The 72,089-nt window shown below is 35.0% G+C and overlaps 2 protein-coding genes across 2 annotated transcripts in view; both read right to left on the bottom strand.

Annotated features, from left to right (window-relative positions):
• Window positions 1-4,695: 4,695 nt before the first annotated feature.
• LOC148951693 (ras GTPase-activating protein-binding protein 1-like) lies at window positions 4,696-51,196 on the bottom strand. The gene is made up of 11 exons (XM_089089251.1): window positions 51,153-51,196; window positions 30,103-30,214; window positions 27,967-28,150; window positions 23,737-23,853; window positions 21,342-21,446; window positions 20,074-20,395; window positions 14,926-15,035; window positions 13,268-13,463; window positions 11,088-11,224; window positions 9,526-9,651; window positions 4,696-7,208 (listed from the first exon to the last, which is right to left on the bottom strand). The coding sequence occupies exons 2-11, from the start codon at window positions 30,198-30,200 to the stop codon at window positions 6,912-6,914; spliced, it is 1,692 nt and encodes a 563-aa protein (XP_088945377.1). The 5' UTR covers window positions 30,201-30,214; window positions 51,153-51,196; the 3' UTR covers window positions 4,696-6,911.
• Window positions 51,197-70,220: 19,024 nt separating this feature from the next.
• The window catches only part of LOC148951694 (alanine--glyoxylate aminotransferase 2-like), a 61,711-nt gene continuing 59,842 nt past the window's right edge, over window positions 70,221-72,089 (bottom strand). Inside the window, exon 7 of the mRNA XM_089088647.1 lies at window positions 70,221-70,402. Coding sequence (XP_088944773.1) covers window positions 70,285-70,402 — 118 coding nt within the window. The 3' untranslated portion in view covers window positions 70,221-70,284. The remainder of the gene's footprint in view (window positions 70,403-72,089) is intronic.

The raw sequence follows: 72,089 nt of genomic DNA on the forward strand, positions 1-72,089 counted from the left end.
CGCACAATAGGTTATTTTTAGAACGTAGTTCTCGATACAGAATACTGAGAATATCAGTTTATTCCTGATGCTAGGGGCGCTATTCCATTTGAAGGAAATTAACCTTTCGAGTCCCAGCGAGGACAAAGAACAAAAAAAAACAAAGAATAAAAAGAAATGCTTTGAAATAAAAAACGCATTGTATGTTTCGGCGAGAAATAAAATGTCAAAGAAGTATTATGTGACAGTGATGTGCACGCTGCCATTTCGCAACATGTGCGCCGTGATTACGCAACGTGTGCTGACCTTACATAAAGTGTGCGCTGTCATTAAGTTAAAAGAAAGAAAAAAAAAATGCCTTGAACATTTCGACGAAAAATGAAATCCTAAAAAAGTATTATGTGACAGTGATGTGTGTACTGTCATTACGTAAGAAGTGCGCCGTCCTTACATAAGATATGTGAACCGTCATTACGTAATGTGTGTGCTGTCGATAAGTTACAAGCGGGGATTCCCCACGGGTCCTGTCGCAAGGTTACATAAAATTAAGTCATCCATATAACACCTGGTCACGGGAATCCTGGATGTCTTCTAGAAAACAATAGATGTGCGAGGGGCTAGGAGCTCTATTTCCCTTGTTAATTTCCTATTTTTGATACTTGTTAAACATTCTGTGATCAAATTACTGTTAATGTCAATCTTGTTAAATATTCTGTGTGTCAAATTACTCGCAGTTTGTCAGTTGTTACTTACATTTATAACTATAGATCAATTATAGTGTGCGCGATTTCTTTTATCTCATCAAAGCTTTCATTTATTAAGAGGATTCGATACCTTAAACATCATTTTGTGCCTCAACGTCGGCTAACTGTCTCAAAGGCAAAGGATCCATTAGCAAATTCTCCCAGGGGAGTACTTATCACTGGAACTTATTGAGAATCTGTGATTTGATTATGAAATTTGATGGAAAACAATGAAATTGTGTCGGCAGTTTTCAATCAAAGCGGGTTGCCTCACAAAAATTCGAAGAGCTATCAAATTGATCGAATAACGTTTATTTTGGGGTGATTTTTGGCATTTTCCTAGCAGGTATACTAGAACGTTTTTAAGGAAAACCCTTTCCTGAATTTTAAAAAGAAAATCCTGCTCCGTTTGATCGAAAAACCAAAATTTACACTTTCTAATGATATAAGTTTCTCTACAACTAAGTATTTCTATCTCCGGCACAAAACAAGAGAAGCTACAAGGTTTTTCTAAAATTTCAGGGAAAGTAGATGTCGGCTATTAACTTTCTGCCGTTTATTCGGATCGCTTATCCAGGCTCTACAAGTTTATGCCAGGACCGCCCAGTCAATTCTAAATCGTTTGGTCAAACAAACTAAAAAAGTTTACAATGGACGAGATAGGCTGATTCTTTATGGTATCGAATCCCCTTATCAAGAAATACTGTTGTGCACGCTCCTACTCCATTCAAATATTTTAAAGAAAAATTAAAGTTTCGAAATTAGCGTTTAACTACAGTTCTCTTTGCCATTAAAATAAACGTGGTCATAATTCTCATGCAAAATAACGCTGAAAACTCAGGTCTGTGCTTTTCGTACTCTGAAGTAAAAATATTATTTCACCAAAACATCTTAAAATAATTACTAATTTATATGTACTTATATTAATTAGTATTATAATATTAGTACGTTATATTATACATTTCATTATCAATTTATATAAAACATACATAATTACTAATAACCAATAAATAAATATTTTTATTTATTAAAAGTGAATAAAGTAATTAGAAAATATTTTATTTTTAACAGGGAAATATAAAGTTAGTTTTCTTGAACTAAAGTGTTTTTATTAATGATAAGATTCTTTCAGCGTCAGCCCTGAGATACTTTTGGAACATCTTTCTAAAGAGGCTATTTATAACACCTTTCTATAATCAGTCCTATACCAAACACCTTTGCTGCTGCAGTTAATAATTTTATTTTTAACAAAATATAAATACTCATAGAAAAATATACTATTGTAAATAAAGGGCCTTATAAAGCTCGACCCCTGTCTGAACTCCTTTAAGAATAATATAACGTCTTAGATGTTGCCAAGCCCGTTTTAACCTCGAGAGCTTCATTTTTAAGCATTGTTTATTGCAGAAGAGGACAAATATTCACTGACAAGATGAAATTCGCGCTCCCAAGGTTCATCTGAACTCCACTACCAGCTCTATTGCTTTATAGCCTTTCTTTTAGCTCAGTGTTGAATTACTTGTTGCCAGGCTTTTAGTTTTACCGCGTTTTGCCTAACTTGCTTTCTCTGTTGGTCGCCAAAATCTGAGATGCTTATTTCGATCCCTTCCTCTCGTCTGATTTTGGTCAAAATTTGTATATAGCTTTGCTTTACATAGATTATCAGATCCAAAAGACTCACTTTCCCTTAGATTACATTGAGAAGATCCTAGAGCCTACCCATATTTGCCTAGATCAGAGATGTTGCCGACAAAATCAAGATCTGCTAGTCACTTGCAACAGATTTGGATGCCAAAGTCCGTGTAATCCTGGAGTATATAGTCAACTGCATGAATAAAAAACATAATGAAAAGGACACTCCGTTTGTTTGACCCCATATCAAGCAGTTCGTGGTAACGAACCGTAAGGAGCGACTCGGCCTAATAGTACCGTAGCAGAAACTTAAAAAAAGTAATTTAGATAACGAATAGGATTTTTCTGCTGATTCCGAAGATCTAAAATTCATTAAGATTAATTATCGAAAGCTACGAGCCTAAGAAAATTTGCCTGATTTAAGAATAAAGCGGGAAACTCTCCCAGAAAGCCAAGGAAATCACACTATCAGTTTCAGTATATCGGAGAACTCTGCCGTAGGGGTCTCAACCTCTTATCTACAAAAATGTGGAATTTTATATTCTTTACACGAGGAAGGATTTTCCGCCAAAGAAATTCTTCGGGGGAGAAACTTTCCATTAGGAGGGGGGGGGGGAGGAATTTTCAGCATAATTTGAAAAACGATTGGAAATTAAATAAAAAGCAAGTTTTTTTTCAAACGAAACTAAGGAGAATTTACCAAGGGAATTACCCGCAGGAAATTTTCAGCAAGGATGGAATTGTCCGTGGGATTTTATGCTGGAGGAATTTTTCGAGGGGACGAATTTTACACGGAGGGGAGGTGGGTTTCCCGGCAATTATTTAAAAAACGACCAGAAATTAAAATGAAAAAACTAATTTTTTCAACTGAAAGTAAGGAGCAACACTAAAACTTAAAGGGAACAGAAATTATCCCGTATATGAGGGATATATGATTATCCGATCGTGTATGATTATCCTCTCAGATAAGGAATAATTTCTACTTCTTTGAATGTTTTTCCTTACTTTCAGATAAAAAAAAATAGTTTTTTATTTAACATTTCAAGATAATTTAATTATTCAATACCCTGTATTTCCTTTGTGAATCCGAATATAGCAACCAATGTTTTCACCTAGAGCAATAATCAAAAGTACAGGTTTTGTCTGGAATTCTCTCATAACGGAGACCTTTTCACATCGACTCTTGATAGATGAAATTCCGAAGACTTTTTCCAAATCAAAAAAGATAAGTATATCTTTTGTGTTCACCCAGTGTATTCCTCAGTCAAAAATGCCTAGGACATATATAAGGTCGGAGCAGGAGCGAAAGCCATGTTGTTCATCTTGCACGCGCTAACAGAGGGGCATTCAAAGAATAATCCCCCTCCCACAGTTATCATACTTCGATGCGTCTCCTTTTTTATATGATGGATTTACATTTTCTTCTTTCTTCAATAACTTTCTCTGATTTTTAGATACACGCACAGAATGTAGTCCACACAGTTTCGCAGGCATCTAATGATGACTACTACTAGTAACAACCCATTACAGCATGAAGCCGGCTCAGGCCAATACAGTAGCGCACGCTCCATCTCCACTCCGTTCTATTCGCAGCTTCACTTTTTACGATAAATAACAGTTCAGATAGGGATAAGACCTTTTATTAGACACTGAAAAAACAATAAAAAAATATTGGTTTTTCGATCATAGATACAGTGACAGTCATCAGCAGATATACAGGCCACAGTATATCTGCTGATGACTGTCACTGTATATGTGATCAAAATGTCCAGTGTATTTTTTTTTTTTTTTTTAGTATCTAATAAAAGGATTTATCCCTATTTGAACTGTTATTTAACATCATGGAAAGACTATGATCTTATGATCCTAGAAACTATGATTTTAGAAAATGCCTTCACTCTTTACTCCCTCCTACGAAATTCCAGTTTCCTTTAAATCCTCCCTTAGAACTTCTTGCCACTCCACTTGGGGACTACTTACTTTTCGCTTGGTCCCAAATGGATAGTAAAAAGGCACGATCTTCGGAAATCTCTTTTCCCTCAGCCATAAAACATGCCCTTGCCATCTCAACCTTTCTTTCAGCATAGCCCTAGAATGGCACCTAATGAGGTACCGTAACGATTATTTCTGCCTTTAACCATCCTATCATCTCTCAACACTCGGTCGTTCCTTAATTGGTCAACTCATGTTTTTTTTTTAACTAAATATTGGTATTTGGTTACATTCTCTGGCATTTTCTTACTATAAGTTCTTATTGGTGGAAATAAGTGTTCAGCTAGTTTCTTTAGCCCTTTTCTTACGCGAAGGCCATATTCTAAACTGATACATAGAAATAAATACATTTGTAACAAGACGAGTGAAGCTTTATTTAGAAAAAAAAATCGATCACAAAAGTTAAGCTAGATTATTTTGCAAAACCAAAGATATAATTTACTTTTGTTTACATCTCGACAGTGAAATTGTTGTTCACTGGGAGAAAAGGGATATCTCAAAATCGACTATTCAGGCCACAGATTTTCAAAGGGGACGTTATCAGCCGCAAGGCGTTTAGGACCCACTAGAAATCGACTTTGGAAGGAGATGGTAAGCAAATTTCATCTAAGAAATAGGCAGAGGGCCGACACTACGTAAACCCATGGCCCAACTACTCCGCTCAGAGAACCAACTCCTTTTATTGGTGTTAATTATAATCAAGTCACCAGTATTTTAATTTTTGTTCACTTCCAAATGCCAAACTTAATTAAAAAAAAAAAATAAATAATATCTAAACCAATTTGATAAAAGCAATTTCTATAGAAGAAATAGTAAAATAAAATAGATTAGAGAAACTAAAATTATTTCACAATTCACTTGAATAAAATGCTGCACACGTAAATACAACTCGTGACTCTTCAGATGTTTTAATGTATAGGGATTTGGACGCCAATTTTTTTTAGTAAGCCGAGCTTGGATAAGGAGAACAACGCAAAAACAAAGAGAACTATTAAAACAAAAGAAAGTTGAGAATCCCTAAACCCAAAACAGGGAAGAAAAAGCTGCCTTAGTAATTAACGTGTCGTCAAATGTGATCGCGAGGCCAATTATCATTACAAATAATTCAGTATTTGTTATTTTCGTTTCCAATACAGAAAAAATAAGGACTCCTTATTATTTTACGGGGAGAAGTAAATATAATGTTAGGTCCTTTTACTTATTAATAGTATTGGCATATAATAATAGATAATTATTTTGTGTAACACATACAGAGCTAAATTAAGATATTAAATTTAACATTTTTATATATAATATGTTTATATTAAATTTAAGCGGTATATAGTTATATTTAAATTTACAAATTGTAAAAGTATTTTTAACCAAAATACCCCATCTGTTTCAAAGCATAAATTGCCAAGAATCCATTTGCCTTAATGTGAACATGACATCGTCCTGCATTCGACAACAGGGGCGATAGTTTTCAAAAATACTTAGAAATTATTTAAAGTTTTATTGGGACAAGGATAGGACGCACGCGGAGGGGGGATGGGTGGGTTGGGGGCTAAAACCATCTCCTAAATCCTATTTTTTCAATTTCTTCGCAGTTTTTATCTTAATTTAGAAAAACTAACTACCCACCCCCCCCCCCCCAAAAAAAAAATCCTGCGTACGTGCCTGTTCTAAGGTGTCAAAAATTTTGCCAAATCAGTAGATGTTAAAAAGAATTTTGAAATTTGGGAATAAAAGGGTTTCACCCCTTCACCACCATACGAACGTAGCATCAGACATTTTCATTAGGTAATAAGAAGCAACATTCAACGCTTGAAGAATACAAACCATATTGATGGCTATCTATGTAAAATGGCAAAGACTGGAAAAAAACGAATAGGAAATAAGGGCTATTTCAAAGTGAAGTATAAAAAATAATCTGCTTGAAAAAAAATCAGCTTTTTTATTTTTAAGGAAGGTAAGATTTTAAAATTTTCGCCATCACTTTTGACGAAACAAAATAAAAGATTACTCTTCCAAGCATACAGTTTTTCGGCAGGTTAATATTTGATTGAATGATGTTAAGTGACCTAGCATTTGGAAATGAACAAATTTGACATCCAATGGGGTTTCATCCCACAGGGTTTCAGGACAGATAAACAACGAACATAAGAGGTAACAACTCAAAAGGAGGATGAAAAAACACAAGGTTTCTTTCAGTTACCGCACAAAACACAACACAAGCAACTTCATTTAGCATTCATTCTTATTTGTATAAAATACCAAACTCGTCGAGTCAAGACTAGGGATAGAACAGAAGAAGAAGTGGAGAGAGAGAAAGCAACATTACGTACCCAATGGATGGCCAGTAATTTAATATGCCCATAATTATTATTTCTACTAGAGTTAAAATAAGAAAAGATGGTTAAAGTGAACTTAAGAACATGAACTCCGACAAGAAATCTTTCATCAAAAGAAGAAGAAATATTCACTCAAACGACGGAACCCTCAAAATTGACCCGACAAGCTTAACATGCGATGATACAAAAATGACAGAATTATGAGAATTTGATTAACCTAACACTACTAAAACGGTCAACGCCTTGGTGCACCGAAACCTCCCCGGTCAGTGCCCCTTCCTCCCATTCGTCCTCCCCTATCGTCACGACGTGGACCTCTGTCTTCACCTTCTCGACGAGGACCTCGTTCATCATCTCTTCTCATTCCACGATTTTCACCATCACGCCCACGACCGCCGTAGGGCCCACCACTGCCTGAACGTTGTCCACCACGAGGAGGGCCTCTTTCGTCTCGCCTCTCAGTCCGCGACGAAAATGAACTCCGCTGGGTTTTCTCTTCCACGTTGAACTGATGACTTTTGTGGTAGATTGGCTAGAAGAGGTAAAACTTGTGATATTTACTCTTCGAGTTGACCCATGATACTCTAGTACGAACCATGTTTAAAATTGCTTTCACATACAAAGAAAAATAGGAAGCACATTCATTGGAATAAAAATAAAACGAAGTTTTGTCGGGCGAGTTCTTTTCATTAGATGAAAATTCAACAACTCGACTATGAATGAAAAAAGGGTTATGAGCCAAAAACGAACTGGAAAGTAGGAAGAAAAGCAACAAAACTCATTTTAGACGCTCTGACGCAAAGTGTATATCTTTTTATTACGAAATCAAAAATGTGGAAAAAATGAACCTATATTAAAAATTTACATTAAAATATGTTTTTAAATTTTATTAAAATATCAGCGATATTAAAAATTTATTTTTAAGACCTTACAAGTAAAGTCCCAAGATTGCAGGAGAGGAGATACCCTTCAGACTCGAAACAAAGTAACTATTTGAGCTCAAAATACAAGATGTATATTGCTCGAAGCCAATTCTTGAGCCTTGATACTTTTTGTAGCCATTGTCTTCAAATGTTAACATAGCTTTGTCTTAAACTCATGGAATCTATTTTCTCAGAAATCTCTTCTATAAGCTTTTATTCTTTTCCAAACATTCTTTCTGGAAAGGAAAAGTACTAAAGAAAGGAAGAGACCAGAAGAAAATTAGAAAGGAATCGTAAAGATAGGTTTAAATTATAAATATCATTTGGGAGTTCAAATTAAAAACTCTTATTTCATTACCAACAAATTCTCCATCACTCGTCACATCTGATTTTCCTATTCTGAAAAAGGAAAACAAGGAGAACACATGTTTATTTATTTTTACGTGTTAATTCAAAAACTATATGCTCACAACTTTATTAGGCAAAATTAATGACGGAACCACAACCCTTGAATAGAGAGTGAGTCGAGAATTTTTGAGTCACGTATGTAGGGAGAGTTTTCGGGCCTCTATTTCTTCCTTTTCTCAACTTGTCTGAAATTTAAACGAATTTCCCCTTTCCTACCTTAGAATTCACATACTTTTGGGGGATGGACAAATGAATTCTGAAATTATGGAAAGACTGGTTGACATAAATACGGAAATCGTGCAATAAATACTATTAAGCTAGCGGACGGACATTCCAAGCATAAACTTAGGAATCCCAGTTGCCATCCAACCACGCTTCAACCTGAAGTTGAAAAAACCGTGTAGCGAGGCAATATTTTTAAGAAGATAAAGAGTAAGGGCATTGAAATAATAACAAAAAGCATTAAATTATATCCTGTATTGTATGATAGCGCTGCAAAGGTTTGAACCCCCCCCCCCCCCGAAATGTTTGTTTGACTCGTAAAAACATAACAAAAATGGATATAAACAAATTTTGTATGTTTTTTTTGTGTAACTTTGGCCGAAAACACTGGAGAAGCATTGTTGCCACCTTATGCGCGGACCGGCGTGGCAAGTCCAACTGAAAACCTACGGTTCCTTCTGATTCTATTAGCATATGTTGTATGCCCAATATAATCTCAAATATCTGCCCAATAGAATGTTCACAATATAATAGAGTTCCTTCAATTAAAGCTGAAATAATTGAAATAGAATACTCATTCTTATGTAAAGGATCGAATTTTTTTTTTATAGCAAAATATCTTTAATACCAAATGTATGTGGTTTGTGTTAGATAAGTATACTTCGCTTTCCATCTAGAATGGATTAGCTGCCCCATCCCTCTCCTGGCCCATAACAAAATCCCCCTCAGTGCGAATTATCAAGTGATTTTGGTTTCGCCCCGCGAATTCATTTTCTCAAGCAATTTTTTATCCTGCTCTGTCAAAACTTAACTCTAGGGGATTTACTTGAGTAATAATGCTAAAAGTCTCTGAAGTGCTTTAAGATTAACATCTAAAATTTGAGTTAAATAGCCGAGTGGTTATCACTTCAGACTTAAAATCCTAAGACCAGGGGTTTGAGACCGGCGTCACTGGTTATTTGGTTTGCAACGGAGGTCAATGGTGTGACTATTTGGTTTGGAACGGAGTCAATGGTCTGACTATTTGGTTTGGAACGGAGTCAATGGTCTGACTATTTGGTTTGGAACGGAGTCAATGGTCTGACTCTGTAACCTCAGCCAGAGTCAACTCAGCTGTAAATGGGTACTTGAAGAAATCTGAGGGGAAAACAAGGGAAGCGTCGGATGATTTGCCCCCAACCCCATATTGCACTCCCGGCCAAAGGCAGGAGATCGGTACCTGTGCAACGCAGACCAAAAAGTGAAAAAAAAAAGTATAATAGAGGTAGCTGACTAAAATTTGGAACCTGAACTTACTCTTTTGTTTAGTACTTGTTGGACGATTTCGGCCGTCTCAAAAGCAACAAATCCATAGTTGGCTGCACTGCGTGTTGAAGAATTGATTTTCACAGCAACCACTTTCGCAATGGTTCCAAAACATTCCTGATTAAAGGGTAAAAATAAAATCAGTACCAAACTAAAACTTCAAATAGAGAAGCAATACTAGGAAAAAGTTAAACTTAATTGAGCTTGTTCGGATTTTATTTTTAAAGCAAAATCGGGAATGGAGACTTGACAAAATAGCATGAACCTAGATCCACAAATAAATATTAGCTATTTGTCCTATCTGAATCTCAGTAATTCTGAACCGTTCCAGAAACCAAGATAAACTAAGTAGTAAAGAGCATAAACACCTTTGAAGTAGTACGACCCCCCCCCCCCAAAAAAATAAATAATCCCCATATGTAAAATTGAGCAGCCCAAGAGAAAGTATGACAAACAAAAATTACAAAAAAAGCGATTTTGGGATATCCTATCTATATTCCAGAATACAGGTAGAATATTCTATAGGTTCTATTTTTATATTTCTTTTAATTCCTTTTTTTTCGTGTTTTTATGGTTGGTGGTTAAAGTTTTATAGCAGGGTAAAATAAAGATTTAAGAAAATAATTTGGTAACTTATTTGAACATATGAGTTTTATCCATTTTAACTTCGCTTGATTTCGACTCCATGTTATTAATTAAAAAAAAAAAAAAAGTACTTCAAACAGAAAAACCTTCTGACGTACGCCTAGTGGACGCGAACTTAATTGTAAGGGTATCTATAGTACAGATGTCGACACTAGACCAAGTAAACAGGAAGTAACTACTCGTTATTCTTCCAGCCTGTATGCTCTTCTATCATAGTGCAGCCTTTCTACAGTTGCCACTAATTCAAGGCTTTGAAATTATTTTCTTTAAAAGCGGAGTCCTTTTGACGTTACCATCAAATTTCTATTGACGTTACCAGATCAAACGATATGTTTCACAGCTATCATTATTTATTATTCACCCACACTACACAATAGCGTAATACGTTGAATAATGCACATACACGCACACACAAACAAACGAAAAAGAGGAAACAAAAAACAAACAAAAAAGAGGAGGAAAGAAAAAACAACTAACAACTTAAAAAAAAAAAACTGGCAAGGCAATGGTAGGGAGCAACACGGACACAAGCTCTGGTTGAAAGTTATCTGTGCTATTTCCAGTTTTACTATAAAATCAGAAACTAGAAACTTTCTAATAAAAACCAGTTTTTGCCTAAGGGGGAAGAAACAATACAAATTAACGAAATCTGTAATAACTTATCTAGTTTCTTTTTTTCTCAAGAATGGAATAAATTCCAGAAGCCAAAACAACAGAATGATGACAGAATGTAGAATAAAGCTACGGTAACGCACGTCTGTTCGGTTATTCACTATTAGTAACAATCTTAGCGTATCCCAACTGGGTTTTCATATTTACATCTGAGAATCTGGACTGCCATAAGAAGACCGTAAAATCTACAAGATTTGATGATCGAAAACTTTGAAATCTACTAGAGGAGAAAATACCTTCAAATCTGATTCCAAAATATTTGGTGGTATGTTGCCAACAAAAACTTGATGAGAGTCTTGGAAATTCCAGTCCCTTCCACCAGGTTTCATTTGTCCCATGCGCTTGTTATCCCTGTCATCAAGACGGCCACCAACTGCAAACAAAACAGTGATTGAATTTAACGCTAGAGCTCTAACCAAACATCTAGCCATTTTCAAATCACTTTCATTGATCTTAGCTCTTTTATTTATTCCTTTATATAAAGAAAGTATTTTTAAGCTAAGAATAATTTAAAATACAGGGGCAACAATTCACAGAAATGTAGGCTTGGAGAGAAATATTTTTTTTAAATATGAAGATTTGAAAACATAAAATTTTGGGGGAAGGGGGTATTTTTTTTATTTTTTATTTTTTAATGAAATGAACAAAAAGCAAACAAATTTTCGTAATCTAAGATGGAAGGGGAACGAATCCCCCCGCCACCCCTTATTAGCACCTCTGCTAAAAGGATGTTATATTTTTTTCAAACAAAACAGCAGCCTAGAGCTTTGTTGATCTAGACGAAAACAAAAACTAGCATTGTTCCTTTCTTAAAACTTATAATTTTTATTTTATTGGTTTACAAGCAACAGCGAAATCATGATCCAGCTATTACCAACATAAAGGACCAGAAAATCCCTTTTCTAGCTTTTAAAGGATGAAAATAGCGTCCAATTGAACAAATTTTAAATAGGATTAGTGGACGCTCTTCTTTTTTTTCCGGGACGAAACTACAGGACAATGCCAGCACTCTGGGCAGAATCATGGTTGCAGCAACCTAGTAAGAGGCGAATCACAGCCCATAGTAACCAAAAGTTGAAAAACACTTTTTGAAAAAAAAACGCCGTATGAGAAAAAAATTGACATCCAATCCTGATTCAGATATGTTAACTATTATTTCGGTTAATACTAAAATCAAAGTTTATAACAAAAAAAATTTATGGCGACTTTCAAGAAAATCCGGAAACCCCTCGAAAATTGCGTCGGATTGAAACAAAGAAGTGCACCATTGTAATCAGTATGGTCAAAAACCTTTTATAGGAGTGGATATAGAGACATATACAGAACAATTTCATTAAGTGAGCCATGAAAATAGAAATTACAACTTTGAAAAAACACTCACAAAACCAAATGAAAGTTGGCGCGCTCAAACAAAGATATACAAAACTTCCTGCCAGAAACTGTCTAAGATACTTAAAAATTCTTTCTTTAAGAGTCGAAAGCACTTTTCGACTGGTTTTTAATCTGGTTATCCACCAATGGTTTTTCTTCCCGAGAAATTACCCAGTCTGTTTCAGGAGACTTTTCGTTAAATATTACAAAAAAGCAAAATTTGCAAATAAATCTTTTACAAATCTCCTTAACTCTAACTGAATTTTTATACTTAGGGCAAGGCCGTATTGAGGAGGAAAGGGGTTAAAGGGTTGCAAAAGTGCACATGAACAAATTTTTAACGCGTCTTTTAAAGTTTTTTCGGTACCCCCCCCCCCCCCCGAAAAATAATTCGTAGAAGCACCATTGATTTAGAGATACCGAATATAGAAGAAAACAGTAAACTGATGTAATGCTCATTATCGCAAGGTACTACTGAAGCCAATAGCTTTATACATTTGATATTTTTTCAATATTAGAAAAATGGAAAAAGCAAAACTTTATCTAATCGTTTTAATTACTTAATATGTTGAACATGGTGAACTAAGGGGAAATGAATCAAATTTCGGAAGCGGCCGACTTTGGACAAAACAGCGACCCTTGCTGACGGCAGCTAGAATTCACTTCAAGCAGAATTGGTGAAACACACCACAACTCTGCTTTGGGCAATTCTACGATGTTTTGTAACATTCTCAGAAGTGGAAGCTACATTATTTTGTCAAATATTCCCGAATTAAAGAGAGGTTTAATTTCTTAAAAGTAATAAGAAGTGAAAATTATACCCTTTGTTGTGCATATTAGTTGAAACAAATGAAATGAATTTGGTGAAGTGAAATGAAATAAATTTAATTAAATCTGACCATAACATAATACAAATAGGCTTCCCAAAAAAGCTGATTGTGAATAGGTATTTAGCTATTATCTAGTCCCTTTCGCTAGTAAGCTGCAAATTGAACACCTTTCTTTTAATATTACTAAAGAGAAGATAAACAAGAGAAAAACTTACTTCCATTCATATTTCTATACTCAAGATCATCATTTGAAGTTCTGCTTGACGGCCTCTCCCATAGCTCTTTATCAGATCTTCCCTCTTTATCCCTATATCCACGAGTAGGCCGTACTCCGCGTGCAGCTCTTTGGGGCTGAGGGGGCATTGATGCTATATCTGTTGCTGGGGGAGAATCAACAGTTAGAGGGGCAACCTGAAAATAGAAAAGGTATGGTTGATTTCAAATTCGAAGTTCGAACTTTGTTTGAGCTGTTAACGAACCAAGTCGGCTATGTTCATATTTACTTTATTTTTTGATCTAAGGGTCAAACCATACCACTGATTCATTATTTTCACTAACTCACTCATAGTTAAGACTTATAGAATTTATAGTTGTTATTTATTCTGATATTTATATTTGGTTGTCCAATGGTTTGGTTGCTATTGAGCTGTTCATACACCAATCTTAGCTTCTTTTTTTTATCTTAGGGTCAAACCATATCACTAACTCATACTTTTAACCCTACCCCCTAACTGACTCATAGCTAAGATTTTAATATATATATATATACATATATATATATATATATATATATATATAAATAAATATATATATATATATAAATATATATATATTATTTATTTTGTTGTTCACATTTCGTTGTCCATTCGTTAGGTCGCTATTGAGCTGTTACACAGACCAAATCTTTGTTTTTAGATCTTTGGGTCAAACCATATCACTCAGTCGCAACTTCAACCTCGCACTAATTGACTCATAGACAAAAGATAGCTAAATACAATTTATAGATGTTACTTATTTTGTTGTTGACATTTGGTTGTTTGAGCTATTCACAAACAAAATTGGCTAACTAAAATTTCACTTTGATTTAAGATCTAAGGCGCATTTGGTTATTATATTGTTTTGTTTATTTGAGCTGTTCACAAACCAAATCAGTTGCCTTCAATTTAACTTGGTTTTTAGATCCAACAATGCCACTGACACATAGCACATGAGCTCACACTACCCCACTGATCGTTAACACTTCAACTTATAAAGTTGTTTATTTTGCTGCGGATTGCCCAAAACCTTGGTTAACTAAGTTCTTGTTATGGAATTCATATTTGTGTTCAAAAGTTAAAAGCCATGAAAAGGCCTAAGCAACTGGGATAAAAAAAATGAAAAGAAATGATGACGAAAATAGAAGAAACTGAAGGAAATTGGGATGAAAATGAAAAGAAGAAATGATGATGGAAATGAAGGAATTGAAGGAAACTGGTTTGCAATTACAAGGACGAAATCGAGCTTTGCGAAGTTTCTCGATATTAGAAAACTGAAATAGCACCATTTAGATCTGTTGATCACTAAATACATCACGAAAGGAAAGAAGAACTGCTAACTATAAGATATTACAAAATGATAAAAAAACAAAATTCAGTAAGAACGTAATTCCCCCCAAAAAAACAACATAATAATATAACGACCAAACTGTAAAAAAAACTTCCCAAGACAAAGTTCTACTTTTCATGCTGAATTTTGGTATTTTGTCTATTGCGGTACGATGATTAATTAGTTTTCAAGTTGCGTAAGTGCTGGAACTAGTTCTTAGCATGTATTCGGATCTGGCGAAAATTTTTACTAAAGAGATTTGAAGTGACGTTATCTCGAAAAGGCTTACCTGATTGACCGAAGAGAAAGGTGGCGGTGCCGTTGGTGGTAGTCCATGGTGAGCGCCACTTTTGAACAAATTAGCAAATGTTTTTGGTTCATTTGTCGAAGCTGCTTCCACTGGAAATAAATGCTAAAATTAATTTTGAACATTTGATTGCTTCAAAGGAATTAAAACTGGAATATTCAAGAGGAAAGGTGGTATAAACATAAAGTCTTCCATAAACAGTTTTACAGACAATCAAGTTTAAAATGAGCTTCAATCAAGCATAGTCCGTCATCAAAGACGATGCAAATGTACAGGATGTAAGGCAAACAACTGCCTATGTTTGTCGTGGTTCTCGTATGCTTTGTTTAGCATTATTGTGAAAGCCAAATGTATCCATCATTGCTTTCTCCAAATTAGCATGCAACCCATGAAGCACTGAACATATCAGCATCAATATATATTAGAAGCCAAATGTATCGATCATTGCTTTCTCCAAATTCACAAGCAACCCATGAAGCACTGAACATATCATCATCAATATATAATAGAAGCCAAACGTATCGATAATTACTTTCTCCAAATTAACATGCAACCCATGAAGCACTGAACATATTAGCATCAATATATAATAGATAGATATATTTCTGACAAAAGCCCCATGGGCCATGGATACTACAAATACAACAAAACCCATAAACATAATAAGTTCAAACACTTTTGAAAATAATACTAAGATAGAAAACCCTCCCTATGTCTCATCCGCACACTCACAAAATTTTCCAAATGTTTAATATCCACTTTGCAACTACTTCCAATTATATTTTATAAACAACTTGTATGCATGATATCCCTCCCAAAAATTTCCCTTTTAAGTATCTTCAGTTCTTCACAATCACACATAAAATGTTCTAAATTTTCAGACTCCCCGTCCATCGGACAAGTGAAGGGACCACTCCGTACCTTAACCCTCCCTAAATACTTTCTTCTCCCCCTAAATGGCATAAAATTTCCCCTTAGTGATAAAACCCATTTTAAAGTATCATTTTGGAGCTCAAATTTTAAATATATTTCTTCTCCCTACTATGCGTACTAACCGTTTATTTCTTAAGCTAAAGAGACCCAGTTCGCACTTTATAACAATGCTATGAAACTTGTTATCTAACCCTATTAATCTTTTAAATAATGAAACTGTATCCTCTCCATTTCCATCCCCTTTCGTGTCCCCATACCTCTGCCCCATAATGTATAGCAGGTTCTATTCTACTTGCAAAAATAAAATTTTGTAGCTTGAGCTACGTTTCTTGTCCACTTACCATTTGAAACAAGTCTACAACCTAGGTAACCTTCTCCTTCACTACCTTTATAACTCTCCTCCCGTAACTAAAATTTTCTTCACATGTCTTCACTTCTCTTGCAAAAACAATTACTGCTGAATTCTCTAGATTTAAAACCAGTCTCTTTTCCTTAAAATACTTTTCTACAATCTTTAATGCATGTTATAGATTCTCTCTACTATTTGCCAATAAAGCTATACCATCGGAGTACAAAAGAGCGGACATTTTTTAATCAAATAATTGCAATTCACTTACTTTCCTTTTCCTTAAATAGCTTTCGATGTCATTTATATAAAACGAAAATAACTTCGGTGACAAAGTACAACCTTGTCTTACCCCTAGCCTGCTAAATATTTCCCTCGATCTTTCCTTACCAACCCACACAACAAACTTTACCGTCAAATACATTTGTATTAAAATTCGCACAAAGTGACGCAGCAATCCCAAATTAATCAAACAATGCATAAGAATTTCCCTATTTACACTATCGAAAGCACCTAAGTCCAAAAAGGTCATAAACAACTTACCCTCTTTTTTCCTGTTTCGATTTCCTGATTAGACTGGTTAAAATAAAAATTTGATCTGTAGTACTATAATTTTCGCGAGATCCTGCTTGTATTTTTCTAGCCACTTATCTAAACTATTCCCCAAAACTTTTGCGAAAAGCTTGCTAACACGATTGCCCAAACTGACAATACGGTTTACCTTAGATCCATACTATCCCCTTTTTTATATAACGGTATGGTGACAGATGTATTCCGTTAATCTGGCCATTGAGGGTTGTTGATAATTGACAAAAAATGTTATAGCGATGATTTGGATGACTCACACTTTTGCCCATTTCCATATTTGCATTGGGATTCCGTCTAAACCAGAAGCTGAATTTCCTTTCATTTTTTTCGTGGTCTTAACTATTTCATCCTTGGTGACAGATTTTAACAATTCGTAGTCCTCTTCCTTCATCGGTCTCTATAAGTTCTTCCTCAAATATACATATACACATATGTATATATATATATATATATATATATATATATATATATATATATATATATATATATATATATATATATATATACGGAGGGTTCCGGTTCGGGAACCCTCCGTGGTTCCGGAACCGGCATCTAATATCGCGATTCGGCCTCCCTGATTTACGGGAAAAAGTGACTTTGCTTGCAGGAAAGCTGTCGTTATCTGCAGGTCTTACAGCGCACCATAATTTACGTCGTTTTATGCAAATAATTGTTAAGTGTGCGAGTTTACTTTTTCTTTTTTTTTTTTTTTCTTGATGTACTCCACTTCTTTTTTATAGTGGGTAATAAATAAATTATTAAACATTTTACAGCTTTTCTGCTCTCCAAAATTTATGTTATGTCACTTTAAATCTTTAGAATTACCATGACTGATATACCAAGAAAACCAAAAATAAATGCAAAATCCTTACATAGGGATAGATGGTCCAATGTCTTTCTATTAGCCCTAAAACTTAAAAGAACAAAAAACTTTAAGTTATGCTCAGTAAATATATAAACTTAGCTCAGTTTTTTTTTATATATTTACATATTTCAAAATAAGGTTTTCTTGACTAACTCTTGGCATTCGTCGAAGTAATATATATATATATATATATATATATATATATATATATAAAATAAGTGAACTCAATTCTTCGAAGTTGAATACAGTTTGTTAAGTCAGAAGATCAAAGTTATAAAAGAATAGCTTTTCTATAATTTTCAGGTTTTTTTTTCCTTTTTTGAAGTAATCTGGTTTCTGACGATACTACCTGACAATTTTTGCACATTAATTTCTATTTCATATCATCTATAGTTTATCATGTCAAATTTTTTTTTCCTTCTTCTCTATTTATCGGCTTTAAACGTGTTTTTTTTTTTTTACAGTGAATTTCGAATTCGACTCCCTGAACTTGTGACAGTCCATTTTTAAAAATAAAATCTTATCGTTCGAAAATCTTTTTATTTCCTGGGAGAACTTTATGCTTCAATTACATAAGACATTTTTCGGTGAAGATACAGGGTTGGTCCTCTACATAATGAAACATGCTAAGAAAACAATTATTACTTGATAATATGGAAAATAATCCCAGCTAACATATTTGGCAGGGGGAGAATCTTTTTCTTCACTTCTTTCCTTCTTTTTCCAGTTTTTCTATCACATTTTAAAATATTTGTGTCCATTCTCTAAGTCTTGAAAATCGTTTATAAACAAACGCCCAAGCGCCATTTAACAAATCTAACATAGCCTAACCTAAATTATCAGTATTTGCCTATAATATGTTTTTGGTACAAGACATTAATGGATTTCTAACTAGGAATATGATAATTTGAAAATAGAAAATGGAGTAGAATTCATTTTTACCTTTAAGAATTTTCTTTTTAAAAAATTGTACAACAATGAAAGAAGTGAAGATAAAGCTTCCCCCTGTAAAATATGTTACCTAGGATTGTTCTGCATATTATGAAGCAAGAATTGTTTTCGTAACAGGTTTATGTAGAGGACCAACCCTGCATCTTAACCCATTTTTCTGCTCTTCTTTCTTTTGTTTCAAAGAATGAAGGATCAGACACAAAAAGTCGGGGTTCGCGTCATCCCTCCACCACCCAAAAACAAGTGATTGAAGTAATACATAACAAACTTTAATATCGAAGGTATCCGAAATTTCAGAATTGGTTCCGAAATTTCACAGGAAAATATAATTAAGTATACTTTAAGAGTCTGGCCGTCAAACTTGTATAATAAAAAGATGGATTTGAATATTTGTTATAATTTGCTGGGTTTCTTTTTGCTTGGTTATATCAAAAGTAATTTATTTTGTGAACGGGTATTGTGTGCATTTTTAACGTGTAGTCTAAACACAATGAAGTTCAAAAAAAGTGAAAAAAAAGGGAATTATGCGGAGAACCTAACGTTCTTTAATGGAAATTTAGTTTTACTCCCATTACCATCAGTAAACAATTTATGTATGTATACGTCTTTATAAGTTTGTGCAAAGCAATTGTGCGTAGCTTTGCATCCCTTTCGCTTTATTTTTCTCACACTCCTCTTAGTGCATTATTCTTATATACAGAGTAAAAAAAAATTAGCACCATCATATATAAATATGTATTTGTATAATTAATGTAGATGGCAAAGGAAAGGCACACTAATAGTAATTAAGCTACAAGGGGGCGCTAAACTCAAACACGGTGTTTTTTACGTATCTTCAATTCTTGACCGACAGGAAGGGCATTACTGCACATTTTAAAATATTAACATATAAAAGAGAGCAAAAATCCACCACGGATGGTCTTGATTAGCCAGAATGTATGACAAGGTTTTCTATAACTATGCTATATGTTTTAAATATTATCTGTGTTCTAAATTAAATGGCAGAATTTTACGCGCTTGAGTTATATATCTTTGGGTGCTTTCCACGACGCCGAACTTTAAGAAATTACGTCTCGCCCACTAGAACACATACGTTCCGCGTTTATAGAATCATTTCCGATTTTAGGCGGCAGTAGAATTAAAAATGGGCGGAACATCATAAGTCTTAGCCGAATAGAAAATTGATGGAATCCCATAATTAATAAAGTCTACTTCTCTTTTTACTGCAAAGTCCTTGCCCTGGACTATTGTCATATTAACATATTGTTACCTGTGTTTTGGATGGTCAAATTACACCCCAAAATAGGACATTATACGTCCAGACCGTATTTAATGATGAATAAACACAGAAAGTCAAGAAGCCTTATCTCTTTAATCTATTTTTTATCACTGCTCTATGTGGGATGTACCCTTTGGTTATATATCGTATCAGTCATGAAAGGCATACCTTCCGGTTGTATCTCTGTCTCAGACTGTTGGGTAGCAGAATCTGCAGCCCAGCTACCAATGGCCTCTGGACCAGTTTCTGTTTCGATTGATATAAACTTGGGCTCTTCAGGTGGCAACTGCTGGACCGGTGCAACTTGAGGTGAAATTATTGGTGTCACCACCTTTTGGGGAATGACGTCGGGTGTAGGCTGTCTTTGATATATGGGCTGAGCAGGTTCTGGGACTATTGGGATTTCAACAGGGGAAATAATGGTAGCATGTCCGTTAACAATAGGAGGAGCCAGCTCGGTTTCAACAATAGGATTCGGTTGAGGTTTTGTCTGAAAAATATCGTACAATAAACAATTAATATAAAACAGCTTACGTATATATAAATACTAGCTTCAATTACTAAAAGCTAACACGGGTATGTGATTATACAGGATACAAAGAAATATCAATCATTAAATCCACAGGTTAGATTTACGAGTAATCCAGTACACAGAAATCATAGCTTCTCCCATCGTAGTAGAATTTGCTTGAAATCGAGTGTACTGACATTCCATCTACTTTCAATGAGAATGGGAAATTTAGTAGTTGGATCGATAGAAGATATTTAACATTAGAAGATTACTATCAATACTGAAAATTTAACGTCGACTGACTTCATTAAACAATGAAAAATTTCAAAAACTGGTGTTATTAATGGGCAATGGTATAGGATTAAAATTTTCCACTATGAGTGATAGAACCTGCATAAAATAGGGCTAGGTTAGCTTGGCAAAATCTTGGCAGGTTAAGTGAGCTACTTGAGTCTAAGACGATAAGTCTACTGGTTTCTAGTAGAGTATTTAATTTACAACTTATATTGTCAAAGAGAATGGATGAGACACTGAAACTCAGACTGCAGGTACGTCTATCCGAATTTCATGGTAAATTTGTGCCGTTATATTTTCAAATAAATCCGATTAGATCGATTTAAACTAACCTTGAACTAAGTAGCGAAGGAAGAACCCGAATTGAATTTAAAACCCCTCCTTTTAATATTCTCAATCTTAGACGTTTGATTTTTAGTGAAACATAAAGCATATCTCACTGTTTTATCTTCTGGACCAAGAACAAGATATATAATCAATACTTCGCGAATACTCATAAGTATCCCCTGAAGGTAACAAAGGACGCGATAAAATTCTTTGTAATTTCTAGTAAAGCATATTACAAGAAATCGACATTGGATAAGCATCTTGAAAACTATGCCAATTACTGTACTTTAAACATTCCTTTTACCTGCATACTAAAGATATCCGGTGAGGGTTGATCTATGGGAGAATTTCTCTCTTCTTCATCTTCACGTCCAGAGTCACTAGCATCCTCATTATTGAAAACCTCATCCTATAATTAAAGAAAAAAAAAACCTTGTTATCAAAGGTCCTCAATGGACATTAATACCTAAAAGGGGGGTTATTTTAACATTGAGGGTTATTTTCACTACCGTTCAGTTATTTAGAAACTGAATTATCCAAAAAAAGAGAATCCAAAAAACAGTAATACAATTAAACAACAATAGAGTTAGGAAAAAAAAAATCTTGAATTCATAAGTTTGTTTTTGTAAACTTTGCATCACATATAAAACAGAAGTGATCAATTATAATGTCTATAGAATGAGAAGGAAAAGGGCTTAGTCTCTCCCATGATGTTGAACGAACTCAACTTAGTCAAGTCTGATGTCAGCCGTTTTAATACAAAGACAAGTATCTGAATTTTGAAAAAATGTTTGAGATTAAAATGTTTAAGAAGCAGGGAAATCATTTCTATATTCTAAAGCCATTCTAATGGTTCCAAGATTAGTACAAAAAAAAATTACTTTTCTAGCTTCATTGGTTTAGCTGTTTTTCTTTAAAGACTCACAGAAGAACAAAATAAAAATACAGACACGTACATACAAATAATTAACTTTAAATATACTGAATAATAGATATAAAATAATCAATCACGGAACACAGTTAAACAAGCCCTCCCCGTTTATTTATTGTATGAAGTTCCCACTTACTTCAAAATTTCGTAGACCTCCTCCTGCCCCATTCAGGAATGTCCTGTTTTTTGCTAGGCCTTAGCCTGAACGCCGAACGTCCTGCTTTTAGTTAGGCCTCAGCCTGAACGCCAAAATACACAGTTTTGGCAGTCTATTACCGACAAAATCCCACATAACAATTTTCACCTCTATTTCGTTTTAGTACATCTAGTTTCTTTTGCTTAATATTCAAAAAGCGTTATTCATATATCTTGTTCCTTACAGAGTAAAGCGATATATTCAAAGCTTAAGGGATGAGCTCATATAGACAAGGCAAGTAAACGCAAAACAAACGAGAAGATAAAAACAGAGATTTTTAGCCATAGGAAGCATGCACAGGATCTAGAAGGCCAAGGCAATGCGCTTATGGTCAATCAGCTTCTTAACACGGATTTCAAAAAGTTTGTATAAACATTCTTTTAGAATATTTTAGAATTATTTTACACCGTATCATATTAGAAATTAATGGTGATGAAGTACTCTGCGTAACTTACATAAAAAAAGAAGCAAACAAACAGCTATTTGACAAAAATTTCGATGGAAGGTTGAATTGATCCCCACCTCGCCTTGCCTGACTCCTGCCAACTTGACACGGACACCAAGTCTTGAGCAGCTGTGAGGGGTTTTACTCCCTACTGGATTAGCATAATTAGAAAAGTTACTTTTGAAGGATTGTAAGTATTCACACCAGAGGAGAGTAGAGCAGAAACATTTATTCTCAATTTCGAATGCCTTCCAAAAAATCCGGGAACACTAACTCCCATCTGTTGACGACCCTGGGTTAAAAATAACATCAACTTAAACAGAATAGCAAATTGCAATAAGTCACAATTTTGATCTCTTTTTATATGACAAATTTCATAGTACAAGGCCGCTAAAAATCTTAGGTCTGGTATCCCACTAGCAAACTCTTTACCCAGGTTTTATCCTTAGAACTATGTCAGTTAAACTTCCCTTTATTAGAACCAAGGGCATAACCTCCTTTTGAAAACCGTTCCTAAGAACGGAGGTGCAGCTTCTTACAAATCTGTTCTTCAAGATCACAATATGGGGTGTCTCCTCGTATAGGTAATTAGACTCTATCGTACTCCTGAATGTCTGCCGTATTAACTTGGTGAAAAAAGGTACAAGTAGAGGTGGCTCATCGGAGGGAGGGAGGAAGTACCTGTAGAAACCAGCCATTGCCACCACATCAAGCCTTTCACTTACAGGTTAAAAAGCTACCCGATTGGTGCAACAGCTCGCCCTTGAGGCCCTATTTTGGACCCAGCTATAGGCCTTATGCATGACTTATAAAGAGGAATAATCATGCTGTATGCCAAAAGGTTCATAGATGAAAGAATCACACCCAGCGTTTTCACGCAGAAGGATCGGACGCGATCGAGAAGTGCACCCAAAAAAAGGCCTAAGGAGAAAGGAATTACCAAAACACAAAATTTTGCCAGGCATCTTTTGATAGGTTCACTCTTGATTATAAAGTCAGGATGTCAACACGATTTACCATACGCTATATACGACTTATTTTAGCTAGATACGTGAAAAATTGCTGGGCTGCACTACTTGACACATCTTAACGAACTCAGCTATCACTACAATAAAACTAATTTTTACCTGATATCTGAAAATGTCATTCCTAACGTAGTACTTGCGAGCAGCTTGGGTGGCTAACACGAATGTTTGCATAAATCTTCTCATAGGCATTCCATTGTTTGAAAGCTCCCCGATGACCTAGAAGAATATTAATTTGTAAATGTTTGAAACAAATAACTTTATAAGAAACAATCAAAAACTTGTTTTAATTTTTTAAATGGTGGAATTATTTTTTTGCGTTCTCTAATTTTCTTTCTATCGTTGTATTTCATTTTTTTTACTTTCTCGTAACGGTAAATTTGCCAAAGCCGCAAAAAAGAAGGCTGATCTTAACAAGGTTACATATTATTTTAAAGTAATAATAAGATTTTGGAGGTAGGAGCTGAGGACAGTAATGGCCCAAACATCAACCTTTTTAGAATTTAAAACAAAATAAACTCAGCATTTTCAGCCCCCCCCCCTAAAAGAAGTTCAGATCCCCCGCCCCCCGGAAAATATACATCTAATATGCATTCTGCGATTTTAAATTTGCTTATTTTGTTCTTTTTAAACTTCGAAATTGCATTTCTATGGATGATACGTTCAAACTCACAGATTTCAAGCCAGTTTCAAAACCTAAGTCATATTAGGTAAAAAAAAAGAAGTCACATTAACTAAAAAAAACGGCATATCTGTGGTTGGCAGAAGATATTAAAGATTGAATAACCGTATTTTTGTCAGCCATACCCCCCCCCCCCCAAAAAAAAATTTACTTTTCTTAAAAATCTATGTTAGCAGTGTTCATTCCTGCTTCCTTCCTGCTGCATTCTAAGATTTTAGATTTGCTTACCTTGTTCTTTTGAAACTTCCAGGATTACATTTCTAAGAAATAATATATTCAAACTCTCAAATATTAGGTAATTTCAAAACTCAAATCATATTAGGCAAATTTAACTAAAAAAACTGCATATCTAGTCGCAAACCATAACTGGGGTTGGCGGCGGAAATAGAAGGTTGAACCCAAGTTTTTTTTTGTACACCATACCCCCAAAAGAGGCGTTTCTTAAAAATCTATGTTTAGCAGTGCAATCATCCCTGGTTCCTTCAATGGCTCTTACTATGGCGTCAACATACCGAATCATCTTGAACGACTAGTCATTATCTCAATCTTATCATATTCGAGATCAACATTCCATTTTGTTTAATATTTACCGAGAGTGATATCACAGCTTGCGAAATTCCTTAGATTTTTTTAAATTCGCATAAAAAGAAATGCATCGATTGCGAAGCTTAACACAATATTTCAGGAACAAGTTGACAGAAGAGAGCATGCAGAAACAGGAGTTCACCTGGCTCCAAGAGCCTGCCGACGGCAAGGCTCTGGGATACGCCGTGGCACACTGTGGAGTGTCGTTGATAAGGCCATTAATCTTGAGGAATAATTTGTGAATTCTCTGTCTCCCTTGGACAAGATCTATACTAGGCTGACTCGGGTAGTAAGGGGAATATTGGAACTGGTTGATGTTTCCTTGAAAATTTTTGTTTTAAAGTTTTTTCTGTGAGTCTAATAAAAAAGTTTCATAATAAACGTCTAATTGAAAGTTTCAATTTCGTTGAAAGCATGTAATGCGCGTGTTGTGTTGAGAAGTGACGCTTGACTTAATGTTCTTGATCACCAGGATCACCAGCGTAGAGAGAACTAGTTCCCAGCACCGTCCATTTTCTCTAAATTTTTGCCCGACATAGCACCAGCAGTAGCATGGCTTGATTTATGACATAAGATAGGATTTTATGAATAAAAAAAAAACACATTCAACATCAAACACGGTAGATGCCTGCTGGTGTATTACTATATATCTACCGTTTTTTATCCACTCACATTTTGTTGTTAAAAAAAAAGCCATACAATTCCGTAAATAATTTTAAATTCATTAAACATCAGCAGAATACTTCCTTTATTTTTAATCCTGATTATTTAAAAATTTGAAAGGCAAAACTAGAAGCAGAAATAAAACCAGTAATGGATATTGCTTTCATTTCTCCCCTTCCCTTTCTTAAGCCCGTTTGATACCTTAAACAAATTTTTGGGAGCCTCAGAATCAGTTGACCATCTCAAAGACAAAGGGCCTATTAGTAAATTCTTCCATGGGATTTTCCCCCATTTGGAACTATTGAGAATCTGCCGCCTGACGACGAAATTTGGTTTAAAGACAATAAAATTTTACGCCCCCTGTGCAATCAAGAGGGGTACCCCCTCGGGGAACTCCCAAAGCTGCTCAAATTGCTCAAGTGATGTTTTTTTTTAGCAGTGTTTTTTACCGTTTTCCTAGCAGGTATGCTCCAAAAATTTTATAGACTGCCCTTACCTGAACTTAAAAAAGAAAATTTTGTTCCATTAAAAAAAAAGAAAAATCCCACTTATAGATATTCTACAAAAAAAAAAAAAAAATCACACTCGCACAAAATTACATCTAATAATGTAAGTTTCATTAAATCTGAACATCTCTATCTCCAGCAACAGAAAAAGTTAAATTGTTTTTCTAAGATTTCTGGAAAATAGACGTCAGCTTTTAGTTTTTGGTCGTTTATTCGGATCGCTTATCCAAGCTCTACAAGTTAAAGCACGACCGCCCAATCAATTCTTAAAAGTTTGGCTATACAACCTACAAACGTTTATAATGGACAAGACAGAGTGATCCTTCAAGGCAAGGTATCGAACCGCTTTTACGGGTTAAACCGGAATTTTACTGAATATTGCAGTCAAACACCCATAGACTTATTTCCTGAGTATAACCACAATTTTTTTTAAGTATTGCATACGAGAAACAGCACCACCGTTGATTAACACACCGTACCAAATAAAAATTGCTTTCAGTAAAGTGCAAATGATGTTCTAGTCTTTAGGAGCCTTAGAGGGTGCTAGCCCCACTCCTGTTTGTAGTAATTTCTGTTCGTTTTAAGTGACTTGATAACGCATTATAACTTCTATTCGTAGACCTCGTTTATTCATTGATAGTGATTTCTGTTTATTTTAAAATTGGGTTATTATTTGATTATATTTCTGCTTGTTCTTGGATTCGTGTAGCTCATTACTTTTCTTTGAGAAACTTTTTTTTTTGGAAAAAAGTTTTTTCACTTAATTCCCTTAAGTTTTTTTTAAGGTGCGGAGGAAATAATGACGTACCCTCATACTCCACCCCAATATACTCGGAGTTCTGGAATCTAGTCCAATATTTTGCTATTGACTATGCTATAATCTGCTCAATGGGTCACAGTAATCAAGGTTGCCTTTTGGTATTTTTTTCCTCTCACGGTTCTGCCACTACAAACTCACGAAATTATCTGTTCTGGCAGTGCTGAGGCCACGAGCAGTGCCGTTTAGACATAGAAACAAAACAAAAAAAATACACAAGGAAATGTTAATTTTATGAAAAAGTGGCCGATTTTCATTTTGAAAGACCAAACTTGGAAGACCTAGACTGATTAATCTAGCATAGATTTATTGCATTTGCTACATATAGCTTAGGTGATTGGCATATTCATTGGCTAAGGGCGTATCCAGGATTTTCGTTTGGGGGTGGGAAGGGGGGGGGGGCCACAAAAAAAGCTTTAAAAACCCTTCTCTTACTGTACTGAAAACACAATAACTGGTGTTTGACCGCTCCAACATCCAATGAAGCCTTTGTTGGTGGAGTGAAAACCAAACACAGACACAAAACACAGACTTGAGTTTCACCCACTCATCAAAAATTCCTTGCATTTCTTAAAGTCCCTTTGCTGTTCTATTCATTTTATTTCCTTTTTCGCCCAAATCTGGCCTCTTATTTGAATTTTAAAATGAGTAGGAGTACGGCTATTAATCTACAAATTTAATTCGAGGATAAGGAAATTGAAGTGCAAAAGACACAGAAGGATGTTTTCATAAATGAAAAAAAAAAAAAAAAAATATAATGAGCCCCTAAAAACCGAATTGAGGTGAGGACATGTCTTTTCATTGCTAAGTTCAAAGCCGTTATTTCATAAAAACTCGGTAGCTAACTGTTTCTTCCCATCTAGACTGTTGTTGAGAGCATTAAAAAGTTTAAGAACAGCCTGGAGAAATCTGATTTTTAAACCCCAGCCAAACTGTCAAAATACCCCTTTTCGCAGTTTTTTCCCCTCTCCCTACGAACCCTGAACAGTACCAATTCTTGTTCTCCGTTATGTAACACCCCTCACCCCTTCGACTGCCATTTTGACACCGTAGAGATGAATCTAGAATGTTTATTCTACCTGAATGACAACTCCTTTGTTGAGTGTTTCACATGCATCAATAAAGAATATTTTGGTCTTGACATCCCTGAAATTTAAAGAAACAATACGACGGTGGATCTCTTCTTGTCCTTGAGCTGGCTCCGCGGTCATATCCCCAGGATTCAATCCACCGTGGATAAATGAAGAATCATTGCTATAAAACCTAAAAAGAAACATCAATGATCATGCTAAGTAATTATGAAACAAATACTATTTAAACCAAACAGCTGCTCCTGGAAAACAAAATATATATATATATATATATATATATATATATATATATATATATATATATATATATATATATATATATATATATATATAAATCCCTAATTTTATGGTAATTGTAAAATAAATACCCTATAAAAACCACGTTTTACAAATGGACTAAAAAGGGGAAAATAAATTTTTCGGTAGAGAATCTTTTTGATATACATACATCAAAAATTTCTGAATATTTTGAATGTTACGAGCTCTCTTACTCAAACTTGTAAAATTTTTCTCAAAATCTAAACGTGGTGCGCATTTTCAGTCAACTGCTTATTGATATCTAGCTATTTAAAATGCGCACCACGTTTAAGTTTGTCATCACTACAAATAAAATATATAAAACGGAATATATATATAAATTTTGTCATTAAGCACTTAATACAATATAAGCTCGGTAATATACAGGAAACAGAGTGGAGGGGCAAAAAGTGATATTAGTGAAACTAATGAAAGCAACTTTTGAGTCCATACTCAGTACCAACAACACGACGACAGGAGTACAAGAAAAATTAAGGTTGTGCTTGTTATTCGGCCTATGTTCTATATTTATTAGTTTGAATAATAAATGTATTGAGAGTTCCACTTTTTTATCAATGTCACATCCTCTTTCTCTTGCTGCTATCCCGTGATTACCCCCTCTTTTAATTATATTTCTGTTTTCTGCCTTTGATTCGCAACTGAAAAAACTAGATTACTAAATATTTCATTTACAACCGTTAATCACAGGTCCTCTTCAGTCCATCACAATATGCCAGGCAAGAAAACCTGTCACTGCTTTCTTCTGACCAACCTAACCTTCAAACTTGGGTTGCTAACCTTCAACCCAAATTTTCCACCATATCCCCCTTCTTATCAAAATAATTTATGATTGATGAAACAGAACATAAACGAAACATAAAACCAAATACATTTTAATTCGAACAAATTGTAGAGAGATAATAGAAAATATAAGCTAATTCATCATTTCCTACTTAATGGATCGTTCAATATGTAGTTTTCCTGAATGTGTAGTGCTCCTCACATTATATTCTACTTTTGAAACATTATCTTGTAGATATTTCAATGCTCATAGAATTTCATCAAACTTTGGATCAGCCTTTTTACTGCTAAATATATAATTCTGCATCTCATACATTTTGGGAAATGATACAGGCATCCAGTTTTTCTTTAATATATCATGTTTTTCGGTGTGTTATATTTTTGCAATTATTGCATCAAGTAATAACTGTAGTTGGGTTAACTCAAAGATCGTTGTTGTCCTTAATGTGTAGTTTTATTTTACTGTTTTTTATTCTTATTTTATATCTAATTTTTATTCGAACTGAATATTTAATTAATTTACAACCTGAATTGAAGTTATCAAGTATTTTGCAGTAGGTTGCATCAAGACATGGCTAATTGTAGTAAGAGACAAGCCAAGATGGATAGTCCAAGTAATTGAGAGACAAATGTTTAAATGGCTGCGGCATGGGTAAATGGCGGGAGCAAGTAATTATTGAATTAGATTTTTGAATTAATTAATAATTGAATTAAGCATTTTGTATTGAATGGTCTATCATCACTGATATTTATATTGTAAACATGTACTGATATGAACAGTTTGTTCAGGAGTTAAGCCTTTTAAAACATCTGTATGGCTTGCGAATGTTAATCAGTCGTTTCTGGATGAGTAACCTAGTTTTATTTTGCTCCTTTTGCAGCACCAGTTTTGTAATAATTAGGGAATTTAGTAACAGGGTTGCAAAATTAAATCCACGCAATTGCAAGGAGTTTGCAATTGGGTGTATCGTACCAGCATAAATCACTGGTACGATAATTCTACAATTTAAAATTTAAGCATCTTACCTATGAACAAAAAGAGGCTCCCTGTTAAGCATTGTATAATACTGGCGAACAAATTCAAATCCGACATATTGAGGACTAGGATTATCTTCCATCACCATTATATATGTAATAACTGAAACAAAAAAATAATTTGGTTCTCTTAAATAAGTGTCAATATAAATAATGCTACCAGAACAAGTCTTAACAAACATGTTCTATAATTATAATAGCGATATATACAAATAATGAAAAACAGAATGCATATTCTCATGGTACTACTACTACTACAGACAAATCACTGCAGCACCAAGGCCAAACAGCTTTTAGGTGACTGGGTACAAGGCATCTGATTAGGCAAAACATGAAAATGTAGAAAAAAAAACAAAGTAATTTGGAGCCAGTATAGGAATAGGAAAAATACAAATACCTTGGCTGAAACCTCTGACCAGCCATGCTCTATACAAAAGACAAGGATAAAAAGTACAAACAACTACTTGACAATATACAAAAAGACAAATCCTAAAAACACAACCTAACAAAGAGGAGCCCCTTTTTAAGTAACGCAACTGAAAAAGCAACTGAAAAAAATTGATTGGCACAATTAACTTTGAATTGACAATTTATTCTGCATTAGACTTTTCAGAATACTGATCTTCAATCAAATTAAATACAAAAAAAACAAGTTTTTTCAACTGAAAATAAGGAGCAACATTAAAACTTAGAACAAACAGAAATTATCTTGTATATGAGTGGAGTTGTCCCCTCCTCAATACCTTGCTCTTCATGCTAAAGTTTCTTAGTAATTTTAAAAAAGCTTCTTATTCTAATTAAATGTCCCTTGTGTTTCAGGAGTTGTTCTTAATGAAATGGAACAAGAAGTCAAACTTTAGTGTTAAGAGTGAGGTATTGAAGAGGGGGCAACTCCCCTCATATACGAGGTAATTTCTTTTTGTAGTAAGTTTTAATGTTGCTCCTTACTTTCAGTTAAAAGAAAAAACCTGTTTTTTTTTTAATTTCTGATTGTTTTTTCAAATTATGCTGGGAAATCCACCCCCCCGTCCCTGAAAAGATCCTCCAACATAAAATGCCCTCCCCCAGACAATTCTATCCTTACTAAAAAGTTTCCCAGGGAAAACTTCTAGCAGACGATTCCACCTGAAAAATTTTCCTTAGCATACTTTCATTTGAAAGACTTTAATTTCTGATCATTTTTCAAATTCTGCAGGAAGTATCCCCCTAAATGGATAATTTTTTTCCAAGAAAGTTCACCCCCTGAAACTTCCCTATCCACAGAAATTTCTCCCTGCGAAAAACCTTCTCCTGAAAAATGTCTGTTTACTTTCTGATAACATCTGCTATACATAAACAATGGCCAAATTTAATAACTTAAAGCCCTTTCCCCAGGGGCTGCGAGGTCATGCTATCCCCAAAGACATAGCTATTGGACCTTTGAGCTATGCTGAACAAAATAGCTATCTAAAATTTTTGATCAAACAACTTTCGGATAAAAGGGGACTAGTTGACCTCCAATCTTTTTGGTCACTGAAAAAGGGCACTAGAACTTTTAGTTTCTGTTCAAATGAATCCTTTCCCGATCCTCTATGACTATTGGTTCAAAAAAATCACCCCAGCAAAAAAAAAGAAAAGAAAAAAAACACACACTTGAAAAAAACAACAAGATTCCACATTTTTTTAGATAGGAGCTTTAAACCTCTACAGTAGGGTTCCCTGATACATTGAATATATTTAAATGGTATTTCCAAATACCCTTGAAGTAAAACATAAAAGATAAAAAAAAAAAAAAAATTATTGGGTAAGCACATGAATTTTATTTAGTCTATACTTTATTAGTAGAAAAATTATACAAACGAAGAAACATGAACATAAAAATCTGTTTATGAACATAAAAATCACTCATCATCTATTTTTTTTTCTTTGTTGTTTTTTCACTTTCAACATCAACCGTTTCCAATTCTATCATCTTCAAGCTCATTTCTCTTGCATGTCAAAATGGTGCTTCAAAATAAGAAAAGGGACTCAAACAAGAGCAGATATAACAATTGACATGTTTAGTTTATGAGACAATAGTGTTGTAACTGATAAAATTGGTCTCCGTAAAATTGGGTATTTTACGTATTTCACCGTAGTTTTACGGACCCCCGTAAAATTGGTATTTTACCTATTTTACCGGTATTCCACATATTTTACCGGTATTTTTACAACGGCTTGCAATTTAAGAGCCCAAAAGCGCGAAGTGGCTAGCAGAAAAGGGATATAATATGATTTTGTTTTGTGTATAGCTGTGCTTCCCAGTCTAAAAGTGGTCTGTCTGACTTAGATCTCTTGTTATCAGAACGATAAAGTGTATTATAGTACAGGTAGTTATAATTTTAAAATGGTGAAATATCAGTTGAAATAAAATTAGTTTAGTTATGCGAAGTATTAAAGATAGTAAGGGTTACAACCAGGATTGGCATATGACAAGCAAAAAAAAAAAAAAAATAATACAACTAAATAGCCGTGAAAAATGAGGGTAATGTCAGCCAGCATAAAAAAAGAAGCGAAACTGAAAGAGGTAGATATTTCGTCGGGGACTTCCGCCCAGCCGTCTTCAGTTCTCAAAAAAAGAAGGAAGACTAACCTTTTGAATTTACCCTAACTAAGCAGAAGAAAGACTGAATCAAACTAACCAAAAAACAAGGCAGAATAAATTAAAGACTATTCACCAATTAGATTGGGCAAGAAATCTTCTTAGTGATTGACTTAGGTTGTCTACTGATCCAATTTTCATTAAAAGTGTGGTCAGATGATGTTAAATTAAAATGAAGAAAAATGTTCTTCGAATCCTTCAATTTTAAGTTATTTTACACTGGGTTTATAGGGATATCTCCAGTCATGGGCGCCCATATGGGAGGGGGGGGGGGCAGAGGGGATCTCCAGCCCCCTGGCTAAATGATGCCGCCTTATATTTTATATTTTTGTTTTGAGATTTATATTATACAGCCCCCCTCTCTAAAATTCAGCTTATGGGCGCCATGTCTCCAGTATCTCTACTTAAACCAAGGTCTCTATCCATGGATTTTTCTTAATTTCAATTGCCTTCCTAAAAGAATGTAGGAAACCATTCGCTGCAGATGTAAAAGTTACCTCATCAAAAAGAACTACATGTTCTGTATTTTCAATAATGACAAGAACCAAAGCAGAAATAATATCCTCATTTTTATTTTAAATTTCATATCTCAAAGAAATCTTGTATTCACGTCGCCTTTTCCCCAGAAGCCGGCGAAGCCCCCATGGAAAATAGTCCCACGGAACATCCCCTCCCCCTGGAAAATTGCCCCCTACTTTCCCCTTGGATAATTCAAGAATTTCATTAGAAGGGAAATTGAAATTTTTACTCTCCTGTTTGTCAGGGACAATCGTATTGCCTTACCTATGGTAAAGACCTGAGGAAATCGAACGTTCCAGTGCCTTTTTCTAAGATTTAGCCTGCTTTTCAACCAATTGCTACCGAGTCAGTTGTTACTGACTACAGTCTCTAAAAAAAAAATTTATTCTAGTTTAACGGCCCTTGCGTTTCAGCAGTTGTTTTTTGGAAGAATCATCAGATAATTACAGAATTAGCTCTAAGGGAGAGACGATAGGAGGGTGGAAGTAGAAATTGATATATAATCCTCTTGGCCATATCCAAGACTTTTGTTGTTTGTTTTCTTTTTTTTTGGGGGGGGGGGGGGGCTTTGAAACAGGCATGGTCACATGAATCAGAATCTAATTCTGAAAGAGAAGATCTAATTCATCTAATTCTCCACTTGTAATAAATGATTGAATTGAAGAGGAGGTAGATTTGCAAGCAAATCCCGTTGAAGAGTTTTAAAGACTGTGAAAGTGACTGTGATTTTCTGCTCTTATGATCCAGTGCTTAGTTTAATCAAAGTCATCAAAGTGTTACAAACCTCATTTTTAATTGTATTTGGTACTTCTATAAATAAATAAATATAACATATATATAATATGAGGAATGTGGCTGAACACGGCTATTCAAACGTTCAAGGTTGTTAGGGTAACATTTCTTTAGGTTTACATATAGAAAAAGATTACTTATATGATTTTAGCCCTAAATAATGGTAAATTTTATTTATTCATTTTTTTTTTTACTTAGATGTCCGAAGTCAGGTACTGTCCAATTGCTGAGGCATTACTCTAGGCACAAGATTACTAGAGGGATAAACTTGACAGTTAATTAAATTGATAAACTAGATGAAGGGATATTGGCTTTTTTAAGCCCAGGAAAATCAGAATCATTAAAAAATTTCATTAAAAGTTGTAAGTGATACTTTAGAGGAAATCCCTACTGGTCTTGTAATTACAGGGCAAGCCAAAACACCAATTTGACCCTTTATTTCCTAGAGATTACGCTATTTTACCATTTTTACTTACCGATTTTTTATTTTACGATAATTTAACAACACTATGAGACAATTTTTGAAATCATTGCATAAAGAAGGACTGAACCAATATATTTTCTTTTGTCTTCAATAAACTGTAGAATCTCTGATTTTAAAGAAAAGTCAGTGTATTTAGATTCATTATTATTTGCAGGATTTTGGTAGAATTAGATACAGTTGGTTTGAATAGCCTTCAACTTCAGGAACCTCTTCTGTATGGAAGAGGTTCTCCCACAGAGAGGATAAGAAGATATTAAGGCTTTTAAAGGCAGGCGTGTCTCTAGACATCAGTGAGGTCGCTCCTCTAAGAGAGAGAGAGAGAGAGAGAGAGAGAGATCCTCTAAGAGAGAGAATAACCTTTCCATACAGAAATATAAATTCAATGTAGATGAAGTAAATTTCACCAAATACATTCCTTCATAAAGCAAACAGTAGGTGCAATTTGCTTGTTCACTGATCTAAGTTACTCAAAAATCAGGTTGGAAATTGGCCTTTTCGTTTTCAACATGATTAATAAACACAATATGTAAAAGCAGCAAGGACTAGGATAGCTCATGATTTAGATCAGTGGTTCCCAACCAATTTTGGGCAATGCCCCACCTAGGCATTTCAAAGTTCTGATAACCCCTCATGATATTTAAATTACGTTATTTAAAATTTTATGTGTATGCAGCTGAAGAAAGCTTAAAATGCCATTAACTTGGTTTCTTTTTTTGGGGTTGTCATTTTATAATAATTAGAAATGTTATCTAAATGCAGCACCTTTAGAACATTGTATAGCATCCTTGCAATAATATAATGTATCTTTTTTGTTCTTCAAATGTATATGAATGTCATATTATTCACCTGATAAATGTTTTTTCCCCATTAAATATCCAAAGTATAGCCAGCTGAATGGTGCACGTCCTGCCCCTGACCCACCAAAATATTTCCATAGCCCGCTGGTGGGGCCTGCACCCCACGTTGTAAATAACAGGTTTAGATTGTTTTACTATAAAAATGTAGATACAAAGTAGAAAAGCAGCTGTGGACTCCTGTAACTGTACTCCAATTGGTATATTCAAATCTAGTTAATACAAAGCAGCTGGTGCATTAAAAGAGCCTAAAGTCAGGTTTTGAAAATAGTATTCAGCTGAAGCAACTATTGTCCACTTTTACTCAAAATTACACAAGATAAACATGTTGGGCCTATGTTTCCTTACATAATGGTGTTTGGCATAAGGGTTTTCAGTTGAGAAAAGTAGTGCTCTTAAGTGATTGCCAGAATCTCTTAAGTGATTGTAATGGTTCAAGGATTCCAAGGGAACAGCCAAGACTAATCTTGAGCATCACAGACTTAAAAAATACCCTTTAATCATGACCATACCTGGCTCAAATTAAAAATAAACAAGAAACAAATTTTTCAACTGAAAGTAAGGAGTAACATTAAAAGTAAAACAAACAGAAATTATTTCGTGTATGAATGGGGCTGCTCCCTAATTTATCACTCACTCTTTACACTAAAGATTGACTTTTTTCCCTTTTGATAGTTTTTAAAATTATGTGGAAAATCCCCCCTCCACTTCTGTGGAAAATTTCACACAGAGAAATTTCCCCCATAAAAAATTCTCCCGCTAATACTTCCCCCGTGGAAAATTCTGTAGGGATAGACCAAAAGCAGAGACCCAAAATATTTCTGAGAAAAAAGAGGGATACAAACACAATTCCTCAAAACCCATTCTATTTTTATCTGAAGACCCAATGAGACCTTGAAAATTAGGCTATTAAAATGTACTCTTTGAGGCATCTAACCCCATACCTCAAAATGACACACTATCCTTCTTAACAATTGCTAAAATGCACTTATACCACCTTATGTTATAAAAGAATCAGTTTAGGTAAATAAAGCATTAAAATAAATGTCAGGAACATTTTTCAGTAATAACATAGAAGGTATCCCCCTGCAACAACCTTATTCAGGCTTAGTCTAAATGAACTGAGATGAGAGATTAACCACTATATCTCCCCTCCCCATGCAAACATACCCTCACCAACACCTATATGAACCCTGTGGAGAGTTAGATAATTTAGTTATTGAAACACACTCTTTCTACTACTACTAACAACAACGTGTCACAGCACCAAGCCGCCTGAGGTCAACACAGCTACGCACGCTCCTCCTCCATCACAATCTATTCAAAACCTCCTTCTTTACACCCTCCCAGGAAATACCTATTTCCTTTAATCTTTTGTTTAAATCCTCCAACCCCAGACGAAGACAACCTGCTATCCATTTAGCCCTAGACAGTTGGCAAAAAGAACATTCTTTGCAATCTGTCATGCTTCATCTGCAGAACATGCCCTAGCCATCTCAATCTTTCTTTCATTATAGCCCTAGAAAGTGGGATTGAACCTCATTTTTCATACAGCCTACTGTTTGAAATATGGTCTGTCAGCCAGGTACCCAGAACAATCCATAGGCAATTTCTCTGGAAAATATCGAGTAAAAATTCATCCGCTTTTCAGAGCACCCATGCTTCAGATCCATATTTGACCACTGTCATCACTGTAGCTTCCAGTATTCTAATCATAATACTACCAAGGTAAGTGAAGCTGCCCACCAGATCAATCTTTTCATTATCCAACGTCACCTTTTCATCTTCACTTATTCCTAACCTTACTGACTGAAGTCTTCTTAACATTATTTTTCAAACCTATTCTAGCACCCTGAACACGTAAAACCTCTAAAAGTTCATTCATTTTACTCACACTTTCATCTAGGATGCTTAAATCATCAGCATAATCTAAGTCCAGGAGTTTTTTCTCTCCATTTGATTCCATGGGGTCCCATTGCCTTTCCTGTGCTCCTTAAGACAAATTCCATCAAAATGATTAATATAAAGGGGGATAGAACAAAACCCTTCTTAACTCCCGATTTAATACAAAACCAGCTGATAACCTCATTTCCTACCTTAACTGCAGCAATGTTATTGTACATAGCACAAATCACTTTAATGTATTTGTCTGGTATATAATACAAGGATAAGACTTTTGCTAAAGCTCTTCTATCAACAGAATTGAACACTTGCTCATAATCTATAAAACTGAGGACCAAAGGTGTTGAAAACTCAGGCACTTCTCAATTATTAACCTAAGAGTGAAAATTTTGTTGAAACATTTTCTACCTTTTCTAAAACCGGACTGTTATTCTCTTATGATTTTTTCTAGATCATCCCTCAGTCTAAAAAGCATAATATTAGTAAGTAATTTGCTACCCACAGAGACCAGACTAATGCCTCCATAATTACCACACTCACTCTTATCATCTTTCTTGTACAGTGGTTTAATTATGGTTTTCCTAAAATCATTTAAAAAAAAATCCGAAAAATAATTTTTTAAAAGAAAAGTAAAGGAGATTTTAAACTTAAGCCCAGCATATACAAATGCCTGTTAAAATTCAAACTCAAAACAACCAGAAATTATTATTAAAGAATAAATGAAACCCAAAACGTACAGAAATTAAATAAACAATCATAAAAAAACATACAACAAGTAATAATATAAATGAATAAATAAATCCTAAAGAGAGTAATCCTTGGATTTAATATGAAAATCGAGCTTAAAACGAAAAAAAAAATATTTTGCTATTGAAGTATAAATGAAACTTAAAACTAACAGAAATTAAATAAACAATCAATGCAAAAAAACATACAATAGATATTAATGTAAATGAACCAATAAATCTCAAAACGAGTGAAACTCGTTTTGAGTTTTACTCAGATTGAATATGCAAATCAAGCTTGCACCAAACAAAAATCACTACAAAGAGGAGTTTGGATATTGCCTCCTTCTCACTAAAAAAAAGTCTAAAACCCACTGCGTTTTTGGTGCTTTACTGAAAATTAATGCGTCTTGAACAGTCTTGGAAAGTATAAACAATATCAAATTGAATATTTGATATACAATGATATTAGTTGTTGAAAGATATATCACTTTAAGAATTCATTTCACTCTAATTTTATTTTTATTTTCAATGCTGCAAGAACTGGAAAAGAAAATATTTGTAATATAATTCGTTTTCACTGAAGCGCCAATGACGCAGTAGGCTTTTAGTTTTTATTTACAGTTAAGGAGGGGGGGGGGGAGCAGTATCCAAACTCTTTTTTGTAGTGAAACTATATTCGTCTTGAAAAACTTTAGAAAGAACTAATAAATTATACTGTATATTTGATGTATAATGATATTAATTGCTGAAAGCTCATCAGTTAAAAATTTTACTGTAATTTTAACGTTTATTTTTAATATTAAGTACAAAAGAAATCGTTTGTAATAAAATTGGTTTTCAGTAAAGCGCCAATGACGCAGTAAGTTTTAGACTTTTACAGTGAGAGAAGGAGGCGACACCCAAACTCTTGTTTGTTGTGATTTTGTTTGTTTCAAGCTTGATTTGCATATTCAATTTAAGTTTCACTCGTTTTAAGATTTATTTATTCATTTACATTAATATCTATTTTATGTTTTTTTGCATTGATTGTTTATTTAATTTCTGTTAGTTTTAAGTTTCATTTATACTTCAATAGCAAAATATTTTTTTTTTCGTTTTAAGCTCGATTTTCATATTAAATCCAAGGATTACTCTCTTTAGGATTTATTTATTCATTTATATTATTACTTGTTGTATGTTTTTTTATGATTGTTTATTTAATTTCTGTACGTTTTGGGTTTCATTTATTCTTTAATAGTAATTTCTGGTTGTTTTGAGTTTACTCGCTTTAAGATCTATTTATTCATTTATATTATTACTTGTATGTTTTTTCCAATGATTGTTTATTTAATTTCTGTTTGTTTTTGGGTTTCATTTATTCTTTAATAGTAATTTCTGGTTGTTTTGAGTTTGAATTTTAACAGGTATTTTTATCTGCTGAGCTCAAGTTTAAAATGGCCTTTACTTTTCTTTGAAAAACTTATTTTTCAAAAAGTTTTTTTAATATAATTTTTGTTCGTTTTTGATTGCAAAAAGTTTCAAGATTTTAAAAATTCCTTATTTCAAAATCAAACTTTTAAAAAAAATGAAATGTTCACCAAAGTATCAAAACTGGTATCAAAGTAACAATATCAAAGTGAAAAAAGTTTGCCCCGTTTGAAGTTTATATGACGACCCCTTCTAAATATAGTGCCTCTGGAAAAAAACAGAATGGAGTGTGGGGGGAGGCTAGCCGCCCTCTGATAACTTTTTAAAGTGAAATACAACTTTCAATTTCCAATCAAATGAGCCCTCTATGAAGTTTATACGAACATCCCTCCCATAACAACCATATATGCCCTCAAGGTACAGCTGAAAAGGCCTACCCTCTGGCCCTTGGGGACTGTGTCGACACTGGAGTTTTTGTTATCTGAACATCGACCTATTTTTAACACAATGTCTATATATCTCTAAAAATTTTTATCTGATGCAGTTAGGCCAAGAAAGAGGGGGGGGGGGCTAGTTGCCCTCCGATCTCTTTTGACTCTTAAAAAGTGAACAAGAACTTTCAATTTCCAATCAAACGAACCCTCTCCCAAGTTTATACCAGAATCCCTTCCGTAAAAACGATATATGCCACCAGAGCATTACTTACAACGCCTGCCTCTGGACTCTGGGGGGTTGCGTCGACACAGGAGCTTTTCTTATCTGACCTTTGAATTATTTTTAATGAAATGGCTATTTTAAAAAATTTATTGGATAGACTTGGGAAAAAAGTGTGGGAAAAACCCCTTCCATATGAAATGCCTCTGGAAAAAATAAATAATAATAAAACATTGGAGCTGTATGGCCTTTACTATAGGCAACGCTATAGCATTGCCTCTGATTGTTAGGTACTACCCCTTTTTCAAAAATCAAATTCATAATCTTCAGTAACTTATTTCTAACCCCAGAGCCACCATACTCAAGAAACTCATTTACAACACTATCAGCACCTGGAACATTATTATTTCTTAATCCTTTTAGTATTGTCACTAATTCTTCCTCATAAAACAAATATTCTTTCACATCCAAGGTATTATAAACTTTTTCATTTTCCTCTATATCTTTTCCTGCAACCCTATCTTGGTTTAACACATTCTCACAATGTTCTCCCCATATCTATTTAACTCTTTCCTTATCACTAATTGTGGTCCCATTCCTATCTTTAACTGGGACAAGTCCAAACTGACTAACTCTCCAGTTTAGTTTTCAGCAGTACCAGCAAAGTTTCTCTCAAATTCTCATCCTGGAGGCTACCAACATCCTACCTTTCCGGGAGGTAGTTCCCCTTCCCAAAATTCTGCTTTAAATTAACCCTTGACACTCCTAGATGGTGATCTTTAATTTTTAACATCAATAACAGCACTCCTATATACTCTAGTATCTTGTATTGATCCTGCCAGTCTTCAGTTTACTATAAAATAATCAATAAGGTTTGCTGTCTTACTGTCATGTGAATACATTGTTAACTTATGGGCCATTCTATGCCCAAACACTATATTGGTTATAACTAGATTGTTATACCTACAAAACTGCAAAAGTCTGTATGCATTATTGTTTTCGTTTGCTACACCAAATTTACCTAGGCTACGATACCATCTACCCCTATTTCTACCAACCTGGGTGTTAAAATCTCCTAATAAAAATACCATATTTCTACCTGGGACCCTGTCTGTTTGCTCCTGTAACTGTAAGTAAAATTCATCTAGTCACTAGTAAGTATCTTTGTCAGTTGGTTCTACAGGGGCATATACTACTATAACTGATACCCTGAACTTTTTAGTCATAAAATGAGCAATTAGTATTCTACTATTAATACCTTACCAGCCAAAAAAAAACCTAGCAGCTTCCTTACTCATACTCCCTGTCAATACACCCTATCCTCCCTGTCTGAGTAAACAAATTCTATATAATTTAATTTCAAGCTTCCTACCCCTGGGATATGAGTTTCTGAAAATCCTAATAAGTTCAGTTTCAATCATCTTAATTTGTCAGTTAAAATTTTGACAAAATAGTCATTTTTTTAAAGTCAACATTCTAAGTTCCAATTTTCACGTTTTTAAATTATTGAAATTATTTAGGTCTCAGGAAAAGCAGGATAGGCACTTTCAGGCATGTAATACGCCCCTCCTCCTGCACCATCCTGCTATGCTTGTGCTTCTGTACCATGCTTATATAATGCTTGTGCTTACTTTATGCTTGCGTTTGTACCATGCTTATGCCTTGTTTATGTGTTGCTTTAATTTGTAGGTAGCCAGGGTAACTAAATCCTATTGATAAAAATATTGTATGGTGTCCGAAGTGGGATTCTTCAAGTTACCATGGATGTTCAACAGCCTTCTGTAAATTGGGACTCTAGTACCCTTGCAGAGGAATGGAATCCAATCTGAGCAACATACCCAATTCATGATTGCTGGACCTCTGTCTAGGGAAACTGAAAAATCTCTGTATGCTTACTTCTAATTTGGACAGGAGAAAAGGGAAGAAATTTTCAATACCTTTAAATTTGAGGATGGTGACAACCACAAAATAGAGCCTCTTCTAGCATAGTTTTGGAAATATGCTAACTCATACAAAAATACTCTTTTTGTTAGGTTTCTTTTTCAAAAGCAGGACCATTTAGAGGGCAAAAGTTTGGAAAAATACATTACTGACTTAAAGACATTAGTCAAACCTTGCCTTTACAAGGAACCTGATGAGAAGATTTGTGATTGAATTGTCTGTGGAGTAAGAAACCAGGCAGTCAGGTGAGGGGGATTCATGAGCTTTCGAAAATGCTGTAAAAAGATGCAGAACCCCCAAAACAACCCAGGCTCAGTTAAAGTCCTTCAGCAGAAGTAAATCTGTATCTATCAAACAGGAAATAGATGCTGTTACTTGCAACTCCCCCCAAAGTTATTTCCACAGTCAGAGAGAATTCACAAGCAATGCCCCAAAAAAAAAGAATGCTACTTTTGTGGTGGAGCACATTCAGCTAAACATGTTAGCCCGGCAAAAGAAAAAAATTGCTCCCACTGCAAAAAGCATATCATTTTCCAAAAGTCTGTAGGAGCAAGATTATGAGTATGACAGACAAATGAATCCAACAAAAAGACACAGTCCCAGAAGAAGACAATACAGTATTCTTGTATGTCATTGATCAGAAGTGAGAAGGATGAAGTAATTGTAACCCTGGTAATAAACAACCAGATTCCTGTTTGCTTCAAGCTAGATACAGGTTCCCAAGCTAATATTACTCCTAAATCCTTCTTTGATTAGCCCCATCCTTGGTTTGATCAGCTCAAACCAAAGCTTCATCTAACTAGTCAAAGACTCACCAGCTATTGTGATTCCAAGACACAGTTGTTGGATTTAATGATTTACCATGTAGCCATAAGTCCAGCAAAGCTGTGAACCACAAATTCTATGCTGTTGACTCACTATCCACTCCCATCTTTGGCTACAGGTCAAGCATCAAACTAGAATTGATTAAGCTGATGCTTGATGTTAATTCAAGAAAATTCAACACCTGTGTACACAATCAGTACAAAACTGCCTTTGGTGGTATTGGTTGTCTGAAGGGTAAATGCAGCATACATCTGAATGAAGGTTCTGTACCAACTGCATGTCCTGCCTGAAGAGTTCCTGAAGCAATGAAGACTAAACTGCTGCAGGAGCTGACACACATGGAGTGAGATGAAGTAATCAAGAAGGTTACTGAACCCACAGATTGGGTCAATTCAAGGGTAATGGTAGAAAAAAGATGGACATGTTCAATTATGCACAGATCCCATAAACTTAAACAAATGCATAAAGCAGCCATATTACCCTATATCAACAGTAGAAGATGTAACATCAAAACTTCATGGTGCTATTGTCTTTAGCAAACTGGATGCACAATCTGGGTATTGGTCACTTGCACTGTCTGAAAGTGCATCTTACCTAATGACATTCAGCATATATGGAGGATACCAACTTCTGAGAATGCTATTTGGCAGAATTTCAGCCCAAGACAAGTTTCAAAGGAGAATGGAAGAACCATTTAAAGGACTAAATGGATTCAGAGTTATAATTTATGACATCCTGGTATTCGGGGGAACCAAGGAGAAACATTATGAGCAACTGAAAGCCCTCCTAGATTGAGCAATCACAAGGGAGTGAGGTTTAATAAGGAAAAATGATAGTTTGGTGTTCAAAAGCTATCAATCAAATGCTCAGTCCTCAGACCCAAGAAGAGCTTCTCACCCTCTCAGGAATGCTGAATTAGCTCAGAAAGTATATACCAAACTTGTCCACTCCAAACTAGACCCTACATGAAATTGCCAAACCAGACATACTCAGTTGGGGCCCCAAGCCTGATGAAGTTCTATCTGAGCTTAAATCTTCATTTGTTTCCAACACATCATAGTAAAAATTAAAATTGAAAGTTGATGCCTCAGGCCATGGCTTGGGAGCTCATCTTTGCTGTAGTGGGGAATTTATGGCCTATGCATTTTGGGCACTAAGTAAGACTGAACAAAAATATTCACAACTTGAGAGCTTTATGCAATTGTCTATTGCTGCAATCATTTTCACCATTACTTGTATGGAAGATGTGTAAGTGTCATTACTAAATTGCAGCTTCAGCCTTATGATCTCCACCTGCAATTTCATCCCAAATCAGAAATTCCTGTTGCTGATGCTCTCACCAGGCTGCACTTACCTGACACTAATGACAAACTGCAGAAGGAAACAGATGTATATGTACACCAAATCATCAAACACATACCAGTGAGTGACAATGAATCAGCAGAAATCAAACTTGCTGAGCTGAGCTTGGTTCTAGTGATTGCTTAGTATTTGCCTCTAATAAGTGTGGGGCTTTTTCAAAGAATAAAAGAAAGAAGATAGAGAATCCTGATTTGCTTGTGCTTCTGAACCATGCTTATATGCTTATGCTTACTTTATTCTTGCATTTGTGCAAAGCTTATGTGTTGCTTTATTTTGTAGGTAGTCTGGGTCATTAAATCCTATTAATACAAATATTGCACCCCCCCCCCCTACACAATACCCTACCCACCATCTATCCTTCATAATAACTACTGCACAATTATATGTCATAGTGCATGATTTCATACAAAATCAAATAAATCAGCTTAGTTAATATAAGGATTAAGATAAAGCATCTTTATGTTTACCATTTATCTTATGTGAACTAGACTACATGACTTTTGAGGAGCAAAATATCCAATTTCAATTTGAATGAACTCTCCCAATCTACAAGCTTTCTGATATGCTAAGTTTGATGATGTAATTTTCATGAGGATTGCTTGATTTTTATGGATGTTTCCTTTGTTTATGAAATCAGTTACATTTTCTCAAAGCTTTTAACTTTTGATGGGCATCCTTAAAGTTAATGAATTTTATTTATTTTGAATCAACATCAAGCCAATTCTTTTGATGGCTTAGTGGTTATTAAAGTTCCTTTTTTTTACATTTTCTAAAATAATCCTTATAGAGCTTGTACAAAGTTCTTACACAAGCCTAAACTATTATCAATTTCAAGAAGATGCTGGATGCTGAACTTTTCCTGTTATGAATTGTAGTTACTGAAATTTATTTCATTGTGCTTTATTATGAGTCAAACTGTTCATTATTTCAACAAGCAGAAATCCTTCCAAAAGGGTCCAGAATGACATGCCATCTTCTGGTCAAATACAAAGGCTGTTTCTGGCCTTTTCAAATTTTGAAATAGCAGGAATTTTTTTTGAAATAGCTATGTTTTATGTATCTCCAAGCAAAAAATGACATGAAATACAATATCTATGTCTAAACTGCAAAGAAAAGCCAAGCCTTTGTGAAGAAGATTGTTTTAAAAGTTTCACATACAATAAAAATATTCTTTACTTCTTTATTTTGAATAAATTTTTATGTGTATATTTTCTGTTCATTCATCAATATATTGTGTCTTTATGAGCCTGCATTGATTTTTTATTCTCTTCTCAGAAGCTGTATATCCATATTAGCACTGACATACTATAACTCATAGTTGCCACTCTAGCAAAGAAAGTAATCTATGAATTATCTTGTTGGCAGCCAAAGTGGTAAAATCCTGCCAACATTATAGTACTACTACTACTAACAACTCACAGCAGCACCAAGCTGCCTGAGGCCAACATAGAAATGTATGCTCCTTCTCCATCCCAATCTATTCAAAGTCTCCCTCTTTACAGTCTCCCAGGAAGCTCCCATTTCCTTTAAATCTTTCTTTATAACGTCCTCCCACCATAGACAAGGACAATCTGCTTTCGATTTAGCCCTGAACAGTTGGCCAAGAAGTACAATCTTCAGAAATCTGTCATCCTTCATCTGCAGAACCTGCCCTAGCCATTTCTACCTTTCCTTCATTATAGCCCTAGAAAGCAGGATTGAACCACATTTTTCATACAGCCTACTGTTTGAAATACAGTCAGTCAGCCAGGCACCCAGAACAATCTGTAGGCAATTTGTTTAGAAGACTCTAGCAAATCTCCATCCACTTTTCCAAGGGCTTGTCTTTCTATTCTTCTAAACTTTTTTTTACTGTGAAAAAGACACCCTGATCCTTGGCTATCCTACTTTTAACATCTTCACAGCTCCAACCATCTTTACTAATAATACTAACAAGGTAAGTGAAGCTGCCAACCTGATCAATCTTTTTACTACCCAAAATCACCTATTCATCTTCACTTATTCCTAGCCTTATTGACTTAGTTTTCCCAACATTAATTTTCAAACCTATTCTAGCACTCTGAACTTGCAAAACCTCTAAAAATTTCTTTCATTTTGCTTACACTTTCATCTAGGATGCTTAAATCATCAGCATAATCTAAGTCCAGAAGTTTTTCCTCCCTATTTTAGGCATTGAATTTCCAAGAGGATCTAATGACAGAGACATAAAAATCCAAAATTTAGTGATTTTTTCAAAATTCTTACTTCATAATATGCAGCAAGTTTCTATTAATTAGATTATGTTCCCTACTATTGTTATCCACATTTTCAACCATTATAACACATTATTTCTATCCACCTAAGTTCTAGTGCAATTATTTATGCAAATGCTCTTCACAAGTCAAGAATGCACCTACCCATTAATGAAGATGCAGTTTATCAATATTTATGATTATAAAGCAATATACAATTTGGACTATATCTGGGGCCATCAGAGGAGGTAGGGTGGATTGTTGAGAGAAGCTACTGTTATATTTTGCAAATGTATAAAATAAGAAACCCAATGGTACAAGTTATATTTTAGTAATATTTTATCTTGTGCTAGTAATATTTTAGCACTATAAGTATAAAAAAAAAACTTCAAATTTACCCAAAGCCTAGATGAATCTAATGAAGGAAGGTGGATGGAGTAATCCCCCTGGGAAATCAGTATGAATTTAGGATGTATTAGGGGCTCCTTGCTATCTAAGAAGGAAGTAAAGTTAGGTGAATGCAACTTTCAGGAACAAATCCAGGGCCTGAAATAAACCCTTGGGAGAGTATTTTGAAGTTTCTTCATCCTCTCCTTTCCTCTCCAAAGGGCACTGACCATTAATAACCCTTAAAATCTGTGTGTTATACAATCTATGAAATTCATGCCCCCTAATGAGTCTCTATAGGAGGTTCAACACCACCTTATCTCACTGGTCAATGTGATTTAAGATAACTAAAGTACATATATATTAAACCTTGAGAAATAGATCTTCTGCTGAGCTAGGGCATATTAAAATATTTTCAGCCAAATACCTTCACTTAATCCTGGCTAATATGGTTTTAAAGATTTGTAAATTTATTCTTAAATTTAGGAAAGAAACCTTGATTAGGCTAAAAATCCCACTGAAATACTAGGAATTGCATTTTCAAAAATTAAAGGGAGTATTTGCCTAGAGAACTAACTGGAAAGAAGGAAACATGTTAAGAAAATAATTCTTACTTCATAATATGCAGAATAATCATAGTTAACACATTTTATATGCAGCCCTGCTAAAGGGCTGTATGTACCCCCAGCCCCCATTCCCTGATGTGCAACTATATAGCCCAAATTATATACTTCCTATATATTCTCCCAATGCATCTCAGTTGTTTCAACAAGTGGCACAATGCACCAAAAACATATAATTAGGGTTATATATTTGTACATTAGGGGGAGGGGGTAAAGTATAGCAAGGCTGCATGCAAAATGTGTCAACTATGATTAGTTTGCATGTTATGATGTATGAATTGTTTTCTTAAGATGTTCCTTTCTCTGCAGTTAGGTTAGTTTTCTAGGCAAATACCTTGGAGCCAATCTTGTAGCATGTAAACCTAGTCAGAATGGTAAAATTTTACTGAAACTATATGAGTTAAATTCTCAAGAGATAGATCTAAGGAAAAAAAAGACTAAAACACAAGATTAAGGTGAAACTTTTTTTTCTCAAGAGTTCTTAGTTACTTTATAATATGCAGCATGTTTCTCCTCTTCCCAAAATTTGTCATTGAAAAGCAAAGAATATTCATACTTAGGCTAGATCTTTGTAAAAAAAAAAAAAAAAGTTAATAAATAGCCTACATATTCAAATCTGGGGCAAATTCCATTTTCAGCCCTTAATGGGGCCCCAAAAGGTAACTTAAAAATTCTTCATGATTTGCTTTTATAATAATATTTTACTATTAAGACTAATGAAAATAATAAACAACATTCCTGAATCAGCCTCAAATGGTAATATTTTTCATTGTTCATATTACTGACTTATGAATAATGTAAACATACTGTACCACTTAATGCCTTTTTTTAAGCTCTTTCCAAATATAATAATCACTTTTGCCACAAATAAATTTTATCCCCACCCTTATATATACCAATTCAGGGTATATACTTGCAGATTAGGGGGAGGGGGTGGGTTGTGAAGTTTAAACTTACTTCTCATTTGCATCAGAAATAAATGGTACTTTCTAGGTGGCCCTATAATTTAGCTATGATGAAAGTGAAAACATTATTTGATGCCTTTTTTATGCTCTTTCATAATTCAATAATTGCTTCTGTCTCAAATTGCATCTTGAGCCCTTACAAGGGCTCCAAAGGTATTTTATATGAATTATGAAAGAGCAGAAAAAAGCATCAAACAATGTTTTCACTTTCATCCTAGCTAAATTATGTGGCCCATTGCAAATTTACCATGAACTTTACCCCCCCCCCCCAACCCCTATTGTGCAAATATATACCATGAATTAGAATATAACCTGAATTGTCAGCAGTTTCAAATTGCAAAATTCAGCACTGATTTTGTAAACAGCATTTGAAAAACTTGAAACAGTAGGAAAAGTTTGAACTGAAAATCAAGTATTTTGCAGGTTAGGTTATAACTTCTTTGTGAGGTTGCAAAAATGAAATACCTTTACAGCCCCTTTGAGGGCTCAGATGCAATTTGCAACCAAAATATTGTATTATACAAGAGCATAAAAAAAGGCACCAAATGATGTTTTCACTTTAATCCTAGCTATATTATAGGGTACCTAGAAATTTACAAAATAAACTTTACCTCCCCTCTCCCTAATGTGCAAATATACACCCTGAAGTGGTATATAAAGGGGTGGGGATAAATTTTTTTTGTGGCAAAATTGATTAATATATTTGGAAAGAGCATAAAGAAAAGGCATTAAGTGGCATATTTACTTTATTCATAAGTCAATAATACAAACAATGAAAAATTTACCATAATTTCTCACTACACAGTTTCTTTTTTTTGCAAAATCTTTTAAACTTTTCATATCTAGGTTCTATGCCATTTTTAGCCCTTTTAAGGACTCAAAATAGAACTTACTATGGAAGCAATTACTGAATTTGGAAAGAGCATAAAAAGGGCATCAGGAGATGTATTTGTTTTTTTTTCTAGTTAAATTTTATGAATATCACCTGGCTCCTATGAGCACATACCACCCTAGGAAGCTTTCTGGCAGAGCTCATGATGTTTTGTAGGCTACTAGATGGACTAAGTAAGGATTTGGTAAAATTTTACTTTTGGCTATCTTGGAAAGGGGTTAAGTTAGGAAAATAAAACTTTCAGGAATGAGTTTACAGGCTTAAGTATGTCCCAGGTAGGGTAGGCTAGGTATTTTGAAGTACCTACCTCTACTCCTTCTCTCTCTAGACGGCCCTGAAATTTGCCTATGTGACAGGTCTATACCTATTGAAATTTTGACAAAACATTTTACCTTAATTTTCAGTTAGGCCTATCAGTTTCTTTTTCTCTGGTTTTAGTTCTGAAATGCAATTCCTGTTATTTGAGTAGAATTTTAAGTCAGATTAATGTTTTTTTTCAAAATTAAGGAAATATATTTGCATTTCTGTACACCTTATAAATTTGGACTGACCAAAGTTGTGAAGCTGAAAACAATTTTCTTGTAGGCTTCTTCATTTAAGCAGAAGATTTATTTTGCAATGCTTCACTTTTACAACCACAAATTTTTAAAGGTCATCAAAGGTCAGGACCCTCTAAGGGGAGAAGGAGTGGATGTTCATACTTCAAAATACCTTACTGGGACATAGGCTACTTTAGCCTGTAGACCAATCCCTGTCATTTTCCTAACCTAACAGCTTTACAAAATAGCCAAAAGTAGCTAAAAGGGAAATTTACGGTAAAATTCTACTTTAGTTACTTTTGAATATCTTAGGAAGGGGTTAGGTTAGGAAAATGAAACTTTCAGGGATGGGTCTACAGGCTAAAGTATGTCCTGGGAAGGTATTTTGAAGTACCTACCTCCACTCCTTCTCCCTGTAGAGGGGCCTGATCTTTGATGATCTTTAAAAATCTGTGAGTTATAGAAGTGAAACCTTGCAAAATAGATCTTCTGCTTAAATGAAGTATAACAAAATTGTTTTCAGCTTCACAGCTTTGCTCAATCCCAATTTCTAACGTTTTAAAGATAGGCAAATACATTTCCTACATTTTGGGAATAAACATTGATATGGCACAAAAATTCTGCTCAAATAACTGAAATTGCATTTTCAGAGCTAAAGCCAGAGAAAAAGAAACTGATAACTGAAAATTAAGGTAAAATGTTGTTTTGTCAAAATTTCAATGGGTATAGACCTGTCATGTAAGCAAATTTCAGGACCCTCTAGAGGGAGAAGGAGTGGAGGTAGGTATTTCAAAATACCTTCCTGGGACATAATTTAGCCTGTAGACCCATCCCTGAAAGTTTCATTTTCCTAACCTAACCCCTTTCCAAGATAGCCAAAAGTAGCTAAAGTAGAATTTTACCAATTTTACCAAGGATTTATCAAAGATAAGCAAAGAAGAAAAGACAGTGGATTTGAAATGGTTGACTACATCTAAGGGAAACAATGCTAATAAAATAAAAAATAGGCCTAGCCTAATAGCTTAGGTTAAATTGTTTTAGAAATTCATGGCCCATTTTCTTACAAAGGCTAATGGCCTAGATCTAATTCATGCGCATATTCAACAATATCCAGAAAAACTGATTAGGCAAATCTTAGAGAAACCACCTTCATAGCATAGGCCTAGTTAATTTCTTATTATAACAGTGCATCTGGGCCAAGCCTCATGAAACCCACCTAGGCTAATCACGGAATATTGTTTCATACCTTATTTGGAAAAAAAACAGCGGTTTGATTTTAAATATTAACATAAATTAATGAAAACAAACGAACTCACTTCAATTCCCAAACCGCATGCACCTTTTTGTTTGCCAATTGCAAAAGCTACGTTGCCAATATAAAATTATATAATTTCAATAGATGGCTCTTAACTCGTAGATTCTCATAAGTTTAGTCCCCCTGCTTTGAGAATTTTTTTTTAATCAAAAGACGAATACGAATTCTAATAAAAACAAAAATTTGATATTTATGGAATACATTTTGAAAATCCACCTTATTTTTTTTACAAAATGGATGATAATACGATGTTTTTTTCCTCACTCCAATATTTAAATCAGTCTTTACATAACAACAGTTAAAATTTAATAGCCAAAAAAAAGTCAAATATTTCCTTTGGTAATAAACTAATTATACATTTTATATCATGGTTGAAACCAGAGTAGAAATCTTACACTAGTCTGTTGTATTTATTCCAAAAAAATTACGCCCATTACAGCAATGCCCAGAAGCTGTAGCCTGTAAAGGACTAAACAAAATACAGCATTAACAAAAATACCTCAAGAAAATCAGAACAGAAGGAGAAAAAAAGACGATAGGGGCCTGATTTACTCGATCGTAGACACCTAAACTACAGAAAAGATCGAAACATTTGCACAAAGACACTACCAGCCATCCCAAAAATGATAATTAAGATTGTCAATAACTTAGACACACCAAGCACATAAACTTAAAAAAACTCAATATCAACATTATACAGAACCCCAGAAAAATATTAAACGATTTTAACTCATTTCATGAACCTTTCTAAATTAGAAATCCATTTAATAGAATGCTGTTTAATGTTAATATCAATCCAGTAGTTATAGCTAACGGTCTACGCATCAAAAGGGAACTTCGAGTTTTATAGTTGTGAAGAGACGATGCAAAAAGGGGTGGATACAGAACTAATGTTTTCCTTCTCTGGAGGCAGGGACAGTAGCTTAATTTTAGCCCTGTAGAGGGTGTTTTTTGTATCTCCACTCCTGTAATTAGTGGCACTTTTGACCTTCATATAGGGTCACAAGCCCTTATAACCCCACTTCCCTCTTCTGGACGCATATATGAAAATAAAGAAAACATGAAGACAGTAATTTGAGATGATCATTATAGATAAATAGAGAATTAAAAAATTTACAAATTCGCACAAAAGGTAGTATATACACTTCATGCTGACTTTACCAGACTGAAACGCTCCGGCTGTCACCAACCTCTTATAGCCACATTCTGAATAGCCCAAAGAGGAGCAATCTGGTTTGCGAAAGTTTTTGACCAAGACAAACAACATTATAGCAGACATAAATGTACCGTACACAATTGCCCCGCTCTTAGTGCATGACGAGCAAAAACATGCTTAAATTTTCTAATAAAATCATCATTCTTAGCCAGTTCACTACTTACAAGCGCAATATTTTCTTTAAAACCCATTTACTTATAAACAGCACGATGTTTAATCCTCTTATTACCAATATTCGTATTGATTACTCAAGGATAATAGTTTGTTCTTCCTCCATAAATCACAAAAAAAATATTTGGTACGGTTCAGTTTCAATTCACTTAATCACATCCACTTTTCAATAAACTGAATATTCTGGCAAATAATAGATAAGATAAGATTTATTGCAAAAAGCCTGTGGGCCATAGCAGCATATAATGCATTCTACAAACAAAGCTCAGGATCAAAAATACAACTTTAGATAATAAAAATAAAAAAAAGAACAACAAAACGACAAAAAAAAGAAACACGCCAAGGTTCAACATTTTAACCAACAAACTATATATAATAAAATTCAAATCCTAAAAATAGTAACAAGCTATCCCCTCAAACATGACTCCCTATGTCTAATCCCTAAACGAAGAAACTTACCCAACTGTTTAGTAGCACATGTGTTCCTCTCAGCCATCCGCTCAATTAACCAGCATTCACTCTCAAAAACTTGTCCAAAACTTTCATTCCGCAACTCAAACAGCTCTTCACACTCGGATTCAAAATAAAACAAGTTTTCATTCCCACATCCACACATAGGGCACAAATAGGGGCCAGCCGCCAGCCTAAACTTTCCCAAAAATTTCCTTCTTTCACCTAAATCCAAACTATCCCCTCTTACCAACATCAAATTCTTCAAGTCTTCATTATTCAACCCAAATTTAAAGTAAACCTCCTCTCCCCAACCGTCTTTGGCTTGGGAGTAAAACCTCAAAGACATAGATTGGTCCTTATGAGCTTGCCACTCTTGGATTCCTTGGTCATTTAAGGTTCGCTGGACTTCCTTCCATACTGACACGGTTTCGGCCACAGGGCCTTTTCCTTCATTCCAAATCTCTGAAAGTCCACAAAGGTCCAGTATTTTCTTGACCTGATTTCATCATGAATTACGTCTACCGTCCTTCAAGCTCTCCAAATAAGCTGCCTTAAGAAGCTGAACTCAAGGTAGCCTAATTATCTTCTCCCAGAATTTTACCATTCTAACCAGTCTAACACTCCTTAAAGAGAAAAGCCCCATGTCTCCTTTCAGTACCACTGAACTAAATGAATCCTTCAAGCCTAAAATTCCCTTAATATATCTTAGCTGAAATACTACTAGCGTAGCTGCTTTAGAAAAACCCCAAACATCAGAGCCCCAATGTAGACTAGAAGCTACTTTTGTCTGGAAAACTCTTTTCTGGATCCTCATGTCAGCTAGCTGATTTAAATTGCTTCTCAAAAGCATATCTATTAGCCTATTACCTCTTAAATTACAATCTTCTACGTGCCTAGACATCCCCCTTAATGCACTAAACTTAACACACAAATAAAAAATTCTTCTTTAACCTCTAAGACCTTTCCTCCCAAATTGAAATGAACCTCTGAATCAACATCTTCTTCACCCCTAAATGCTAATACTAATTATCTCTTAGCGTTCAAATTTATATCCTTCTTTTCTAAATAATTTTTTATTATATCTAATTGCTTCTGAAGATTATCTCTGCTATCCGCCACCTAGAGCTATGTCATCTGAGAATTACATGCATGATAGCCTAAACCAATCCAAAGATACATAAGGGACTCCATTATTTTTCATAAACCTATCTAAATCTTTAACAAACAAGGAGAAGAGCTTAAGAGATAAAGTACATCTTTGTTTCACACCCACATGAGACGTAACCAGACTAGAAAAATTTCCCATAACCTTCACAAAAAACTTCACCCTCCGATATATATCTGCAATTATTGCTACAAAGCAAGACGGCAAGACTATTTCTAAAAGACTTTCAATTAATAACCTCCTAGTTACCGAATCAAAAGCACTTTTCATGTCTAAAAAGGCTACAAATAGCTGACCATTTTTCCCTATAGCATATTTCCTTCTCAGTACAACCAAAGTAAAAATATGGTCAACAGTGCTGAATGTCGATCTGAATCCCGCTTGCATCGGGCTAAGTATTTCCTCCTTATCCAACCAATCTCTTAGCCTAAATTCCAGAACCTTACAAAACAATTTACTTAAAACATTCCCCATAAAGATAGACTTAAAGTTTTCATGTAACTTCCTATTACCTTTCTTAAAAAGAGGCACTGCTACAGAAATGTCCCTTTTGCGAGGCCAACAAGCTTTCTCTACTACAATTAAGAAAAGTGCGACCAACATGGGTATTAAAGTTGTCCTTCCTAACCTCAGGGCCTTTGTAGATATACCATTTGTTCCTGGACGCGAATTACCAATCAACTTTTTCAACTGATTCCAAATTTCTTGTTGAGAAACAGGCCTACTTAAATCGTAATCATTCTGTCTTAAAGGACATGTTGCCGTCCCTAGACCTGAGTCTCTATCCTCTGAACCATTCAACGCATTCGCCCTAACATATTCTGACTCCTGTTGTCAAAATAAGCTGGCTATGTCTCAACTGCTGGGATTTCTTCTCTTATTCCCAGGCCCGGGATTAAAAATTTATCCATTAACCAAAACTCTCTAGAGTTATTTACACTCTAATCTCTCTTAATTTTCATATGTCCCTCTCTCGTTTTTAACTCTTTTAACCCAATTATAATCTGACCTTAGTTTCCTATATTCAGCTAACCTGCGCAAATTCGTTTCCTGATCCAATGGGTCTGTTGCTTTAAGTAGCCTGAAAACCCTAATTACCTCTTCCCTTCTCTGCCTACATTCCTAATCGAAAAAACTCTCATTTTTTCCGGCCGGATGTTTTTTATCCTTAGATAAATGGTTGATGCTATCATAAATTATATCTATAATTACCGAAATAGTTTGATGCAATTCAACTGGTTCTGAAAAATTCAAAATCAAATGGCAATAATTCTGAACTTCCTCACTTTCTAGTTCCATTTTAGCCAATTCTTCTTTCACCTTGGCTATCCAAACTAGTTTAAGGATCCTTTCCTCAAACGTACACCGTTCATTTCCCCTTTCGGAGTGTCAAATACACGCTCTCAGCTTAATACTAACTGGGAGATGGTAAGATCCAACCAACTCTAGGATCCTGAGGTCCACCGCCCGGGGCCAAAGAGAAAAACTACATAGAATATAATCAATTAAACTCGGGCTAAACCCACTATAACACGTAGAATAACTCACACCAAAATCTCCTCCCAACCTTCCGTTCATAATTAGAAACCCTTCCTTTTTACAAAAATTTATTAAATTCCTTCCCCATCTATTTTTTTTCCGCGACCTATCCCTACTTTTCCTAATAGGGAAAATATACTCAAATTCATTCTCCAAACAAACATTCTGACCTGGTTCATTTACAAGGGGTTCACCAACCTGAAACTCGTCCTTTTCACTAGCATATGCATAGAAGCTCCCAAGAAAAATAAAATTACGGCAGGGGTACATTCTTTTATACAACTGAGTTTCATTTTCAACCAATTTCCATGTATCTTCACGGCTGTAAGAAGTGTTATTCGGAGGCAAATAAACAACACACACAACAAGGTGAACATTTTTAACTGATAATAATAACCATAATAATTTTTCAGACTCACTTTCTAGCCTACGAAATAAATTAAATACACCCTTCCTTATAAGCGTTGAAACTCCTGCATAATATCTACCATTTGCCAAAACTTTTCTCCGAAACTCAAAAACATCAAAATCTTCACATGATGAAAATTCATCTAGAGAATTCCAAGTCTCAACAAGGCAAACAACATACCAACTTTCACAACCGACTGATGTACTTGATTCTAATAGATTTTCTAACTTTTCCCTAATATAACTTTGTAAATTCCAAACTAAAAAACTTAAGCACGATTCACTATGTCCCTGTATTCCCTATTTTGGCAATTTTGACTGGTTCCCATGCATTACTATATCCTCCCAACTAGGATGCTCCTGATAAAAAACCGGAGCTTTCACTATCTGGCGAGGTCCAAATGATTGGTAATCCTGAATCGTCTCCCTTTCTCGAGCATGTTTTTGCGCCTTTATCCTGCTCCAAAAGGCTAATGTTCAGCCGAAGTAAATATGGATTTTTTTTTTAATTCCATAGACGCTAATTTAATCACAACTTGTCTAATTTTCTCGTTTAATGGTAAACGAAGAGTATCGTTAATATATTTCTGTATTATCATGGTGCATCCTACAATTTCATTTAAGCATCTAAGAATGTCCTCTTTTAGACTAGAGCCCCTTATCTTTGGGTTAAAATTGTAGAGTATCACATTACACCTTTTTTTATCCGCCTCAATTCTATCCATTATCTTTTTATTCTTTGCAACTTCCATTTTCAGCTCACGAACTTCCGCCTCTGTATTATCCGATATTTTTTCCACTTCAAATTTTCTTATTCAGAGATTCTGAAATTGACGAAAATTCCATTGATAATTTTTGTACCTTTTCGCACAGGGAATTCAGTTTTTTAAGCTCTATTGACATTTCAGTTAATTTCTTTAAAATCTGTAGCTCGGCTTACGTTGATTTCGCCATCTTGATGATAATTACTAGCTACTTAAAATAGAAAGGCGTACCTTTTTAAGAATCAATTACTTTATCAACGCTGCCTCAAAGCTTGCAGTTACCTAAGCCGCCGTTAGTAATGCCACGGCTAACAGCAATTCCAAGTAAACGTCCCAGCAAAATCGAAAGATATTTAACTATTCGATAAATTCCGCTGGAGATATATATTACGAGTCAAGCAAATTGATTGGTGGAAGATGCAATTCACAATTTCAGTCATATATATATAATCCGCTTTTTAGATGTTCACTGAATGAGAACTAAAACTGAACTGAACTGAGGTTCAAAATATTTAACAATTCAACTCCGGTCATATAACCAACGGTCAAATGAGAGTCATCAGCAAAACAAGGAAATATTGTTGTAGCGTCATTTCTGTCATTAACTGTATAAAAAACATGATGCTAAGTATACTACAAAGGTCATTTATATATGCTGGAAACAAGAACGGGTCCAAAACAGACCCTGTATACCAAAAACAGAATGAAAGAAGTAAACTTTTAATTACATGTAAAATACTTGAGCGGACTCCATTCAAGAGGACACACTGAGAGCGAGTAAATAAAAACGGCTGAGTCAAATTAAAAAAAAACTCCTTGAATTCCGAAACTAAAAAGAGCCTGAATTAAAATATCATGATCAACACAGAAGCGCTCTTCATTCCCCTATTCAAAGCATCATTAAAAAAGAAGGAAGTAGTAAAAGAGCCTACTCTGTCAAACGACCCTTTCTAAAACCAAACTGATGTAAAATGCTCTATTTTCCAGAAATTTCCTAATTCTATTTTTAACAAGTTTAACAGTTATTCTTGAAATAACCGTAAAAGCAAAATAAATAAAAGAATTCTTGCCCCCTTCTTTGAATAGTGGTATCGCACTAGAATATTTTAAAAAACCTGGAAAAACATCTAATTTTAAGCATTTGTCAATTAAGCCAAGAAATTAAGGAGATATAACAGGTAATACAAACTTCAGAACCTTTAAAGAAAGAATATCTCCCCTACAACCTCCATTTTTCATACTTTTTACACGTTCAGATAAGTCCAACATAGATATTCATTTAAGGTACGCTGAAGCATCACTCTCATCTGCCTGATAGGCGTAGAAGTGGTCTATTATCAGTAGACATAGGCATCGATCGACGTAGTAATGCACCAGCATTTGCAAAATAATCTCAACATCCGGTTAGAGACATCATCATCAAGGGCAATCCAATTCAGACACCCTCGGCAGGAATTCGGGCTAATAACTAACAAAATGGCCTTCTAAGCCACACTAAGATTTTCTTCAATATCCTTAAACTTATCCTTATAATACTCCTGCTTTTTTTGGCCGTTTTTAGACTACAAATAAATGACAGATTTTTGCTTTCATTTTTCTTTTTTCACTTTCGGACTTTTGATTTTTGCGATTATCTTTGTCATTTTTTTTTCTTCTTTTTAACTGAAAGAAGGTAAAACAATGTTGCATATATAATTAATTTCACCAGAATTTTGAATTAAAAAATAGAGAAACTTGTGACTGGACACATCTATCATGTCCATACGTAGGGATTAGTCTTGATAAGAAGGGATAGGGAGAGAGAAAAACGCCAGCATATAATATGAATGATTTCGGAAATTACGTGGAGAATCGCAAAAATCAGACTTTTCGCGAATGACAGTGCTGGTCCTACAAGTCCAACCTTTGGCAAGTCCAACAGTGTCATATTGTTTCATCACCTGACCTTGATAACAGTTTAAACCATCTTAACAAGAAATAGGTAAAAATATTATTTTTGTAACAGCAGCCAACAGATTCATGGACGACTGCTGAAATTCTCCTTTGCTATGCAACTATTTCATCCTTAATTCAGTCGTATTCAATTTCATTGGGATTATCAGCCACTGACATGTAACCCATGTCTCTTTACTGCCCTGTTATGGTTATCTTCAGCTGATTTCAAATTGAACATCTACGCCGCAGCTCATTTCCGGGATGAACGGAGGCTGTTAACGGACACCATGTGTGCCTCTGGAGGTACAGGAGGAGCTAAGGTAAGGATTTCAAATTGTCAACGGTCCGGTAAACTACATCTTAGGATGCAATCCTTTTAAAATATATTTACGAGCCACTATTCAAAATATTTGTTGGAATTCGAATAATCTTTCCCCTTAATATATTCGTCTGTAGCTCCAGTACATGGACACGGGACGGAGAGGGTCCTTGTTGAGAAGCACTATAATTTCAAAATAACCAATAAAATTAAAATGCTTAGCTTCAAATTATAAAAGCAGCCTTAAAATTTGGTCGTGCAGAAGAGTCCCCCTCCCTTTTGAATGCAGATTTGCAAGATCCCAGACTATTTCTATAAGATATGATAGTTTCTTCGCTTATGGCTAGGGTTTGAAGTTAAATTGGAAATTGTTGGACATCTCTAACTTTAGGTCCATTTCTGAAAATTTTTAATTGTAAATCAAATCCCATGCTTAATGCAAACAAGAAAGAAAAAAAAATCGAAGCTCAACCCGACTCGGTGCTGAAACATATCACCTTAATCCATTTGAGAGCTTTAAGGTCCTCCGGATCTGTAGTGCTGTTGAGTCGGTGACTCCCAGTCAAACTTCCACTGCCTATTCTCCGACTCCTTATCAAGTTTGTATTTGAAAGACTGGATCGAGGGAGCGCTGACAGTAGAGTCTTTCAATTCATTCCAGAAGTTTATGACTCTTCTTGAATAGGACATTTGACAAATTCTCGATCTGAAGCTTAATTTTGGTAACTTCTTTGAGTGTCCTTTTGTGAGATGATGGCTGGTACTATGGCTGCTCATGAAGATGGTAAACTTCTCTTTTTGGAGTTTGTAAATCAGCATCATATCGCTATGTATGCGTCTGTAGACGAGGGTAGGTAGCTTGAGTTACTTCAGGCGATCCTCATATGAAGCTGACTTTAGGCTTTTCACGCACTTCGTTGCTCGCCTCTGAACATTTCCGATGATCTTTACATCATGCCGGTGAGAGGGACCAGCAAGGCACATGCTAAAATCGGGATGGAGTCTAAGGAGAGCCTTAATAAGTTTTATGAATATTGTTGCCTCTCGGCTACTGATGGTCCTTTTTAATAGGCAAAGGATGGAAATTTCTCGGGAGACAGCATTCTAAATGTGGCTGTAGAACCACAACCTGTCGTCAATGATGAAATCAAGATCCCTTTCTTCTTCTCTATTCTCTAGAGTCTAGATGCTCCTTTGTTTTTAGTGATGGGATTTATAATTGAGTTGGTAGCCATTGGGTTATTAGGTCCAAGATGTAAAATACACCATTTGGTTATATTGACTTGCAGAAGCCAGTCTAGATTCCAATCCTGCAGCCTGATTAGGTCGTGTTGGATTTTCTGTCAATTTGCAATGCCAAAAACTTTGGCATCGTCAGCAAACAAATGCATATTTTTATCCACATGGTTGAAAATGTCGTTGATGTACATAAGAAAAAGGTTGGGTCTAGTACAGTTCCCTACGGTACCCCCTCATTACTATGGCCTCATCAGAGTAGGTTGGCTGGCCACCCATCTCAAATAAACGGACTTCCTGCTTGCGGTTGGTGAGGAAATTCATTAGAGAGTCTATCATGGATGAATTCATGCCGGCAGCAGATAATTTTGAGCGCAGTCAACTATGGGGTATCTTGTTGAGGTCTACCAGCAGTAGGTCTACTGGATGTCAATGGTCAATCAGATTTGTAATTACTTCGTATGATTCGAATAATTTTGTTTCAATTGATTTTCCTGACTGGAATCCATGCTGCTTAGGTGCCAAGACCTTGTTGATGGTCAAACATTCGAGAATTTAATAATTGACGATGCGTTCAAGCATTTTAACAACAGCTGAAGTTAGACTAATAGGTCGATAATTCTCAGGCCTGGTACGGTCACCGTTTTTGAATATCGGCGATATGTTGGCTACTTTCTATTCTGCTGGTAGCTCTCTAAAGGTAAGTGATGTCTGGAAGATTCTCGTGAGAGGGTCTATAACTTCTGCAATTTCTCTTAGTAATCTGGGATGTACATTATAAGGTCCTGGCCACTTGTTGGCATTCAACTTTCGTAAACGTTTAAGGCTATCTATAGATGATACCGTGGTACTTTCCATTGGGACTTTTATATAGTAGTTTTGTGGGGAAGATAAAAATCCATCAGGTTCAGCGGTCAAAACTGAGACAAAGTGCTGGTTCAGTAAATTAGCAAGCTCGTTAGTGTCTGTAACTTCTCCATCTTCCTCTGTTATTGGTTTTTGAATACATCGTCTATTGTGGTTTCGGCTGGAGACGTACTGCCAATTTTTTCTTTAGTTTGTCTTGGGTTCATCAGCAAATTTCAAGATTCAAAGCTCATGTGCAAGACCCGCGTCAAGTTTTTAAGTTTGTTCCGGCTTTTGGAATATTTCTCTCCGTTTTCGAAGGATTGGTGCTTTTTATATTTCTTCCAATATCTGCTTTTATGGTCGATTTTCCTCTTAATCTCTCTTGTCATTATGGGAAGTGTTTTTGGTTTGGGGACTAGTTTTCTTGAACTGATTTGCTTGATTTATAAGTAATTTTTCGAAGCCTTGCCATTGCTGCTCTAAAAAGCCAGATAAGATGTCGTCCCATGCGATGGGTGCGTCCCATATATGAGTCAGATGATTTTTAAAACTAAGTTATGTTTCAAAAAATGTCAAAAGAACAAAAGTTAGACCTTGAATTCATCTAAAAGGAGTAGTATGCCACCCAGAGGAGGCAAGAGTATTTCCCCTCTCGATCCTGGAAGACGAAAATATACAGAAAGTGTAAAACATAAGCGTCATAAAAGTATCACAAAACAGAAAAAGTTGTTTCCTGAAAATAAAAGCAAACATCCCCCCTCCGTACCGAAAAAAAACTTTCCAAAACTAACCTAGTCTTAAACTCCATTCCATTTACAAGTTAAAATACAAAATTTTCTATAATAGTCGATTCAGACTTAATGGACACAATTTCTATTTTTATCTTCGGTAGAATTGCCTTGCCAAGCGGTTGCAGACCCCAAAAAATTACCGCATATAAAATGTTCTTCTTATATCCTTAATGATTCCGTTGATTAGTAAACAAAAAGAGGGTAAACGCAAGACGGTGTTAGGGATGGATGGTTTATTCATAAATGGTAAATCTATATCTATGCCACAAAAAAAACGAGACAAGTTTAACTTACCTTGCATATTAACGTTCCGGACTTGAAATTGTGTCCATCCCACTCCAGAATTGAAATCCTGAGGCCAGGGGCTCAAGTCCTGCAGTTGCTGATTCTTTACTTTAGGGCAGGGGTCAATGATGTGACCCTGTGAGCTCAGCCAGAGTTGACCCAGCTCTAAATGGGTACCTGGAGAAACGTGGGGTAAAACACGGGAAGCGTCGGATGATTTGCCCCCCCCCCCCCCAACCACGCCCTGGACTCATGGCCGAAGGCATTAAATCAGGAGATCGGTACCTGCGCAACGCAGACCATTGGTCAGAATGCGAAACAGTTTTAAAGTTTTAAGTTTGCAAATTAACTATAATATTATAGCTTTTTTCTTATTTTGCTTTGTCTTTTGTCACAAGAAGGCCCTGTGTGGTGTTGAACTATTCATTTTATTAAGGCTGTATCTGATATTGCACTATTCCTTTTATTAAGGCTGTATTTGTTTTCAAAGACAAACGGGCGAGCTCCTTGAATTTACCCCAAGTTATGATTGTATCAATAAATTGTATCAACTGAAACGTGGTTAAATTATAATAACTCGCAATTACTGTATATCCCTGGTTATAATTTATATGTAAGGAATCGAGAGTATTACCAACATGGAGGCCTATCAGCTTATGTTCAGGCTGATTATAAGGTTTCAATAAGAGAAGATCTTACAATATATAGAGAGTAAGTTTGCGAGTGTTTTGTTTTACATATAACTAGAGAGAATTTGCATTTTTGCATTGTTGTAGTATATAGACCTCCACAGAGCCTGCTCCAAGACTTTATGGACCTATTTGAAGAAAAATTATTAAAACTCCCTATTAACTCTATGCCATTTTCTATTATCGGAGAATATAATATTGACCTTATAGATCAGTCATCTGCTAGCACTGAATTTATTAATAGAAGTTTATCTAATGGGTTTCATCCTTGTATAAATATCCCTGCAAGAATTACGGGAACATCAGCTAAGCTTCTGGATAACATCCTTTCTAATGTACCCTTGAATCTTCCCAGGGTCCTTATCAACGATGTATCTGACCACTTCGGAGTTTCAGCTAGCTTTAGAACTGTCACGAAGGTGGTTAAAGGCAAACAATCAAGGATTCCAGTGATCAGTAAAAATGCGATGGTAAAACTTAAAAATGATATAGAAAAGGTGAATTGGTATGATGTTCTAGGCGCAGTTCAGGACGCAAATTCAAAGTTTGTTTTATTTTATGAAAAGTTGCAGAGTTTGATAAGTCAAATAGTCACATTGGAAACGTTTAATAGAAAACACTCAAGTAAAAAACCTTGGATTAGTCCAGTGATTTTGAAGCAAAGAAATGTAAGAGATAAATTTTTTAGAGCTCAAATAATTAACCCGACACAAAAAAATCAGCAATTATACAAAATTTATCGAAATATACTGAATACAATTTTAAGAAATGAAAAAGAGAAATATTTTGAGAAAAAGTTTAAGGAGGTCGAAGGATGCCCTTAGAAAACCTGGGACTAATAAAAGAAGTGATTGGATTAAAAATAAATAGTGTACCTGATGAATTAGTTAGTGTAATGGGAAAGACTTTGAATTCTGAAAAGGACATATGCAATGAATTTCAGAGTTATTTTCCGAATATTGGTCTCAATTTAGCTATGTCAGTTGTACCTGATAGTGGTGATCCAACGTTCAAGTCCTTACTGAGAAACCCGATTGATGTATCTCTTCACCTTAGACTTCTAACAGTTGATGAAATTAAAAAATTATTTATGGGTTGCGTAGTAATTCATCTGGTAGCGATCATATTACTCCAAAAGCACTTAAATGTATTTTTCCTGTTATTGCTGAAGTTTTATGTGTGTTAATTAATGAGTGTTTTCGTCAAGGAAAATTCCCAGACTGTTTAAAGTTGCGCGTATAACCACAATTCATAAGGGTGGTATTCAAAATGACCCAGGAAACTATAGACCGATATCTGTTTTACCCATCATTTCCCGTGTTTTAGAGAAGTGTTTTAGTATTAGAGTGACGATTTTTTTGGAGGATCATAAGTTACTGGTAGAGACACAATTTGGGTTCCTTAGAAAAAGGACAACGGACCAGGCGATGATTTATTTGACAACTATTATTAATGAGGTATTAGATAAAGGTTTTAAAATAGGTGCTATATTTTTAGATCTGATGAAAGCTTTCGACACTGTGGATCATGAACTTCTACTTAAGAAGTGTGAGGTGTATGGTTTGAGGGGTAAATCATTAAATTTTTTAAGAAGTTTTTTAAGTAATCGTTATCAGTATGTCCAACTAAATGATTCTTCTTCCGAAAAAAAGCGTATTGAAGTAGGTGTTTCGCAAGGATCAGTTCTCGGTCCTATATTATTCTTGATATTTTCTAATGATTTACCAAATTGTCTGAATAATTTTTGCTATGGAATAAATTAACTAACGGTAAACCCGACAAATGAAACAGTTTCACTTTTTGCTGATGACACAACAGCCACTAGCACAGCTAAGACAGCGGAGCTGCTACAGGTTTTCATGAAGGATGAGGGCAAATAAATTAAGGATTAACATGGCTAAGTCTAACTTTATTATTTTCTTGCGATCACCAAACTTTTACCCATGGATCAAGGAATTAGATATGTCCAATGGCGTTATAAAACGGACTGTGTCTTTTAAATACCTTGGGATTGTAATAGATGAAACTATCTTTTATGCAACATGTAAATTTAACTAGCAAAATTTTGGCGAGAAATCTCGGTATAATGAAGAAACTCCAACATTGTTTTCCCAAGTCTGTCCTTCGCCATCTTTATTTTTCTTTAATACACCTGTATATACTTTATTGTTCGAGTATTTGGCTCTCTACTTTTTCTTCTATCCTAGAACCAATAAAAGCTCTACAAAATCATGCCGTAAGAATTTTAGCCGGTATATCTCCACGTAGTTCTGTTCGAGAAATTTACCCAACTTTAAAAATTTTGCCGGCTGCAGGCCTTTGTGAGTTCTATGTATTGTGGTTTATTTTTGGACTGCAGCAGGATGTTCAGCCTCGTTGTTTTGATGATTGATTGTCCATTAGGTCTACTGTTCATTCTCATGATACAAGGGGTAGCGCAGACTTCTGTATACCTAGAGGTATATCTTCCCGTTCATGCTTTTCTGTTTTTTATAGAGGTACACAGAAATGGAATAGTTTGAATAGTGATATTAAGACTATTGGTGACCCCAATATTTTTAGAAAAATCATTAAGGAGCTGCTTTTTGCTGAATATGAGTTTTGATTGATTGATTGATTTATTGATTGGGGGGGGGGGTCTTGTTGATATGATGTTCCCAGAGGAAGTATAATATATGATATTATTTTGTATTTATTGTTTAGCGTGATGGTATTAGTGGTATCGGTGGCTAAGTGTTCTTTGTTTTAAGGATCTTGTTTTCTCTACCTCCCCCACGGACAAGCTTTGCTTTTTAGGGGAGGAAGTAATAATTATTTGTTGATATGTTTTTTTTTAAACAAATAAATCTTTCTTTCTTTCTTTAATAAAGGAAAACGCCTGTAATTAACTCTAATGTTATAGCTTTTCTGATTTTGCCGTGTCTTTTCTCACAAAAAGGCCCTACGCGATGTTGAACTATTCCTTTTATTAAGGTTGTATTTTGTTTTCAAAGGCAAACGGGCAATCCCCTTAAATTTCCCTCTAGTTTTGATAACTGTCAATAAAGGACAAGGCATGTAAGGATAAAGGATATTATATGTAGAATAAAAGATAAAGGATGACTATACTGCACCTATACCTCCGACTTGTGCCTCTTAGACAAAGCCTATTCTCCTGGAAAGTTCTTAGAATAACTTTCCAAGTTGTGACACTTTCAAAAGTTCTTAGGATAACCTTCGAACTTTCATAAGTTCTTAAAATAACTTTCGACAAAATTAGAAGACCTGAATAATTTGGCACGCAGGAGTAAAAAGGTTCCCTCCACACATTGACTTGGCCAGGTTATGTGAAAACCTTACGAAAGGGATGGAAACTAGCGCGTAGGTTATAACTTCTTAATATCATTCAGTAAAGTATAGTTCATTTAAGTGTAATAATGGTTAACTATCAATGCAGAATAAGTTTCAGTACAAATTTGGCAGTTGCATAAGCTAGGTTTTAACAAGCAATATACTTTACTTATTAGTAGCAAGCTATTGGTAGCAAACTTATTGGAGCAAGCCAATTTTTACTAATAGTACAATTTTTCTGTTCTGATAGCGTCGTTAAATGAGTTTTTGAAATATGATGGTTACGAAGTTGGAGATGAGATACTGAAGGTTGTGAGAATGACTTTCGAAAAAGGGAAAGTACTTAGTGATTTTAGAAAAGCTCTTAAGAGGATTAAACCTCATTTTAAGAAAAGGAATAAGAGTCAAATTAGTAACTACGGAGGTATCAATCATCAGATCCCTTTAGTCCTCAGAATTATAGATTATGATTAGGCATTTGACTCAGCTGGTTAAAAAGCTTTAGTAAAGATCTTGTCCTTGCACAGTAAAGTAAAATGATTCGTGTCGTTTATGAGTTTATGAGAGTTAAGGTTTGATCCGATGCGGAATCAGATGTCAATCAGAATTGCGTCCTATCCACGTTTGTAAGGATCATTTTGATGTACTTTTGAAGAACACAGCAAAGGCTATGAGAAAACACAGTATCAAATAGGGTGGTAAAACACTCCTAGACAAAGATTATGCTGATGATTTGAATATTCTACACAAACCTGTTAGACAATTGAGTGAATCTTTGTAGATTTCGATAATTCAGAGAGTCAGAATAGGCTTGAAAAAAAAAAAATACTTAGTTAAAAGTCAAAATTAAAAATAAATAGAAAACAATAATATTAATGAAAATACATACAAAAAATCAGCTAATCAGCTAACCGCTGATGGGCACGGCGTACCGGCTGAATTTTCTCAACAGGCACTGCAACCCTGCGCGGGAGTCTTTTTTTTGTAGATTGAGGGGGGAAAAGGATTTTGAGAATTGGGTGGATAAGAGTTTTTCTTGCGAAATCCATGTAGAGTTTCTCTCTTCTTCTTTTCAGAGTTTGCATTTTAAACTTTGTCAGCAGCTCTTCATATGACATTTCTGCCTGCTTTGATGCTGTCATTAGAGCTCTTTCTAATGATAGATCAGATAATGACACTGATCAAGTATGGTTCTGAAGTGCAGGCAATTCGCAAGGCAGGGGAAGATATTTTAAATGTTTCTAGAAAAATTGATCAAGTATAGTCTTAAGCACTCGTATGACTGACCGCATATCGAATGGTAACCTGAAAAAAAAGAGGAATAAAAAAGTGGCTCGATCTCACTTTCTAGGACTATAACGAAAGGAATCTTAAGATGGCTAGGTCACATTTCAAGGACGATAGATTGCCAAAGATTGAGCTTTTTCGCCATTTGTTTGGTACCAAACGAAAAGCAGGTCGTGACGGAACAGGGCGGGAAGAGGCTATAAAATACGATTCAAATAAAACTGGAAGTTCATGGGAAGGGCTAAAGAGTAGAACTTTAAATATATTAAAGGGAATAAGGAGCGTGCGCAACTGTATTGAGGTCAGCCAGCTTGGTGCAGCAATGGAGTTGCTAGTAGTAGTAGGTTTTTTTCATTAGAGATACAGAAAGAGGTATATTCATTATATGAGACAAAGTTACATTTGTCTGTTTGTTTCCGACGAATCAAGTTAATTGCCCTTGCCATTAAACAGAAAAACTAGAAGCATCACCTGATATAATTTAATCAGAGGGTTTGCGGCGAGGAAAAAATATCCGGGGGTAATTTGTATACAAATGCCAAATATGGTTCACAGTTAAGCGTTATTTAATCAGAATATTTATTACCAGTTCTAAAGGGAGAATTCGTTGTTGATCCATTTGACTGGATTAAATTATCAGTTAATTAATTCGTTAATCACATTTAAGCGTCGTCTAATCAAAAACGTTATTACCAATTTTAAAGGAACAATTCACTGTTAGTCCATTTCACTGATATCATTAACTGGCATCAAACAGTTCGTGGTAACGAGCTGTAAGTAAGGAGCGACCCGGCTCAATAATAACCGAAACTTTAAAAAACAGAGCTTTGATACCAATAGATACATCAAAAGAGTCAGATTTTTATGCTGATTTCAAATATATAAGTATCATCAAGTTTAGTCTTATCCATCAAAAGTTACACACATAAGAAAATTTGCCTTATTTTCAAAAAAAGGAGAAAACAACCCCTAAAAGTCATAGAACTTTAATGAAAATCACACCAACGGATTCAGTGTATCAGAAAATCCTACCGTAGAGGTTTCAATCTGCTGTATTCAAAAAATAAGGATTCTGTGTTTTTTGCCAGAAGAAAGATCACGGATGCATGTTTTTTTCCCCAGGGGTGATCGTATCGATCCAGTAGTCCTAAAATATCGTGAGAGGGCTCATTCGAACGAAAATTAAAAGCCCTAGTGCCCTTTTTAAATGAACAAAAAATTGGAGGGCAACTTGGCCCCCTCCCACGCTCATTTGTCTCCCGAAGTCAACCAATCCAAAATTTTGAGATAGCCATTTTGTTCAGCGTAGTCGACAACCTAATGAATATGTCTTTGAGGATAACTAAATGCCCTACAGTTCCCGGGGGAAGGACTGCAAGTTATGAACTTTGCCCATTGTTTACATATAGTATTAGTTAATGGGAAGTATACAGATGATTTCAGGAGGGATTTTTTCTGGTGGGGGGGGGGGATCGGGGGAGGGGGTTACGGGGGGAGGATCTTTCCAGGGAGGATTTTTCCTAGGGGGAAGGGAAATTTCTATGAAGGGGGCGCCGGATTTCCCAGCATTATTAAAAAAAAAAACGATCAGAAATTAATAACTTTTTTCAACTGAAAGTAAGGAGCAACATTAAAACTTAAAATGAACAGAAATTATTACGTATATGAGGAGGTTCGCCCCCTAGTCAATACCTTCCTCTTTACGCTAAAGTTTTTTTAGTACTTTCAAAAGAGCTATCTATTCTAATTAACCGGCCTTTGTGATTCAGGGCTTTGTGATTCGAACAAAAATTCGAATTTTAGCGTTGAGTGAGGGAACGAACTCCCTAATATACATAATAAAAACATACGAATATAGAAATTTGTTACGTAAGTTAATTCGCAAGTTACGTCAGAACAAAATTTCGAGAAAGTCATTTAGCCAAAAAAAGTAAAATTAATATGCAAACCTCGTTTTAATTATTCATGTACGGTGAGCCAAGATCAAAGCTGCATTAATTAAAAAATGTCCAGAAATTAAACAAAAAAAAAATTTTTTTTTACTGAAAGTAAGGAGCGACATTAAAACTTAAAACGAACAGAAATTATTCCGTATATGAAAGGGGCGGCCCCCTCCTCAACGCCTCACTCTTTACGCTAAAGTTTGGCTCTTCCTCACAACTTTATTTTTTAAAACAATAAAAAACTTTAGCGTAAAGAGCGAGGCGTTTAGGAGGGGACCGCCCCTTTCATATACAGAATAATTTCTGTTCGTTTTAAGTTTTGATGCCGCTCCTTACTTTCAGTCAAAAAAACAGTTTTTTTTTTAAATTTAATAAATATTAGGAACCTGTAGGGATACTTATTGTGATCATTGTTATAAAACCACTAAAAAAGTTAAACATTTGTATTTTTCATGATAAAGTAATGACATGGTTCTTTCAAATACGAATTATGGGTATGAGTAAAAGAAAGGGTGGATGTTCGAGACTAGACCTGGGACAAAAACATAAGTTAATTTAAATATTTCTGAGTTTCTTGGAATGGGACCAAAAGAAAAGCTTAAAACAGGTTGAGATGGAGGAGGAGTGTTCACCTGCGTTTCTATCTCAGGCAGTTTAAAGCTACAATGTATTTCAAATAGAAATTGTAATGTTTAAGTGATTTATTATACGTCCTTTTCCTTAACTACAAAACCTGACCACATTATTATATGTTCAATCGAGGTCTTCCAGAGCGCGAAAACGCTTTCTTGGATTTTCATCATCACTACTGCTCGAGTACTGAGAATCGGGTGAAGTTGTCACATTATTTCTGTAATGGGTCCGGACTTTCCTAGAAATAATGGAGCATATGAAATTTGATGTGTTTGATGCGAAAGAAAAGAGAGAGCGAGAGAGAGAGAGAGAGAGGAGTGAGAGAAAGAGAGACAGCCTTCAAAAATATGTTTCTTTCAATTAGGATTATAAATTGCTTCCGTTACTGGTGAAAGAAATTAAAGATTATGATTATTTCGCAAAAACGGCATAACAAAAACAGAGGACTTTTTATGGCCATAATTGAAACATATTGATGTCTCTATAAAGAGAAAGCCATTCTTAAGTATCATATTCAAAGACCTTGTATTAAGTAGAGACCTTAAATCAAATACACTGAGAAACACGAGATGATTTACATTTCTCAGGGGCAGAATGAAAATAATTGGCTATTTAACAACCAATGAAAACTAAAAAAAATGATGATGCGCTATTCATTTGAGCTTTGTCTTTCCATGTGCTTGAATCATGGTCTAAGCAAAGAAGATTTTGCATTAGATTTGATGGAACATTCTGGAAGTAATGAAAGATAAACATGGTGTGCGTGTAACTGAACCCTCGTGCATCTAACCCCAGATGCCACTAAACCCCCGTGCAACGCGACCCTCGCGTAACTCAACCCTCGTGCAACTGAACCCTCGTTCAACAAAACCCCCGTGCAAATATACATCATATAACTGAACCCCCGCTTAACTCAACCCTCCAAACAAAAAGCGGGTCATCCCCGAATGGGGTAGGAGGATGTCGTAGGGAAAGGTTTAAGGGATATGGGAACTTCTCGTGAGGGTATAAAGAAAGAGGTTTTGAATAGATTGAGGCGGAGGAGGAGCATGCGTAGCTATGTTGACCTTGGTATGTTGGATCAGGAGGTTTGGTGCTGCAGTGAATTGTTAGTAGAAGTAATTATGTAACTCAGCCTCTATTTAAATCAAGTCCTGTTCAACTCAAATCAACCCAGGGCCTAAAAATAAGTTTAAACTAGCGCGGACTAGAAGCTAAAAGGTTGCTTCTCACTTTATTCGCAGTTTTTAACACATATTACCCATTCGGATAACCCTAGAGCCTTTCCTAATTGAAAGAGATTTTCAGGAATGGGTCTATCTCGAAAATCATGGCCCGATAAAGTGTTTTTCTTTTGGTTTTATTGCAAAATATTAATTTTTATTACTTTTCCACTCCACTTATTTTTCCATTACTTTTCCACTCCACTTATTTGTAAAATATTTAGGCAATTATCTCGTGAATAAAGTTCATAAGAGAAAAACTCGTATTATATTATTCAAAAAGTAGTGACAAAAGTTGTTAAGAACTTGAGATTAGTCTCTCGGGGACTGAGGTTTGGGCTGATGTTCAGGGCTACGGCCTTTAATTGGCTTTTATAGGTGCGTATCAAATATCAGTTTCACATATGTACCAATTTTCTGTAAATCTTAATCGTTCCAACTGGCAAAATTTTGTTATTATTTGTTTTGCAACACCACAAGACACACACTCTATCAACCTCACTCGTTTTGACAGGTCCTAAACTGTAGATGTTAGTTTGGGTCTCAACTGTGGGTAATGAAATGAATCAGCCTGGTTGAGCCCATGCCATGACCTGATCTGGGCAGTGCAAAGCAAAAGTTGGCCTATATTTAAATACATACACATAAAAAAAAAACGATTCTCCATAGACACTAGGATTGCCAAAAAAAAAAAAAAAAAAA

Source organism: Artemia sp. Qi Xiang Cuo, chromosome 5, assembly GCF_049724085.1.
Source record: "Artemia sp. Qi Xiang Cuo chromosome 5, ASM4972408v1, whole genome shotgun sequence".
In the NCBI taxonomy this organism is placed as follows: Eukaryota; Metazoa; Arthropoda; class Branchiopoda; order Anostraca; family Artemiidae; genus Artemia; species Artemia sp. Qi Xiang Cuo.

Coding starts and splice junctions, on each gene's coding strand:
- LOC148951693 (XM_089089251.1), bottom strand. CDS start 30,200: ATGGTGATGGAAGATAATCCTAGTCCTCAATATGTCGGATTTGAATTT. Junction 13,464..14,925: donor CTTTCTCTTCGGTCAATCAG/GTAAGCCTTTTC, acceptor TTCTATTTTCAG/GTTGCCCCTCTAACTGTTGA. Junction 7,209..9,525: donor AACAAGTACTAAACAAAAGA/GTAAGTTCAGGT, acceptor TACCTCTTCTAG/CCAATCTACCACAAAAGTCA.